Genomic DNA, 53,026 nt, shown 5'->3' with positions numbered 1-53,026 from the left:
AGCAGTTCAGCAGCTGTACAAGAGCACTGCCAAATGATAGGTACAGAGTACAACCTGCCTGCATGCACTTTACACTGTAATTTCAGTGTTTCTGTTATTAGGATGGTGTTTACTTTCAGGTGGTAAAGCTCTATCATGTTTTCCTGTATTCACAACACAATTGGCTGACATCATCATGTGACCATAGGAAATGCATTGTCATTTGTGCACTGCTAGCTTATGTAAACCCTAATGATCTCAGTCCTGATGTAACAGAATTAACCAGTAAATCCCAGTTTCAAGGGAATTGCCAGGTCTTTGCTTTCATGTTTATTTATAACACCAGCAGTTTGGCTTATAGTTGTTTTTTTCTCTGGCAAGTATAGCAGTTGTATTATAGTAAAGTGGTTGCCAGTGGGTTGAAGCTGAGAACTTGGCTACCTTTATTTGATAATTATCTTGAAGCTGTGTATGATTTTTTTTTTACATTATCAAGCCATGAACGTTTTTTCAGAAGGTTCTAGCCTTTTCTGCTTCTCCTCTGCAGACACAAATGCTTTTTTCCACAAAAAGGAAAACATGCAACCAAACACAAACACACATTGCAAAATCCAGAGCCATAACTGCTCCTGTGACCACAGTGACAGTTGAGCTATGAGAGGCACCGTACCATGTTCTGAGCCATGTGCCTCCAGAGGATGCTGCCATGCCAGAGGAGCTGCTGCAGAATATCTGGAGAGCTGCTCTGATTCAGGGGGTAATCCTGCACTGTGCTGTTTCCACATGGATGAGTGGGGTTCTGTGGTTGGGTGTTCTTTTGGCAGTTGGTCAATCAGGTGAGAGCAAGAACCTGTACTGAACACTATTTCATCTCGGGGCAGTTACTGCAATGACGCAGGGGTGGTTGAGGGGGTGGTTGTCGTCTTTGGCACTTGCTGTGTATTTGAGGGGCAATCTTTAGAGTTCTTCCCATTGGTTTTGAGGGGTTTAAGCGCCTTTTCCAATACAAGAGTCAAATGTATACCCCTGAAAACCAAAATGAGGAAAGTCCCTCCCTCCTCTCTTCCTCCCATTTATTTCCTGCATTTTCTCTGGGCTGCATAGACTTTCTGATGGTACAGCAATTGGATCCAGCCCCCATGCAGCTAGAAATCACTGCAGTAGTTTCATTTCAGATACACTATCACCCTTCATATTTGACAGATTACCACTAATTCACTGTCTGTATTTCATCTGGATGATTAATCTCATTTCTCTGTGCTGCAGCCTTTATTCCTGAAGTGTATGATTTGTCAGAGGAGAGATTAAACTGCAGGAGAGAATTCTCTCTGGTGACCGGGGCAAGAGTTCCAGCGCAGGGTGGACAGAGTGGCTGTGGCAGAGGGGATTATGCCAGCTCGCTTTTTACAGAGGGAAAATATGAAATCTGATAATGCCCGCCCCCTCCTCGTGCTGGGAGGGGTGGAGCCAGGGGTGAAGCTGAGGTAGTGGCTTTTTCCCAGGGATCCAGGCAGAGAGAGGCTCACTGGCGGTGGCAGACTCTCTCTGGACGACGCGGCACAGTGCGGCTGACATTGCTGTGTTCATGGGATGTACTTTATATGCAGCCAGCCCTGAGGCACCAGTGCAGGGTCCCACACCTGCCCCATACCTGAGGAAGGCAAACACCTGCAAATGGTGAGATCTAACGCCCCCCCTCCCCCCGGCGCACATGTTCTCCCAAACACATACATGCACTCTCACTCACTCGTTTTCTCCTAAACACACAGTCACACACCCAAACACATACACACACTTGCAGTGAATTGCTTTGTGTTTTGTTGCAGCGTCTTTAAAAGAGGCACACTGGTTCAGTGTTCTTGTGGTGAGTGTCTTGCTTGAACTTGGTCAGGGGGTTTGAGCCCCATCTAATAAGTACCAAAGACCTGGATCATGGTGTCCATTTCCTGTCTGCGTGGTGCTCTGCATCAGCTGGGCTTTGACACATCTGCCTCATTTTGAACGGCTCCTCTACCCTCAGACTGCAGGTCTGACTCCTGTCTGTTTCTCCATGTGGGTCTAGGAGCTGAGCTGGGAGCTGGATGGTGTGATATTGTGCTGCTTGCAGTGTGTGTGTCCTGTAACTGTCTCAGCCTAACAGCACAGAAGAGTTTGCTTTTTGCAGCCCTGCATCTGTGAGATGGACAAGGGGAGGATACAGAACTTTGACTATCCACTGTGTGTATGTTTATCCAGCGCAGTGGATTTTCTGACTTCTGTATCCTTTTTATCCAGCAGGAGCTCTTCCACGGAGCAGTTTAACTGTCTCCACTTCAGCTTCGTTTATTTCATCTCTTTCAATCTGAAATGCATATTTCTACGAGACGGAACGGGTGTCTTTATAATCTGACAGATTAGTACTCTGGTGCGAGCTTCGGTGAAGGGGATAAAGCTTTTGTCTAAATTATTCTGGGATTCTTGCCATCGGTCCCAACATTTTGGTTTGCTGGTAATTTTCCGAGAAGAGTTTATTTGGTCACGTGACGCTTTTGTCACGTTTACAGAAGCAGGCGGTGGTAACTGTACTTGCGGTACTGCTTCTGAAGTAACCGGGGTGAGCACCTTCGCCATCCTGAGTCTGCCAGCTCGGGGCCACATGACTGTTTAGACTTGCAGCAACGTGAAATCGAGACTGCAGGCGTCCGCAAAGCACGTTTCTGAGAGTTATCACACAGTCAGGATGCATACCTCTTTTTTTGCATTCATCGACTGTATCGAAGTTACTTTTGTTCAGTTGATTGCAGATCGATGAACATCGGTAAACAGATTAGTTTCGGGAATATTACATTTTCCAGAACGCTTTGTAGCGACAAGACAGAGACATTAGATAAAGCAGGTGAGCTATTTTGTAAAGTTACACTATCAGTGAAGCAGTGCATTAGCTCAAATGTTTGAAAGTGAGTGTAAAGGTGGCACTTCAATAATTTGGGCGCCGGCGGACAGTCACAGCACGTAACCCCCATTTTATATTATTCAAGTGAGAGGAAACGTTATTGGTATTCGGATCAGCTCATTCGACCGCGCATCTAAAGCCAGCCAGAGAGTGCACGTGGATTGCAAAATGAAAATGCTGGAGTACACCGAGTTCTCTCATGCTATTGGCTGGAAGTGTGTAATCAGACGCTCTATTTTAAGCAGAGCGGATCCGTTCGGCGCTGCCCATCCTCTCGTGTTTTCCATTTTATTAATACGGGAACTATAATACAGGACTAAAACTAAGAACCTCCGGTGACCGTCTGATGACGATGTTATCCTCCTTACATTCCACTGGGCCCTAAATATAGATGATGATGATGACGATGATGAGTATGATGATAATAACAGTGAGTTTTGTAGACTTGTGTTGTACAACCTTGCCATGGCTTTACGGACGCACATACGCATAAACTATTATTACGACCCCTACATTAATGGTAATGGATTAAGAAATAAGAGCATTCTGTTATGATAAAACGTAAATTGTGTTGTATTTTGTATTGTATAAACACCTTCATATAATCAACAACCTATGTAACTGGTTTATTCATATCGGGAAAAGGGCAGCGTTTTCCGGATGAACTTCGATGATTAGGTAGCCGTGTGACTAAACATTTACGTCCTTGAATACTGAGGATTACTTTAAAATCCATTTACGTAGAGAAGCCACGCCCCGCTTCATCCAGTAGATGCGCGACTCAACAAGTTCGAAATCAGAGGCAGCCAGCCTTCTCCATCTCCCTCAGTGCTTACCGCAGGGTACCGTCAACCGTTTTCCTCTCACCCGTTGTTTAAGTTTTGGTTTCTTTCTCCGTTTAAAGATGTGGAGTTGCGTACGATTTTTGATAACGAACCCGCGGAAGAAATGACGACCAGTGTGGGTTAATCCTGCGACACCCTTACGAGAGTTAAAGGTACGTTCGCGTTAGTTTCGAAATGTGGTTCGGAGGAAAGCAAAATGTTACTTTTATGGGTGAACAGCGTGAATTTTCTCCTTCTCGCTTGCAAGGCAGTTTTAGTCTGCAAGAATCGCTGTGCAGTCGTACATTGTACATAGAGCAGTTGTGCATTAACCTTATACACTGTGGTATTCATGCAGTGTTATATGGATTCTGAACGTTACAGCTGTCAGGCACAGAGCTGGTTAGAATGGACATGAAATTGGTTTTAGTAAACAGTTTCCAGGCCAGTGAATGCCTTGAAATAGAATCGAATTGCTAAAAAACTTTTTAAGCTCAATGAATCTAAATCAAACCGACCTGTGACCACTGAGAACAGATAAGGATAAACTTGCGCATTGACCGTTTACATCACCAGCTAGTTTTAGAACGCTGCCAAGGGTAGTGGGCAGACTATTGCCCTCTGGGTACAGGGGGTCGCTGCATTGCAGTTTCTGAGAACTGAATAACGGGGTGACGCAGGTCATACGGCTCTGTGGAGCGCAGTGTGCGTTTGTATTACTGAGCAGCAAACATACTGTAACGGCCATGCATGAAGGACGGCACATAAAACCGATCGAGGCAAGGCGGTGGAGCGCCTGAAGTGCCAGTCGCGAATTTGACAAAGAATGTTTGATTGACTTTGCTCTTCTTTTCCTCCATGTTTGTTGGTACTGTAACCCCAGCCATGTGGCCTGGTCTGTCCGTGGTTTGTGTTTTTATTTGACACAAACAGATGAGGGCCTTCAGAGCCACTGAGACGTTTAAGGGCAGCAGGTGCGAAGCGCAAAGTGACCGTGGAAGCCGAGTGTTTGCGGGCATACTCGGTTGTGCGGCAGTGGATCCTGTATTCAGCTAAAAAGCGATGACAGAACTGACGGCTCTGTAGATTCTAAATGTCTATCTAATACGTGCATCTGTTGTAGTGTAGTTTCTTCTTGGAGACTCACTCTCAAAAAGTCTGTGTGCCAAGAGGAATTTTCTGCTTTATTCTCTCAAATGCTGTATTGGTTTTTTGTCTTCAATAGAGGAAGCACAGGGGAATTTCGGGTCGCTTACTGGAGGCATATGCCAGGCTTGCCACAGCACTCTCGACTTTAGGGAAAATGACAAGCTGAGGTGGACTGAAAGGCCTGTTCCAGTCATTAAGCTTTCATATGCTCTCATGCTCTTAAGAGCGCATGGTTAATAAAGTGTCATGGTATACGTAAAGGTGTTCCTTTGGGTCATCTCTGCCTTAAACAAAGCACAGGTATGTCTCACCATTAAATTTCTGTCAGCAGCTGGTTTCCTCTCAGTGGCTACAGCTGCTTTGACTGTATTTGTTCATAACCCAATATGTGAAACAGTGTGTTAAGAGCGCTGTATAACATAAAATTCTTAAGCGCATTCCTGTCAGCCACTGTTCTGGGTGTTGTTAAAGCACACTCACCTGCACGCTCTGTGTAGAACAGCATTCTCTCTGGAAGCAGGTGGCAGATACCCTGCATGCCTGCTTTGCGTGCTGCAAGCCTGGGGCAGGGTGCCTGCAGCCATGGGAATAGAAAGGCACATTAATGCTTTCTGAGGCTGAGATTATCATTACAATAGGCACTGGCCCCATTTACTCTCAGCAGATTAATTGAGTAAATACAGACCCAACTTCTGCTGGAGCCAGAGAATGCTTTATCTCCTGTTTCTCTTCTAGGTCTACATTATTATGAGGTTCTGACACAGCTTTAGCAGATCTTAGATCAGTGAAAAGGGAGGAAATGTCTGGTCCTTCGAATGATTGACACCCTGTAATAAGAATGCAGATTTTGAAAAACAATTACTTTGAAGGACATTTTCATAGTTTTTAACATTAATTCAGTGTCAGAATATTGAAGGGTTATTTCTAGGGTTCTAAGCATAGACTCCTAAGAAAATAGCTCTTGCAGGCATGGCAGTTTGCCCAGGAACACATTATATTAATGAGCATCAAAAGAAGCTTGGGTAACTATTTATGCATGGATTTTTTTAAAATATCCACATTTTTAGGCTGATTGTATGTCTTTTTTGTTGCTTTTGTGACTGGGTTTCTTTTGAAGTATGTGGAATGATGCAGCTTCTGAGAGTTTAGTAGTGCAGTGTTGTAATTGTGGGGTTGGCCTTCAGTGTAGGTGCCTGCACAGAAAATGCCATTAAGTTCTGTCTGTGGGCTGTCTCTTCTTTTTATCTCCAAACCACATGGAGGTGGGGTAACGTCTCATCTATGGGGTGGAGTAGAGTATTGTTCTGACAATAGACAGGTATTTACTCTAGCTTACTAACTTCTCTGTCTGGAAAGGGTCCCCTATTTCAGTTTGGCCCAGTACTGTATATCATAAATGAAATATTCATGGTCCAAGGTGAGAAGAATGGGGCCACACTGAATTCTTTCACTTCAATCAGATATTAGAAGCATAAAAAACAGCATGTTCAATCATGTGGCCTTTCTTCAGGCTGCATCAAAGAGAAAATGAACATGCATCTCCTGCTCTTGTCCTGAATATAGTCTGTAGGCTGTAAGTCACCAAAGGGCTCACTTCAAAGAGCACCTGGCTTTTGAGTGAAAATGGAAGCAACCAGGTGTGTGGTAGATGAGCTGCTGAGATAGCCAGTGTAGAGAGAGTCACAGTTTTTACCAACTCTTCAGTTGTGTCTGGTAGGCAAATCAGAGGTATGCTCTAGCAAGAAAAATGAAAGGACCACGTTGTACAGCTCTTGGGAAGATAATACACTCATTCACTGAGCTGATGATCATAGGACACGCCACACGGCGCTATTCCTTCTTTGGTTACACAGAGATAATTCTGTGGGTCTCTGTCCATCCTTAGTTTCACTTTAAACAAGCTCCAGTTATGAGGAGGGTGTGGCTCTCTCACTGGTGGAGGTGTTTCCCTTTCCACAGGATGCCATGGAAACAGGGTTTCCATATGGTAGGAGCAGCCATGGTAGCACAGCTGGATGAGCTTTAAAATGGGTAGAGGTAGCATGGCTGTATGACTAACTAATTTTTTGAGAGCAAAGTCATTTGATTTGTCCAAACACATCAGTGATTGACAATACATGGTAGCCCCTCCCATTATAAGGTCTCCTATCACTTCCTGTACAGGGAGAGGGAGAGAGAGAGGCATGCAGGAAGGGGCGACGTGATGTGTTGCACCAAAAGGGAGTCCCAGAAACTGCAGATCTTTGTAATAGGATTAAGGTAACTGGATTTGTGGGGGAGGTGTGGAGTCATGTGATGACCTGGTGAATGTGCTTTGATGAGGGGAATGGTGTGGTCACTGCAGTCTGGGTCAGGGAGATTCTGCTCTGCCTTGCTGAGAATATGTTCCAGTGTGGATTTCTTCACTGGCCTCAGAATTCCAGCCTTGCGCCTTCACTGTCCTCAGATCTGTTCAGATGTCCTAGAAGGGAGTCTCACTCTGGAGTCAGACTGAGGCGGGGTGTTCAGCTGGGAAGAATTCAAACGAAACAGCTGCCATCTTCACAGCATTTCTCTTGTATCAGTTCCAGGGGCCTCAATACCACTCACTGTCCAAGCCAAAAGCAAATGAATCATAGTAATGCATTCTGCTTCTTATTTTATGAAGAGTTGCAGAAGTGACCAGTAATTCGGTGAGGGAGAAAAATGATGGAGATTAATGACTGAGATTGAGGCCTCCACCTGAACTTTGCTCTGCCTTTGGTGTGAATGAATCTCTACACAGGATCCAGCATGAAGTTGCTCTTCTCTCATGTAGACGGCAAGAATGTCTTTGTCTTTGACAGGATTTATAGCTGTTGAGTGTGAACCTTGATTTGCCTGGTAAGTTAACCTTTAACTGGAATAGGTAGTCGGTGGCCAGGCAATATCAGCTGTTATGGAATGGCTGCAATTTTCTCACAGGTGATAAAATCCCCCATGCTGAGTGTCTGCAGTATAAGAATAGAAAGCCCAAGTGGAGCTGTCAGTGATTGTTTGCAGTGCTGATCCTTCCTCCACTGAGCTAATGAGCTAATAATAGTTACTGTAATGAAGAGAATCTAGTAGATTCTCGCAGGGTAGTTGACAGATTTTTAGGGGAATTTGATATTTTCTTGTTAATTGTAAAATATTCATTGACTATAAAAGAGTGCACGGCTGCAACTATGAATAGAAATTATAATATTTCATTAAAATAAATAATAAAAACTGGTTTTACTTCACATTTAAGACGGTTCCAGCACCCAGCCATTACAGTGCAACAGGAGAGGGATTTACTGTGTGCATTTGTTGTAGATGAAAAAACATGCAACACAGACCTGATGGCCTGACCGTGTGGCTAGAGGCCAGACCAGGGGCGCTCTGCTCAACAGCCTGCAGGAATGCAGCCTTTCACCCCAGTCCGCTTCCATGGCTTTTCCTCGTCTTTAACCCTGGGGCCATTTTCCCAGAAAGGGGTTTACATGCCATGATGTGCATGCTGTCCAGTCACGCATGCTGTCCAATCATGCGTGTGCTTCTCGTGTGTTTACCTTATTGCTGTTTAATCTGTGGCCGTGGACGCACTGTGAGTTGTGCCTGAGTCCTCCACGCTATTTACGCCAGTGTGGTGGAAATAAGGAAATTTCCCCCAGTGAATGGGTTTATTATCCATCTTAACCTACAGAAAATGCAGTGAACAGTTATGCGCTGTATTTCCATGGCCTCTCGGCATATAGCAGAGTGTTTTCCCAGTGTGAGTCAGTGTGAAGACAGGGCAGGAGGTGCATTGTGGGACAGTTCAGGCAGCGCAAACAGGGTAGAAGATGTATTAAATAAGTAGAAGCTGCTTCAGAAACAGCAATGCATGTGAATCCAAGGGGGGCAACAACATCACCATCATCTCACCAATTAGGAAGTAACCATTTTCCACCTCACCATCCACAGCTCTGTTCTCATTAATCTTACCTTTTAAGAGTCTGAGGAAATGAGGGGGTGAAGTAAAATAGGTCTCATTTATCCTCACTCCTTTTATTGTAGATGGCAGTCAGAGGTGCCCAGAGGCATCTGTGTGGTTAAGTGTGTGTGTATGTTGATGGTTGCGTGTGTGTGTGTGTGTGTTACTCAGGTCTCAGGCAATGGCTGATCATCAGGAGACTGAGGATGTCGGCCTCCTGCCTCCCCAGGACCTCCCGGACCCCCCGAGAGAGGAGGATACCCATGGCCCCCTGCAGCTCAGGCAAGGCATTGCACCTAATCACAAATTCCTGCATTGGGTGAAGCAGTGCGTTGTGGGCTGTATGGATCCTCCTGGAGAGGAGGATGTTTGTTCTCTTAGGCACCCAGCAGAGCCCCCACACCCTGCCCCTGTAGAACATCAGCCCTCCTGAAGGAGTCAGGAGTAAATACTACATGTATTCACTCAAGCCCCAAAGCCTTCTGTCCTCTAATACATTAGTGATAGATAAGATTGTGGAGGATTAAGAAGCAGAAGCAGGCAAGTCAGAGAGAAAAAGGAGTATTTATCATTGTGTCCATGAACTGAGTAGAGTAACCTTGTTTCCAAATGTTTTTTATTGTGTGTATATAGAGAGAGTGTGTGACTATGTATACATTTAGAGCCTGTGGATACAGATTTGCCAGTATGTTTGTTAGTATGTTACAGCTGATAATACACTCCCTGCTGTTTGCTCTCAAGTTCTGTAACTCTTTCATCCTTGCTGAGGGGTATAGGATCACACCCAGCATGTAGGTTGGAGGTTTGTTTTGGCCCCATTGAGATGTAGGCCTAACAGACCCCACCTGACTGTGACGAGTCTGTCAGTGTGATGTTCTTACCTGACTGAACTAACAGTGTGTGCAAAATACACCATGTGCTGCATTTAGTTAACACAACTCATTTTCCCAAAGCTTCTGACAGGCATTCAAAAGAATCAGTGTAACTGTAGTTCATTGCATTTTTCATTCTGAAACTTTGATCACCGATATGTTTATTGTGTCTGGTTGGGTTGAACATTGTCAGTTGACACAGTTTAAAAAAAAAAAATGAAAGACAATGACCTGAAATAGACTCTGAGCAAACGAATCTCTTTCTCTCTGCCAGCGATATTCCCAAACTCTGCCCGGAATGGCCAAACTCTGTTGTCTCAGACAAGCAGAGCCAGCTAGATGCAGTATCAGTCAGGCTTTTTGAAAAAGCTTCTGTTTGTTTGAAAGTGCTCCCATTTGCCTATGGGCTGGAGTAGGTTTGCCTGAGAGTCAGTAAGTGAACGATAATCTGTAGAGGGCCTGTTCTGTTTGAAAGGCCAGAGATGGGGGTCTGGTTTATTTTTGGTTCATTTCAGAAGCTGCTGACCCAGATACAGACCCAAACCCCAGCACAGCTTCCCAGGCCCTTAACCAGCCCCAATTAATGTCAGCAGCATCGTCCAGTAGCATCACTGCTCTGCCCGCTCTGTGCTTTGCCTCTTTCTTTTGTCACAGAGGGAAAAAAAAAACAGATTGTACTGCACATGTTTTTGTTTCAAACTGAGTAGTTCTGTTCCAGTGTTTGAGCCCTTGTCTCTGGGTATAACCCAGTGTCAGCTTTCTTCTGTAAGTCCGGTGTGCTCTGTCTTCATCTTTCAGGGATGACACTACTTGGGATCCTTGTACTGAGATTTGTCAAACAGTCTGGGACATATAAAACATCCATGAACAGCTCAGTACAGTATAATTCAGAACAGTGCAGTTTAGTGAGTGCATTGTATGCTATGTCGTTTTATACAGTGGATTTAGTATGGTATAGTTCAGTATAGTAGTTTTGTTGAGTACAGTTCAGTGTATTTAGTATGGTATAGTTCAGTGTGGTACTCTACCTGAATTGACTCCATGTGAGAGCTGAGCACATTTTGCCATGGAGCAGTAATTATGTAACAGTGATCTGTGGCAGGACACTGGGAATGATCTGAGAGAGGTCATGGGGAGGACCTCCGCGCTGCTTTGACCTTAGACTGCAGGGTCATTAGGGCGCTGTCACTGAAAGCCCCACCTCTGTGTGAGAGTGCATTCCACACCTGGCCCACACCTGGCCCCTTCCACTCCATCACAGCCAAAGGGCAAAACTTCATGATGAGTGAATATGCATCATTACTTTATGACATCTGATTAGTATGCAGGTTGCTCTGCTCTGAGGCCTCTCTCACCAGCATTTCTTCCAGAAAAGACAGCCTTGATTCTTTATGTCTCTGCTGATGGCAGTCTTAATTAAGCCCTGTTTAATAATGGAAGCTGATGCTGATTCACAGTCCCTGTGGAGCAGCTGTGTTTTTCACTTAGCAGAGAGCACAGCACGGGGGGACCATAGGGAGACAGCAGAGTCTGTTTATATATACCACTAAGACTTACACTGCACCACTCACATGTATCCACACACCAGCAACACTATTTTATACCGCACAATTCCCATAAACACACACTCACATGCTGCATAAACATACACACACCAACATTAGCTTACACTGCACCAGTCCTATGCATACACACACACAAATACACATGCACACCACTACAACCAGCTTACACTGCACCACTGACATACACACACACAATTACATACAGTATACACATATACATAGACACCACTAACTCTGGGCTTACTCTGCACAATTCAGATAAACACACAATTACATATACATACACACCACTAATATTGGCTTATACCACACCACTCACACTTGCATACAGGATACACACGCAATACACTACTAGCACTGGCTTACACAACCTCACACACACATACATGCTACTAACTAACATACACATGCTGTACACACATACCACAATCTAACACACAGTCAGACTACACACACATGTACCCCACCAATTAACACGCATGTACATACACATGTCACTAACTAACTAACTAACTAACACACACACACACACACACACACACACACACACGTTATGCCGGATTCCATGGAATTTGCATAGGCATGTTTCATATGAATGTGTGTGTGCTTGTTCTCATCTGTGCTGCATACCCACAGACATGAAAGGCTTTTGGAGCTAAAGACTAAGGTCTCCAGATGAGAGGACTGGCTGTGCTCCTGTTCTGGCTCTAGGGGGCATACTCTCTCACCAGTGAGCTCAGGCACATTAGCAGCAGACATCCTGGTTTACACACAGCTGAATTCCACAGACACTCAGCTGCATAGTGTTATGAGGATCAGCATATGGATTGTCTCACTTCAACATATCCTGGCATTTTATGTTGCTCTCTCACGCTGGTGCTGATATAATGATCACCTGCCCACAGGCTCCAGCTCATTGACGACCTGTCATACGAGGATGTGAAGAAGTGTTATCGCGGATCGGTGAGTATTTAAGCTTTTCCTACAATTATGGTCAATGTTTTTATCCATTGCTTTCTACTGTTTATATTTGGTGCCTTTTGTCTGTATTGAACTTTGTGCACTCATGTGTGACTTTTGACTGAATGCTGTTGTATTAGCTTCGCTGTCATTCCTGCCATCCCCCTGGGACTCTGGATTATAGAACACAAAGAAGACAAAGCACATAGCTTTGCTTAATCCAAGATAATGATTGTATCCATGATACACATTAGCCTCCACTCAGAGCTCTTCAGGGCAAATGCTGTTGGAGAAAAATGAGTGAGTAGCAGCAGGGGATACTAGCATGGGCACTTTGTCAACCTCCCTTTCCCATTCCTGTGAGAGGTCAACCGGTCACTTTCTGGCCTTGACTTCTGTGATGTGAAGTATTTAGCGGGATCCTGAATATGAGAGTAGGACAAAAACATATCGTACTTCAATCGTACTTCATTCTTAAACTCAGCAAGGCAGAAGATCCTGCATTTCACCTGTGTAGCCCTGTGCTTTCTCTGCTCCTGAGTGCAGGTCCTGCTCCAGGTTTTTCAGCCCCTGTCAGGTATGAGGGCAGTTTAAACACTGCAGACTGCCTGCAGGGCTGTGGGCTGGGGAAAGGCACACACACATACACAAACACAGTAGAGCTGCAGGACTCTGGACTGTGTGTGTGTGTGTGTGTGTGTGTGTAAGTGTGTTTATGTTGCTGTGGCACTGCTCCAGGACACTGATATCTCCATCTCCCTCCTCACAGACAGTGAGCAAATACAACGGCCAGTACCACAAGCTGTTCCAGAGTGTGCCACAGGAGGAGATCCTCATGAAGGGTAAGAGCCTCTCTCACACACACACACTCCCTCTCTCTTTCTTTCTCTCTCACACACACACACACACACACTCTGTCTCTTACACTCACACTCCCTCTCTCTTTCTTTCTCACACACACACACACACACACACACACTCTGTCTCTTACACGCAGACTCCCTCTTTTTCTTTCTTTCACAGACAGGTACATACACACACACTAGGTTACTGTGTCTCTCCACTGGGTCTGTTTGCTTGTTTGCTTTTTAGGGAGCTCAGGTGAGAAGATCTATGCTTTAGTCTGATCCTTTGTGTTTGTTTTACTGTTTTAGCAATCCTTTTGCTTCAGTAGAACACGAGAGTGAGAGGGTTACAGCCACGTAATGTGGAGGTCATTATTATTGTTATTGTTATTATGCATAGCTCACTTTTTATTTCAGGTAGTGTGTTAGTAATTTAGCTTAAGCACCCTCCTCTGGCTCAGTTCAGATTTGTCTATTGGCATAAAATATAACTATTGCCAGTGCATGTTACATAATACAAAAAAGAAACAACACATAAATACCAGCTATCTAAACCCATTAGCATATGTAAAGATTAAGAAGCACTACACTTTCTCTCTCACAGTTTACTCTTGTGCTCTCCTGAGAGACATTCTTCTGCAAGGCCGTCTCTACATCTCCAGGAACTGGCTGTGTTTCTATGCTAACCTCTTTGGCAAAGACATCAAGGTACGTATCAGTCTCTGAAATGGTGGGGGAGAATAATGACGTTTCCTCAGGTGTCACACCTTTTATCCTCTGGTGTCTACTAGTCTGTGAGCACACTGTGAAGTGCTGCTGTTGCTAACCATGTGTTTACACTTCATTGCAGTCAGACTGTTATGAGACTGCTCTGTGGGATTTCTTTTGCTTTTGTTTGGAAAGTTTGAATATCACAAGGGTCTGAGGAACCCAAAGCTCTGCCATCCTCACACTCTATCTGATGCCTTTCTAAAGGATGCTCTGTCCCTCTACTGACTCCCTTCATGTCCCTCTAATGACACACTTCCTGGCCCTCCACTGATTCACTTCCTGTTTCTCTACTGACACACTTCCTGCCCCTCTCCGACTTACTTCCAGGCCCTCTCCATGTCCTTTATCCTTACCTGCTCTGTGAGAGAGGGTTGAAGGTAAATTTCTCTGAACAGGGCAACACTGTGTTGCCGTCTTGTCTTGTAATATCCAACCATGTTTCCCAATGTCCTCTTGCAGGTAGCCATACCTGTAGTCTCGGTGCGGCTGGTGAAGAAACACAAAACAGCAGGTCTGGTACCAAATGGCCTGGCCATCACCATGGACACTGGCCAGAAGGTAGACCAACCCCCTCCCAATACTGTCAGTGAGCACTGGTGTCCGTGTCAGTGCTTGTCCCAGCACTGCAGGGTTCAGAGGTTACAAAGTGGATTTTTTTTTTTGCCCTCCTTCCCTTTGGTGTGCTCACAGACCTTCATAGACCAAGCCATCAGTCACACCTTCTCAGGACGCACTACAAAATGAGGGAAAATATTACAGCTGAGCTTTCATTCAAGTTTGTGTGTGTTAATGATGCCGTGCTTATGTCATTACAGTGTCATGCAGAAGTGTCTGCTTTCCCCGTGTTAGTTCACTTCCTCCAGGTTTCTTTCCTAATAAGCTTATGTGCTGAATGCTGTGTTAAATGGTTCAGTGTTTATATATTTGTGATGATTTCAATAAAGTACTGAACTCATGACCTAACTAATCCGAAACAGTCAGAATGTAGAAAAAGTGACCTTGACATAAGTAAAAGTTTTATTGCGTTCATAGCCTTTGATTGTTCTGGAGTGGAAATTGCTGGTATTTTTTGATGTGTGATTTCTGAGCTGATATGTGTCTGTGTGCATGAGTGTGTTTCTCTGTGTTTGGATGTGTGCATGCATGCATCTGTGTTTGCGATTGTACCTGTGTGTACATATTTGTACATGAGTGCACTCTGAATGTTAGGTGTGCCTGTATTGTATTAGTGAGTGTACTGTATATGTATGTGTTTGCACATGACAATTGTTGTGTCCGTTATAATACTGAGTGTATATGTGTGCTGGAGTGCTGAGGTATTCCGTTTTCTCTCCTGTAGTATGTCTTCGTATCCCTGTTGTCCCGGGACAGCGTGTATGATGTTCTCAGGAGGATCTGTACACACCTGCAGGTGAAGGAGCTCCTCCCTCTCCCCTTCCCCCTTTCCCACCCCCTCATTGTTCTAAACACATTACAGCTAAGGATGACAGCTGAATTTAAAACTGGTATTTGAGTCACCTTTGCTGAGGCTCTTATGTTAAAGTGCTGTCAGCATTTTTATGTAGGGGCAGCAGCTGAAAGCGACAGTTGTGTTGTTATCTCCGGTGATGAGATCTACTACAGGTGCTATTAGGAGATAAAATGTGTGGATTAGCTGAATCAAGCACTTTCTTTTCCTGAACCCTGACCTCTGACTCCTCACAGGTGAATGGGAAGAAGAGTCTGAGTTTGAAGCAGTATCTGGAGGAGCCAATCACCTTATCTGTGGTAAGCCTCTGGCTCTGTGCCCATCACTCAAATTTCAGACTCCATGACACACTGTTCAGCAGCAGGTCTGCATGGCACAGAAGAGTGGGGGGTTGTCTGCTGCTGTCTGCCACATGCAGACTAGTGACAGGGAAACTTTACCTTCATGGGATCTCTCTAACCAGCAACAGTTTATTTTATTCAGTATTTCATTCCTTGTTTCAGAAACGTGTAAGTCTCCAGTGTTTTGTTTATTCATTTTAATGAAGCTATTGCATATTTAAAGGATGAAAAGGATTTAAAGGATGGAAATTTTACCAGCAACATCATGTGTACAAGAGATATGATTATTCACGCATTATTATTCATGCATATTCATGCTTCCCTGCAAGAGGAGTCTTACATATTTGCATAAACAATTCAAAGTTTCTCTTTCTCCTAACATGTTTTTTGCAGTCCTGTGAAATATGATGTGTTTTTAGGTGGTGCCAGTTAATGTGATTGGTAGTAAAAATGTAATCAGTGAAAGGATGGAGGCCTCCTCTGTGTGAGAGTCACCTCACCAGATCCAGGCCTTGCTCTTCTCTGACCTCTGGCTGACCTCTGTCCTGCAGGATGAGTTCCCCGTGCGGGACGAGTTGCCGCGCGTCCTCAAATGGAGGAGGAAGCCGCCCATGGCGTCGGTGTCCCCATCACTCCCTGACCTCCTGGGAAACTCCACCACCAGCCTGAGGACTGTGGACACACCCTTTCAAGCTGATCAGCCAATCGAGGGTGAGAATTGCCTACACAGAAAACGTCTCCCTTTAGCAGGGCTCTGTGGAAGCATGCCCCAAGGCTTTGGAAAAAAAAAGATGGAAAAAACACTGCTGACCTACAAAGGCGTAATCCACTGTTAGTCTCTGCTGTCTGTCTTTCCCGACTGTAACAACTACCTGTAAATCAGTCTGGTGTTTCTGTGGGGATTTAACATGAAGGGCTGCTGCTCGAATGGTAGTTTAAGTAAAGAGGGACTGTAGGTAACGTAGGGAATTTTGAATTTAGCTGCTCACTGTTACAGAACACAGGGGAGTTGAAGAAAGAGGCACTCAGAGGGGCAAGAGAGGAAATGGAATGCTGTTCAGATATTATGCAGTTTATAATGTATACTGTTAAACGGAAGTAAAATCTGGCAAAGGAAGAGAAGTTGGTGTATCTGCACAAGCAGGTGTGCAGCACTTTTCCACAGATGGTGTGAGAAAATGGATAGTTTTTACTCTCTTTTGGTATAGCGTCATTGATTAAACTCAGTGAGCATATATTCACTCACTCTAGTAAGTCTTTAATTCTCTGGGCTGCTTTCTGAAGTTCATTGTTATTTTATGTTCTCACCTCTCTTCCAGTTGTTGTACTCAGAGCTGCTCCAGGTATTGACTACTTTATGCAAAGAGTGGGACAGATCACACAATGTTGTGTGCAGCATGATAATCTGGGTGTAGAATTGCAGATTTTCTTGATAATTTTGCCAAATTATTTGATGCGTTTGTACACGGTGTCCCGCTAACCTTTTTTCCCATGCTATGTCATCTGAGAGTGTTTAAACCTGATCTGTAGTTGCGAGATCATGAAAATTCCTTAGCAGTGTTGACATAGCTGATAGTACTGTTGATAGAGCTGGGCCATGCATGAAGTACAGCATAATTTTTATCCACCTGCTAATGGGGGATAAGAGGCCAGGCTACATTCCCTGTCATGCTTCATAAACCCATCATGCCATTGGTGACAGGGAAGACAGCGTTGCCTTATCATTTATATTACATTAGCGCAGTGAACGCTCTCATCCAGAACAGCTTACTTAGCTTACTACTGTTTTACATGTTATCCAGTTATGCAGCTGTATGTTTACCGAAGAACTGAAACAGTGGCCTACCTTGGAATCAAACCAGCAAACTGGCATCGAACCTGTGTGTGTGGGAGAGAGAGAGAGAGAGAGAGAGAGAGAGAGAGAGAGAGAGAGAGACACACAGACACACAGACAATGCTCAGTAGTTGATTGAAGGATATACTTACACTCTGTTTTGTGCAGAGACAGCACTGGAAAAAGAGAAGAACCTTCTCACAGAGCCGGTACCAGAACTGGGTCACATGGAGTTCCAATTGCTCAAGTTCTTCATCCTGCTGTGAGTGAGACTGGTTCAGAACCCTGGAGCTTAGTGCAAGGCAACCTCTTTGTGTGTGAACCAACCAAACTGACAGCGCAAATCAGCACCTAATGGAGTGTGGGGCAGGTCATTGGAATCACACATATTTCATTACTGAGTTTTAGCACTGAGTATGGGGTGCTGAGCACTGAGAATTATGGATGTTTACATTGTTAACTGGTTGTTCAGCCATTTTTGCCCTGAAGTAGCCTGCTGTATGTGGCTGTTCCATGATCATTTGAGGCAGAACTAAAGTTGCTCAAAATACACCCAAACCTGTCTTTTGTGGTGAGTGAGGAATTTTTCTGTAGGAATATTTTTGTAATTGATGCACAAAAGAGATATTACATATGTAAAATACAAAGTAAACATTTTTTTTGTTTTTATTGCATTTTTAAAATAGTCCTCACTTTTTAGTGAATACTGCCATCTAGTGTACAGTGAACATTTGCATTCAGTCTATGCTGAAATAGTCGGTAGTGGCCCAAAATGTTTTACTACATTTATATATCTTGTGTGTAATGACACAGATAATATATACAGTAGGGCAGTTAAAGACCCTCCTCTTTTGTTTATAGGAAAGTCTTTTTTACGCTTTCTCTTTTACTCTAGGTTTTGCGTTAATGGCATTATCCAGTGGGAAGATTTGTCTCATCATGTGTTAGTAGTAGCACTCACAGGCTGTGAGGTTAATTATCCCTTACTCTAAACCTGCACACTGCTGTCTCCCACACACCTCACCTGTACCTCACTAAAGGGTGAATGAGCTGTACCCCCTATTTTGAGGAAACATCATTCTAGCTCCCACCATCCCCCACCGCATAGCCTGGAAGTATTCCCCCGATTTTCCTGTATTTATACCTGTCTCACACAGTGACCACACCTGTCTCTGGGCATTAACACACTTATCTCAAGCTACTTACTCACCTGTCTCTGGGTATTTCCACAGTTGTTTCAGGTTACTTCCGCACCTGTCTCTGGGTGCTTCTACACCTGTCTCTGGGCACTATCCTATCTGTGTCTTAGTACACATACACCTGTTAGCTTCTCACCCATCGTGCTCTCCCTCCTACAGAATCATCCTGCTCATTCTGTCTTCCTGTTACCTGGCATTCCGAGTCTGCAGCCTGGAGCAGCAGCTCTCCTTCCTCAACGCAAACCTGGCCCTGCCACTTAGGGAAAGGTGAGCCTGCACTGCCTCATCTCACCACAGAGGGTGCTGTTTCCTCCTGCCTCATCTCACTACAGAGGGCACTCTCATCCCCCATGCTGTCATCTACTCTGTGATTTCAGACAGATGGAGCATTTTCTCTGCTCCCAGGCTAACTCATTATACCCATTTTCCACTGTGGAGCTTTGAAAACTTACAGATCTTTTTTCCACTATCTGTGTTAGGGCTCATAAACGCATCCACAGACAGTGTTAATTCACAGAGAATTCAGGTGTAGTTTTGATCCTCACTTGTCACTGTAAAGAATACCACACCCTGATACAGAAGTATAGAATATACCAATGGTTATGACATTTTTGTCATTATTTCAGCATAAGGTAAGTGTTTACAATATTGGGTGTTACAGTGATCAATGTAGCCACTTATGACAGAGGTTAATAATATTGTATTTCAACACAATTTGGACATAACTTGGGTGCAGTCACTAGAGCCACATCTTTGTTTTTCCCCTCCCAGGTAACCCCTGCCTCAAACCTGCCGTGTCCCCAGTGGACATCTTGACCATGATAGACCCCGCCCCCCCATCCGTGATCGCCTCAGGGCTCGATATCTGGACTCCTCTCATGTAGCGGCAGCTGTTCCCAGTGTTGGTGTGCAGAGCTCCTCTGCAGAGGATGAAAAGAAGGGGGAAGGTGGAGAACTGGGAAAGCAGATGACTGGCTCAGTCTGCGCAGCTCTGCAGAGGAGAGAGCTGTTCTGCGCAGTTCTGCAGAGGAGAGAGAGCTGTTCTGCACAGCTCAGCAGAGGAGAGAGCTGTTCTGCGCAGCTCTGCAGAGGAGAGAGAGCTGTTCTGCACAGCTCAGCAGAGGAGAAAGCTGTTCTGCACAGCTCAGCAGAGGAGAGGGTGTCTGAAATGTAGAGCAGACCAACAGTGACAGTCGGAATGTCCTGAGGGTCAGATCTCCTGTTCCCCTAAAATCCAGAGAGGTGTGTGATCACACAAACCCCTCCCCTCCCCAGTGATGGGCAACTTCACCAGGTACTGAAGAGAAAACCTTCCCTGGAATTATGAGGAATAGTAAGGCATACTGTCTTATGTGTGAACCTGATTGTCAGACTGTCCCTGCCTCTAAGAGACATGTGGCAAGGACCCCTTCTGGTCTAAAGGACTTGTTCTCACTGCATGTGTTAGCATGTGTGTGTGAGCATGTATCTGTGTGTGTGTGTGTGTGTGTGTGTGTGTGTGTGTGTGTGTGCGCGCGCGTGTGTGTGCACATGGTGCATGCATGGTGCAGGTGCACAGGTCACCAAGGCTCCGGTCTCTGGGGTTACTCACCTGACTGGAAGCACTCTACACCTCTGTGCTCATGATGGCAATAGTATCTCTTCACTAGAATGGGTCAATTGACACACCTTATACACCTGGGGAAAAACTTTAAGAAAGCACAAAATATGAAATTGTTTATATGATGTGCTTTACTTGAAATTTTGAAATGTGATTATCTTGGTACTGTAATTTTGGTACATGCACTGATGTTTCAGATTATGGACTATGTTTGCAACTATACATTGATAACATATAATGTGCAGATACTGTTTAGCAATCTCAGACTTTAGAAGTAACTGTAATTCGCAGGAAATGCCTTCTCCACACCAGCCAATGGTTTTTCCACATTTCAAATGTGGCTTGTGCGCATTAAACTGACCTAGGTCACATGATGACATCACAATCACATGTAACAATGGACACCACACTGATGTTCTGCATGGGCACAGGGTTAGGAATGTGAATATCATCATATGGAAGTACTTCCTGTAGGTGCTACTGTTCGCTTTCCTGATCTGGAACAAAGGTAGTAGTGCAGTTATCCACTGGGAAATAGATTCCTAGACTCCTAATCCACTGTGAATTACTGGCCTTCACGTCCAGCGCTGAGTGAAGAAGCACCTCTGGAATGAGTGTGACAGAAACAAGTGTGCAGAATGTGTTTTAGAACCATGTATGTAATTTATTTGTGTGTGACTTTTATATTTGAAATTGGAGGCACATTGGTTAACTGGATGCTAATGTGATGTTCACGTGTCTCCAGTTAGTCATCTATCCAGCATGCTCTCCTGTCAATTTACTTAGTCCAGAGTGGAGTGTCAATGGTAGCACTCAGCAGCTGATTGTAGTCAGCAGTGAATAATAAAATGAGTTTTCACCCTGTGCTGCAGTTTGTGTAATTCTCTGTAACACTTTTGGAGTGACTTACACTCCATCCATCACACTTAAAGAAAACTTAAAAGAAATAAAATTCTTATGTGTTCTTATGTGAATACTTTTCTCAGTCACAGCTTCTTCCCATAAACTGTACATTAATGTTTCCAGTCCGGCTCCTGTGTTTGTGAATCATTTGCTCTGTGTCAGCAGAACACCTTCAGGCCAGGTCACGTCATCTTTCTTGAATGTTGAAAGTATATGAATGAGGCCAGCAACGTACACTAGTGTATTTGTGTTCATAACATACCGCATACCGATATCATACCACAATACTAAATAGGCTTTAAAGGAAGCACGCAGTATGTCTGAACCAATAAAGAGCAAAGAGGCATTGGGATGGCCAAAAATGGGGTCCAGAGGTCACCCCTTCCTGGAGAAATACAGCTGCCTACAGCGTCTTTCCGAAAGCGTCCCGTGGACTCGTGAAACCAGACTACTGCTGACCCTTTCTCTCTCATGACTGTACTTCACCCCAGAGCGCCATGAAACGGTGAGGTGAGTTACACTTACAGTGTAAGTTTTCATGTGTAAATGTGGGATTGTCATACCTTCTGCAAAGAGGCGTTTAATGTAAGACCCCCTTTTGTTAGAAATAATCTGCTTGGATTCCTCAAATGAACGCAAAGAACAGGAGGTCGGTTTTCTGGTTTTCCAGAAAACCAGTAGAGTTACTGTATCCAAACTATGTCGTTCCCAAATGTAACCATGCGTGTGCTTGTTACTGTGGGGCAACTGTATTTTCCACGTTTTGCCTCCTGGCTATCCATTCACTGCATGGTAGATTTTTATTCAACCCCGTTGAACCACTCCGCCCCCGCCCGCTCCCTGCTTCACGCCCCAGCTGACAAGCGTAATGGTAATACGCCGGCGTGAGAGTTCGCCCTCGGACACCGAAGCACGTTAAAATGAGCTTAAACTTAATGATCCTACAATGGGGGACTTTGTTCGGTAAAGAGCATCCATTGATGTGAAGCCCTGTATTTCTCCCCTTGTCTCCAAAAAAAGACTGATTTGGAAAAACAATTCTCTCAAGGTAGAGGAATATTACTAGGAACTTCAGCTGTGGCGAAACGAACAAGGGAGCGTACCCCCTGTCAAAACCTGTGAATGCGCCGTGATTTTAAATTGGACAAGTGTACAGGTAAGGCTGCTTTGAATTTTTTTTTTCTGTTTTTCGTTTGTTTTGTACTTCTTTGCCAGTTTCATTGGTTCTGGGGAGTTATAATTTATTCTCTCAAATCTGTAACTAGACAGTTGGCTAATTCAACAGATGATATAATATTCACAGAAATATCCTTCTAAATGACAAACACCCTTAAATCTGCAAGGCTAGGTGTGGAAACTAACTTACTAATCGAGTTGTCCGTTTTCGCTGATAAAATGGCTTATTGTTTCCTTTCTCAATACAAGAAGAAGCAGCTTAGCATCAAATGATACCAGTGAGCTAATGTAAATTGTATTCGTTGTCAGATGTTGTGGAGTGAATTAAGTGAATTCGGCGAATAAAAGTGCACTTTGAAGGATGGACTGGACGCTTCAAACGAGGAGGCTGAATGAGTGACGGTGATTGACTCATACGGCTGGTTACTTCACCCTGACTAACAGCATTCCGTGTGGCATGCGCTGGAATGGGTCAGGAAAACGAAACGGGAATTCTTCTGAAAGAATTTCAAAACACATTTGCAACATTTAGTTTCCATATGAGCACGATGCGTTCGTGAATGAGAAACTATTTAACGTGCAAGTTCTTTCTACCAGCAACGACTGGAATGGACAGCTATTTCCTCAGAATCGCTGAGATATCTTGTAAAAGGTGTGGTTACAAAGTTACAAAGAGGTTTTTGGGCTCACTGACTTTCTTTTGTTCTACGGATGGGCACTGGCAGTATAGTATCTGACTGTATGTGTCTACAGCTGGACAGAGCAGCAGCTCTCTAGGTTGCTGTGGGAAGAGGGCAGTTGTTATATCTTTCAGCGGGATGGATAGGATGTCGACTCCAAACTTCTGATAGATTTGAATAATAGGAGGGGAATGAAGCCAGGGAGACTACAGCATCAGAGACTGATCTAAAATACAGAGTCAAATTAAGGTTCTCTTATCAGTCATACATATGTACCCTTTTGCCCTCTGCAGAGATTTTTAATTGTGTATGTTATGGGAATAATAAAGTAGAAGATACAGTTATAGACTGTGTGTATGTTATGGGAATATTAAAAAAAGAAGGTACAGTTATCAGCGATGTGTTATGGGAGAATTAATTTGATGGGATTTTAAATTTAGTACCAAGGTCAGTGCCAGTCTGTCTGTGTCCCATCTTTAATCCTGCCATGTGCTTGGCTGGGCTCAGGGGTTCAGAATAATTTCTGTTAGTTGTTCTGTGCTGAAACAATTGACTGAGTACTCAGCAGCCACTGTGTTCAGCCATGACTCCTGAGTGCTTTAATATTGACAGGATAAATTAACCTGCCGCTTTGGCCTTTTGTTTCGTGCTGATGCGAGTCTCATGTTCATTCGGGTTACGTCACATTGTTCTGAGCTTAATGGGCAGTGCATCTGTCACGGCTCATGTTGTGTGTGTTGCCCTTTTATACAGAGATTTACTGAGGCAGCTCAGCCTCAGTCCTTGGCTCAGGGGTATAGCAGCGGTGTATCATTGGGGATTTGACCCTGCAGCTCTGGGATTATGTGCTCAGTGGTGTGCCCACAATCCTGCACAGCCACCCACAGATAAAATTCAGCTTTTACTCAGATTTGGCCCTGCTTGCCCCCCTGGCCATTCCTCCTATAAAGGGCTCAGCCAGTGCTGCTGTGTGTATTGATCTGCCCTTAACTTACAGTGGTGAGCAGTATCACATGAGGGGAAATTTCCACAGAGGGGAAATTACTGATCACTGGGGAACAAAGAGGGACAATACTGATCATTGGGGCACGTAGAGAGCTAGTTACTGATCACTGGGGCACACAGAGAGGTAATACTGATCACTTGGGTACTCAAAGGGGTATCCCCGATCAGTGTTAACCCCTTCCTTTTCCCTTCACAGTAGCTCATCTGAGATGCTCCACTCCCCTGGACGGTGATGCAGAGGGGGCTAATGGGAATTCTGGTGGTGATACTCATGACCACTCGTGATGGAGGGTGGTGAGTTCACCTTGCAGATCTACACAGGCAGTGTCACTGTAGGGACCATCTACTGCCCAGTCTCCGCCCACAGTGACACCACTGCATCTGAGGTCATTGAGCATATCATCAACAGGCTCTGCCTCGAATGTGGCAGGTGCTATGTCCTGGCGGAGGTGAAGGAGTTTGGGGGGGAGGAGTGGATCTTGAACCCCACAGACTGCCCTGTCCGGTGCATGCAGCTGTGGCCCCGCCCCTCTGCAGAGCGTGGCTGTGGTGGCGGTGAGTTCCGCTTCCTGCTGCGTGAGAAGGACCCTGATGGCTCAGTGCGCTACGGCAATGCACATAGCTGGCCACACACAATGGAGGAGCGACAGCGCCACCTGGTGGAGCGGGGGTTACTGCCGCAGCCGCCGCAGGTGGACCACGACGACCTGTGTAACCTGCTTGACGTCAGTGAGGACGTGCTGCTGGCTCACCTGCGTGGCCGCTTTAGGCAGCAGAAGATTTACACCTACCTGGGGAGCATCCTCCTCGCCCTCAACCCCTTCCGCTTCCTGCCCCTCTACAACCCCAAGTACGTCCACCAGTACAGCAGCCTGCGGCCCGGCAGCCTGGAGCCGCACATTTACGCCGTGTCGCACACGGCCTACCACGCCATGCTGCGCCGCCGCCGTCCCCAGGTCATCATCATCTCCGGGGAGGGGGCCTCAGGGAAGACCCAGAATGCCAACTTCCTGATCCACCACCTGGCCGCGCTCAGCCAGAGGGGCTGCACCAGCAGGGCTGAGCGGGCCATTCTGGGGGCGGGACCCGTGCTGGAGGTAAGGGGTCAACTCCTCCTACTGCAAATGTAGCAGAGCAGGCACACAAAGTGGCTCCTTTTACAGTCCTTTTACATCAGTAAAGTGCAATGGACCTTGGACAGCAGTGCTATTGGTGCACGCTCTTTTGCTGTTTACCCGTATGTGCGCCTTCTGAAGTTTATGCATTCCACTCATGCTCCCAGGCACAGCTTGCAGGCCCGTCTACAGTTTTAGCTAAAACACCTCTAGCGAGGCTGAAATGCTTTCAATTCTCTGTCACTCACAGGTCTCTCAAACTCGACACTCTGTTCCGCAGACAAGGCACAACTGACACTGTGCGAGACAATGAAGTGTCTCATGCCTCATCCTTTAAGTTAGGTGACTTCAGGAATTAGAAGTCATTAGATTGAAAAACGGCTAGGATCATGGCCTGTTTCTGTCTGTGAGGCTGCCTTGAGCAAATATTTGAGCACATATTGTGATATCCCTGCCTGCATAAGCCAAACTGTGATTTTACTGATCAGCTAAACCACACTGTGTACCCAGCTCTAATGCTGCTTAATTCTCAGAATTTTCACGCAAAAAAACTTTGTTAATGTGACATTTTGTTGGAGTTGGAGCTCCTTTTATTGTTTTCATGAAAGATATCACCACACTTTATTGGGCCAGAACCCAGAAAAAATAAAAAAATGCAACACTTAAAATACAATTTTATTACAAGTCATCTTTGGCTTGCTCTGATGTCCATGCAATAAGATTTTTGTGCATAAAGACTTGTCTCTGTTTGCTTTGCATTTAATTCCTAGTTCAAGCCACCTTTCAATACCCTCAATTAAAGCTCTTTTCACAGTATCTAGTAGCTGTGAACTGTGGAGATTTGTCTGTAGACTAGACTTACACTGAAAGGCCACATTTGTTCTAGAGCAGGAAGCCATTAATTCCTTCTGAGATAATATATGCTTGCGTGAGGCAAGTGTGTTTCATAATCCATTTTCAGTTCATACAGTACGTGCACACAGACAGAAATCAGACAGCCAGCAGTACCAGGTGAGTGAGAGGTAAACTCCTGACTCGACCTGCTCAGCTGAACAGACACTTCTCTGAGGACAGGCTGGAAGTGCAAGAGGCTCTGTATTATAGACAAATTGCTCTCTGCAAGTCAGAGAGCTACATCTGTCAGGAATGTGTGAGGTTTAAGTGTATCAGTGCCTGAATGTGGTTACATAAATTCAGGAATGCTTTTAATGCTTGAAATATCACTCCAGACTGGCTGCCTTGGGTGTATTGGTAGAAATCCAAAAAATTCATTTGAATGACTTTGGGCAGCAGCACAGCATAGTAGTCCACGTGTCATCATGAGGTCATCCTATATGAAGCACTTCTGAGCTTAAGTCATCTCTTCAATTGCCTGTTGTGTACTGCTTTTAAACACACACACACACACACAAATATATATACAGTCACGCCCTCATACACGTGCATGCCCCGTAGCCTCTGTCCCAGTATGTACCCCTCTCTTTTCCGTCCCTCCATTCTGTCCTGATGCAGTCTTTTGTTCTCCACGCAGGCATTTGGAAATGCAAAGACGGCTCAAAATAACAACTCCAGCCGCTTTGGCAAATTTATCCAGGTCAGCTACCGGGAGACTGGCACTATGAGAGGGTAAGACTCATTCCCTGACTGTGTGTAATAAAGAGGACACGCAGTGATTGGGACTTCAAGAACAACATTATAGGTAGAGCTACTATATGCTGTCAAGCACTGACTCATAGCAGCCAATCAAAATCTTCCATAGCAAAACAGTACAACTGGTTCATACCCCTGGCATTGTCCTGTGTCTTTCCCCTAGGCTGCAGTGAAATATGGCTTGGAGATTCATCCAGCCAATTGATTTTCTCCTCAGCACAGATTGTTGATTTCTGCTAATGTCTTGAACACTGATGATATGACCTGTTTTAAGTTTCGCACACAAAGATGGTCATGTAATCACATTAAAAACATTGAGTGGAGGGAGGGCATTTTCAATTTTCAATCATCTACTCATATCCTAATGGCAGCATAATAAATTCTGGCAGTGGTTTCTCTCTTATCCTTAGCATCTCCTGACTGGCTGGTGATGTGTGTGTGTGTTCCAGGGCTTATGTACAGAAGTACCTGCTGGAGAAATCACGACTGGTCTACCAGGACCCCAAGGAGCGGTGAGGAAGCAAAATTGTTAGATGAATCTTCTGTGTTAAGGGGAATGCTCTGTGTGGAGATGAATGTTCCATGTTCAGATATGTTCCCATATTTGGCTCAGTAAAGTGTTGTTGTTGACTTTGGGATTTAGCTTCTTACAGGATTAAGGGGTTCATTCTGATACAGCAGAAGCTTGTTGCTGGGGTGACCATGTGACTGTAATTGTTGTTCTCCAGGAACTACCATGTGTTTTATTACCTGCTGGCGGGAGCCAATGAGAGTGAACGGGCGGAGTTCCACCTTAAGCAGCATGAGGAGTTTCACTACCTGAATCAGGTACAGCTATAGCCCATCACAACTTGTCCGTGTCCATGGAACATAAGGAGCTATTCAGATATGGTCTGAAAGGTAGAATATAGAATGCGTAAATATAGGATCTTTTATTCATCCTGAGCAACTCCACTAGTTGTAAGACTAACCCTGTGCCCTGCAGTTCTGCATATCTCTGGCACAGTGTGTGTGTGTGTGTGTGTGTGAGTGAGAGTGTGTGTCTGTGCATGTCCATGTGCATTCACATATTCATTGTCAGCAGTTTAATGAACCTTATGTCACTGCAATATGCCCCTGTGTGTGGTTTGTGGCTGTGGTGAGGGTAACTCTGTCCTCCTGTGGTTGAGATTAGCAGGACTGTCTTCTGGTGGAAGGGGTGGAGCTGAAGCAGGACTTTGAGCGACTTCAGATGGCCATGGAGATGGTCGGGTTCCTGCCCGCCACAAGGAAACAGTGAGTCAGGCTGAGATGCCGTGACGCTGTGACCTCAGCCTCCGCCAGACTGGGACTATTAAACCACAGGACTTCAGTACAGGAGGCTGAAGTTCTCATAACATGGAGAATGGATACGCTGACTGTTTAACTCAGTTGTCTGTAACTGAATGGAGCTTTAGTTATTGTGATATTATGATTATTGCTACTCATTTATTTTCCAGATATCCTTATCCAAGACTTCATGGCTTAGCCTACATTTTTACAAACTATCCAATCATGTAGTGTTGGGGCCACATATGAGAGTAGCAGGGTCCTATGGGATGTCTTAAGACATTTAAGACACTTCTGGTAAATTCAGGGACTTTCATTTTCTGTGCTACTGGCATCTGCTTGGCATGTTTGGCACATCTGAGAATGCCATGTACCGTGGTTTGCTGTCATGTCAGTTGTTGTTTAACTGAAACTAAGTAGGTGTATGGAAAATAGAAGGATGTGCATTCAGTCTCTCCCCCTGCTCCAGGGTCTTCTCTCTGCTGTCAGCCATCCTGCACCTGGGGAATATCTGCTATAAGAGGAAGAACAGGGAGGATTCTGTGGATATCTGCAACCCAGAGCTGCTGCCCACAGTGTCAGAGCTGCTCCAGGTAAGAGCTCCACCCGCAGACTACCCGCTCTGCTTCTTTGTGCTTGTGTTACCCTGTGTTACGCTGTGTTACGCTGTGTTACACTGTGTTATGCTGTGTTACGCTGTTGTACGCTGTTGTACGCTGTGTTACGCTGTGTTACGCTGTGTTATGCTGTGTTATGCTGTGTTATGCTGTGTTGCGCTGTGTTACGCTGTGTTATGCTGTGTTTGAATTACACTGTGTGAATGAGCCTGATGATCTGCAGTCTCCTCTCACTCTCTCAGGCTCTTAAACGATGTCCCCTTGTCTCTCTGAAATGCGGCCCCTCTCTCTGAAAGGTTGTCCCTCTGTATGACAGCAGCTGTGCTCTCTCTGGTCCAGGTGAAGGAGAAGAGGCTTTTTGAAGTTTTGACCACACGGAAGACGGTGACTGTGGGAGAGAGGCTGGTCCTTCCTTACAAACTGTCTGAAGTAAGAGAGGTTTTAGAGCTGAGTGTGTGTCTGTGCTTGACTTTGGCTGTGTGTTTACAGGAGAGGAGGAATGACCGTGCTGGTGACCTTACTCTGAAATCTAAAATGCTCACACTCACTGGTCTGGGGGCGTTGTTAGCCTGGTCTGACATTGTTGCTTGTTTAAATTGAATTGAATGGATATACTTATATTCTGTTGTGCTGGAAGTCGCTCTGGATAAGAGTGTCTGCTAAATGCATGTATTGTAATGTAATGTAAATGTCATGTATTTGTGGAGGAGCTATATCTCTCACTGTTGAATCACCTCCTGGAGTTAGAGGGAAATGTTTCCTGACAGAGCATTCTGCCATGCTGTTGAAAGCAGGATCATGAGAACATCTTACAGAGAACGCCTGAGTTATTCAACCCTGAGGCTTAGTAGCAGACAGACCTCCGCTTGCATCTCTGTAACTCTGGTGGCAGTGACGCAGCCTCACTGGTGTGTAACATGATCTGTGAGAAAAAGCGCATGCAGGCCAGAGGTGTAGACAGGTGTGTGGTACCTCCAGCCACAGCAACACCATTCCGACAGGCACAGAGGGGGCGCTGAGGTGAACAATGTTGTCATTGTTTGCTGCAGCTCCACCCTGCAGGACAGAGATGATGTCACCGCAGGCCCTATGCATGTCTTATGAAGCCTAATTCCAACTAAGAGTTCAGAACTCTTTAATCAGAGAAAGTGGAATGGATGTCTTTTAATGCTACATTTGTGCGTAAGCAGGCAAATTCTTTTCCCATAAAAAAAATTTAAAAATAAAATGTAGAAGAAGAAGAAGTTGCTCTTCAGTGAGTTTGTATGGGTAAGATGTGTGATTACCGGCTCAGGGCTGCCAGTGCCTCAGCGCTCCAGGGGGTTGACCCACATTAAAGCCACAGTTAATAGATGCCAGACATTGTGGGACTGCTTGTCCAGGTTTGTATTCTTCCTGCTGGACTGATGTAATGACAGCAGTCATACTTGCTGTGTGCAACAGTTCTGTGAGAAACAATAGAAATGCCTTCTAGCAATGGAACAGAGGTTCTTTTCATACCTGCCTGTGTCTCACCTTGTAAAACAGATCATAGACTAGGGAACAACTTATCTTTGTGTTGCAAAACATCTGAACACTTGTTCAATGTCTTTCACCCCCTTGTGAAAAATTATTCATAAAGTGAACTCAGGCCCTGCTCTGTTATTTTACTCCATTGTATTTATGTATTTATTTTTCCTACTTCTAGGAAAAAGAAAATAAAGAATTAAGTTATAGACATGGGACAACAGTGTAGAATAGTGGTAAGGAGCATTGCTTGTAACTGAAAGATTGCTGGTTCGCTTCCCTGCTGGGGCACTGCTGCTGTACCCTTGGGTCTGGTACATAACCCAGAACTGTGTCAGTAAATATCCAGGTGTATAAATGGATAACATGTAAAAAATTGTAACCTATGTAAGTTTCTCTAGATAAGAGTGCCTGCTAGATGCTAATAATGTAACTGAAGTGGCAGTACAGCAGAGTAGTAAGAAGCAGGGCTCATAACCGATTCCCTGCTGGGGCTCTCCTGTCAGGATTTATATTTATATTAAATATAAATATAAATATAAATGGATAACATGAAAAAATTGTAACCCATGTACATCACTCTGCATAAAACCATCTGCTAAATGACACTAATGTTATAGAGATGCAACATGAAGTGTCTTAAACAAGAGGAATGGTGCTTGAGTAAAATGAAAACGAATGATGCAGTGGCTTTTACCCCGCTACACCAACCCTGATTATGGAGACAGAGCTTATGCAGGACATCATAGGTCCTTTTGTGCCTCTTTAACTGCACACAGACTCCTGTCAGGTATGCAGATTTACGGCCAGCACAGTAACAGGTTCTCCTGGCTCTCGCGTGATGGTTGTTGAGGCTGTAATCAGACAGCGGTCATGTGATCACAGGCTGTGCAGCTCTGTGTGTCTGGGGACAGAGAGAGTCCTCCCCTGGCTGGTGTTACAGACTCACATGCGTCTGTCATGACGCAGGAATGTGTTGAACAGGATCCGTCTTTTTACGATTCACTGTCCTCTACAGGCCTTATTGGGTACTGCAGCTTACCCATCTGGTGGTGATGTGAGCAGAGACATGGCTAAGTCTGTTAGTCCTTCCTTGCTTAACAAAGTGGAGCATTTTTATCATTCTCTTAATAGATCATAAACACACATTGTGTTATGATGTACTAAGAATGGTACATTGTTTATCTGCTCTCCCTGAATGAGGGTGGCTTCCATAGCTTATCTGTGTGTTATGATGTCATTGTTGGGGCCTACAGTTTTGCTACAGATTTTCTGTTATGGACCTGATAATACGCTCAGTGTGTTCCACAGTGAAATTCTTCTCTCTATCATTGTTGAAGCTACAATTGCTCTGATGTCTCAATATGATTCTTTTAAATAGTTAGCTTCAAAAATATTAATAGTGAGACTATGTTGTTTAAAACAGAGCATCCATATTCAGCACAGGAGCACTAAGAGCACTGGAACCTCCAGTTACCAGCTGAAACCCCCTTGACAGAGGATGGAATGCAGGAGCTGAATATCTGGTCATAATGGTTGTGTGTGATGTCATCACTGGTACCTACAGTTGAGTCATGATTTGCAATGTCGTTGCCAGTTGTTAAGCTGATACTCTGAGATGTATCCCTCAAACCTTACTTCCTGAGTGTGTGTCATGCCTTGGGCATTTGTAGCTCAGGAAGAATGCACTCGTACTGCCAGGTACTAGTGAAGAGATTAATGAGATTAATGGCTCAGTCTCTCATTGCAGAATTGCTTTGACTTTGGTGATATCTTGGAAAAGAATGATGAGCTGCTGTGTTTAAGAATCCCCTACTGACCTCTCCATATTTCAGCACCCCAAGTCTATCTGCTGCTCTGGCAAATGCACTCTGGACTGTCATTGAGAGTACAGTTCACAGTGAGTTGCCCTGTGATTCCAGCTTCCTAGCTCCCAATGAGAGAGTGAGAGAGTAAGAGAGAGACAGATAGAGACAGAGATAGATAGATAGATAGAGAGAGAGAGGGAGAGAGAGAGAGAGAGAGAGCTCTAATAGGATCAGGAATAGATGGAAGAGAGCCATTTTAACACGACCTTATGCTGCCATGTCTTCAGCTTTTCTGATTTAACTTTTTTACTCTTACATCATTTTTTGTGTCATTGACCACCAAACTTGTGATGATGTGGAGTCATTGACATCATGATGCTTGCTCTAATGGTTACCACAAAAATATGTGGGAAGGAGCCAAAGGGACTAGACTGAATGTCCCTGAGTTCACACAACTGGCATGCTGCAGGTGCTAGCAGCTACTGGAGGAGCAGTGACTGGCTACCTGCAGGAATACAGACACAAATCCTATTTCAGCTTCAAGAAAAGAGAGGCTTTGTTTTACTTCTCAGGTTGCAGGGCAGACTATCGTCTGGCAGGGCTGTTCAGATGAATTTCAGTTCAGAAAATGTTTATTTTTAATCTGTTTTATGTAAGTCGCTGCACGGCACTAGATCCTCTTGTGCATTGTCCAATCAGAGCAGAGACATGCTCTGACCGCTGATGGAGCTCTGTGAACACTTTACTGACCACTCTGAGTGGGGGGTGGGGTGGGGATCAGACAGCAAACCAGATTAGGGCACAAGGCTGTGATTCGTTGGGGGAAACACGTGCTTGTCTTGTTTTTGCAGGCTGGTACAGTACGCGACTCCATGGCCAAATCCCTCTACAGTTCCCTGTTTGACTGGATTGTGTTCAGGATCAACCATTCGCTGCTCAACACCAAGGCCCTGGAGGAGCATGCCAAGGTAAGACGCCACCCCTTTCACAATTTGGCGAGCGTAGTGCCTGTCCTATGCTTCCTGTCTGCTGTGGGAGTGGCTGCTTTCTGTAACCACCCCACGATGCTCTTGGTTTGGAGACAGGCAGGAAGCGTGTGCTGATATTAGTGTGAGAGAGAGTCCGAGCCAGATCTGGGTAACACAAGGTGGTTGTGACTGTACGTGGAGCGTCAGGGTGTGCATTCAGAGTACAGTGTTCTTGGACAGATGGAGGTGAAGACCTCCGGTCAGAGGTCCTACACAGCCTCTCTCGAGGATGTGAAGATGTGCACAGTGCTACATCTATTGTATTTATATGTGTAGCTGTAGAGGTTTTATTTGTACAGAGGCAGGAGTGATGAATCTCTCAGAAATTTAACTAGTGGTGAAGGTCTGAAGTCATTTTTATGGTAGTACAATGAGGCCTTTTTATACAGCCGTTGTGTGTTGTTATGTACAGTATATGGAATGTGTCTGATGGTGTGTGTCTTTGTAATGTAATGGTGTGATGGTGTTTGTATTTTTGTAGGTGGTTTGATGGTGATGTATGTGTGATAGTGGAGTATTGTTAGCATGATGTTGTGTGTGCATGTGTGTGTGTGTGTTACAGTGTGCGTGTGTGTGATAGGACGTGTGTGAGTGACACATGCCAATTGTGTATGTGCATGCAATGTGAAATGTGTGTGTGTGTGTGTGTGCTGTGTGTGTGGAGTGAAGCTGCTTTGAGATGTAAAATAGTTTCCTCATTGTTATGGAAATGATGAAATGGTGACAGTTCTCCAAGGTGTGTTATATAGCCACAATGTGGATCTCTGTCTGATGATATGCATATGCATGCGTGATATGTGCATGTGAGTGATGTAAGCAGTGTTTGTGTGTGTGTGTGTGTGTGTGTGTGTGTGTGTGTGTGTGCGTGCTTTATCTTGTAAGTGAGAGTGGGGGATTTTAATGTACACAGAGGTCTGGTTTCACTCAGGGTGCAAGCAGTCCAGTGTGAAAGGTCATTCACATGCTCACCTAACCACCTTCACTGAGATCATAAAGAGTGGGAGCATGTCAGAGGAGAATCTGTCTGCTTTTGGGGCCCCTCCCCGCCCCTGATGTTGAGTAATGAATAAAATGGTGAATTTTTTACTTCGTTTTTTTTTTTTTTTTTGCATCATTTCAGTGGTTTCTATGACACAGCTATGTAGAAGAGCTTATGCTTCCTTAGCTCTACAGTACCTACAGCATCAGCCTGCTAACCCCCCATGCTAAATCCGCTCCCCCCGCCAGTCTCAGACCCTGTCCATTGGAGTGCTGGACATCTTTGGCTTTGAAGACCACGACAGCAACAGCTTTGAGCAGTTTTGCATCAACTTCGCCAGTGAACAGCTCCAGCACTACCTCAACCAGCACATCTTTAAGCTGGAGCAGGTCAGACCTCCTCGCATGCTCGCCTGTTCCACTAGAGGTGTAACTCTACCCCACTATCCCCACACAGTCCATACCCAGCTCTGTTTTTAGCTGTGTTCTGGTGGTTGCCAATCATGTCGTCTCTCTGTATTGGCCAGTGGTTTTTCCATGTATGGTGACAAGTATGAGGTTTGGGGTTTCTGCAGAGTTACAGTCCTTTTCAATAACTGATGCTATTAGTCACAGAGGTACTATAGAATTACAGTCAATTTATGCTTTGTCTTTGAACATGAAAATGTATATTCAGCACCACTGAAATTATTTCTTTGTTTGATCATTCAGTTCAGAAAGGTTCAGTCACTTTTTAATGATTAATTTGTGCCAGCTTTACCCAGCTGTGACATGAATTGTTGTGAAAAAGGTCTCACTGCAGTTTTAATATTCACTACTCTGACAGTTCAATAAGAATAAAATCAAAATTTCTAATGGGTAAATGATTTCAGTAAATAATAAAATAAATGTAAAAATATAAACATCTGTACAATATACAAATATCAAATGAACTGATTCCTCAGAATAGATTAAGGAGACTCCACTTTGTTGCCTGCATAGTGTTAATGCACTCTACTGCAATGGGTAGAGACAGAATCAAAATCTTTGTAGAGTTGCTCCTGTCGCTGTTTTTTTAATGATTGGCTAATATCTTCAGATGAATTTCAGTCACAGCTGCCAGTCACAGGCACACCAATCGGCTGGCAAGAGGACAGGATCACCCCACCCTTACCTGTATCAGACACAGGTCCACTGCCAGCTGTGTCTGTCCTTAAAGCTGTGTGACAGCACAGGGAAACAGTCATACTACACAGGGAAACACAGTCTTACAGCAGAGAAAAAAACTGCTGTAACCCTAACGCTAACCCTAACCCTAACCCTACAACACAGAGAAATGCCGCACAAGGAACACCGTGAAATGAGTGAATAAAATACTGAGTACAGACCACAGTAATGTCTCATTCCACAAACAACTATCATTTAATTTTCTACTATTCTAGTATTATTTCATTACGAACAGATGCATATATTTATGACAATAGTGATCATAATGGTGATAACTTTTCCCATCATCAGCTATTGTGCCCAGCCAGGTGCCCAGGTAGTTGCATGTTGTGTGTGAACTGCATCAGTGTGAAGGTTATTTCATGTGCCTCACGGCCTCTCTTACCTCTGTTTCTTCTCTCTGTCTTTCCTCTCTCTCTCCCTCTCGCAGGAGGAGTACGAGGCAGAGGGAATCAGCTGGCAGAGCATTGACTTCATTGATAACAGCGGCTGCATCGACCTCATCAGCAGGAAGCCCACAGCACTGCTCCACCTGCTGGACGAAGAGTGCAAGTGGGTGCACACACCTGCACACCTCTGTACACCTGCTCACCCCAGTTCCCCTTGCATCAGCTAATGCCGCTGTGTGGCGTGTTTTTCCTGACACGGCACAGACTAAATAGCTGTTCAAACAGCACTTTCCAATGTCCACACTCAATCAGCTGGTCCACACTGAACCAATGTGTGCGTGTGTTCACGCTGTTGAGGAGAAGTCATGAAAAACTCTCCTGACCAACCCAGTTGTATTTGATATTGAGCTCTTGACAAAGGAAGTGTTTCAGAGTGCTTCCCTGGTAAACAGTATAAGCCTGGCGTTTGTCTCAGGGTTCTGCCAATGTTTTCATTTGGACTCGGGGAACATTCTGTGGAACATTCTGACTGGAATTTGCAGCGTTATAATTTCCGGGTCAGCGCCACAGGTTGTGCTGTAAAAAGCACTGAGAGGAGGTCACATGGGTCACACGGTACTGTTTACAGATTTGCTAGTGCATAGTTGTTCTGCGTTGCATGCGGTTATTCTCTGCCTGATTTTTCCCAGAGTGAACTCCAATAACCAGAATGCTCCTGTTCCTTCAGCTTTCCACAAGCCACCAACCAGACACTGCTGGACAAGTTCAAGCGGCAGCACGAGGGGAGTGGCTTCATCGAGTTCCCCACCGTCATGGAGCCAGCCTTCATCATCCGCCACTATGCTGGAAAAGTCAAGTATGGGGTCAAGGTCAGTGTATGTGCAGTGTATGTTTGTACATGTGTGTGTATATATGCATTTGCATTGTTGTTTTTGTATGTGTCTGTATATCTTATCTATTTGTAAAAATAAGGTATAACCTGTGTACATAACTATGGGACCTGTTTCCTTTTTAAAAATTACTATTATTAGTGACCCCTTCCATTTATGAGACTCCTCCCCCTTGTATGGCCCCACCCCCTGTGTGGCCCCTCCCCCACACGGCCCTTCCTCTGTGTGGGTGCAGGACTTCAGAGAGAAGAACACAGACCACATGAGGCCAGACATGGTGGCCCTGCTGAAGAGCAGCCGAAGCGCCTTCATCTGCAACCTCATGGGTGTGGCCCCTGTGGCCACCTTCCGCTGGGCAGTGCTGCGAGCATGTTTCAGAGCCCTGGCAGCCTTCAGAGAAGCAGGCAGAAGATACACAGAGAGTAAGAGAGGTGAGACCATCGCTGCCACACACCTGGAGATAGACACACATGTGCACACACACTACCTCATACATATGTCTGGAGGCAAGCACACACACACATAGGAGACACACATAAAAGAGCTCACCTGTATACACACTGTGACACAGTCTGGCAAACATCTATTGAACTGAAATAAAATTAATTTGACTGGTATTGTGTTCTTTCAGCCTTACAGTGTCTTGCTTGTAGGTTGTACTCTGTATAACCTCTGATATTTTGTTTTTTCTCTTAACAATGTGTGTTTGTGATGGAGATGTTTGTGTGTGTTCTTATCACTCCTCTCTCCGTTTGCAGATCTGCAATGCACTAACACACAGGAGGAGAAATCACCTCGGTAAGACCCTGCACCATAACCACTGCACCTTAATAGAGAACTGCAACACACACACCGAACTGTGCAACTGTGACATCTGTGATACACAGAACCATCCACCCTTGATACACAGCACAACACAGCTCATACACACAGAACCATGCAGGTGTCATACGCGGAACCTCACAGCTTTAACACGTAGCACTTCACTGTTGTATCACACATAACCACACAGCTGTAACACCCAGAACTGATGCTGGTGTTTAACATGACAGCTAAATAAATAAATACATAAATAAACAGTCACTTTACACATTGGCTTGCACCACACTTTAACCCACAGAGGAGTAACAGTGGGCAGTGACATCCATTATTTGAGTGTAGCAGCAGCAGATGTCTTCATTCTGAAAGACACGGTCAGCATTAGGATCTTACAGTGCAAACCCAGATTAACATCGCTAAGCGCTGCACTGGACACACTCACACTGAGCTAATCCAAATCCCCACGTGACCGTCCTGCTTTCTCTGAGGCCTGTTCACAGCTGACTGCAGACCGCAGTATGCTGTGTCCCTGGCTGTTTCACCACCCTGGGTATGATGCTCTGTGTGGTGTTGCCTGTAGAGGGCACTGTAGAGTTTATTTCTAAGCTTAGCTGTAGTAATAAACCTGAGCTGTGGCCATCTCCCAACCCACACATACACACACACACACACACACACACACACACACACACACGCACACAAACACACTATAGAGAGTTAGAATGATCTGAGATTTTGCTCAGATCTCGAGTAAGTGGTTTTATGTTAAAAGGTTTTCCCTGAGATTAGACCTGGTTGTTCCCTCCTTTCCGTGGGGACGGATTTGCGTGATTGTACAGAGTGGCAGCACACAGGGGTTATGTGAGCATTAAGCTCTCCTGCCAGGTCACGGGGGTTATGTGCTATGGAGACTTCTTGAGTGAAACCCGTTGTGATTGTGATTCACATTTACTGTGTGTGTGTAAATGCCCCTCATTGCCCCCTTCACCCCTTTTGCACACTGAAAGGTATGTAACTGCAATGTTGAAAATGTCAGTAAGACTACTCTCTTTCAGGCTGAATAAAGACCACAATGCAAAGCCCCTCCTTCCGAAGGTAAGCCTTTCCCAGGATGTGTGTGTGTTAGGGCTACTCGATTATGGCAATCACGATTATTTTGGTCAATATTGAGATCATGATTGTTTAACACGATTACCCATTGACTTTGGAAACGTCATGCATTTATCAAACTTTTTTTAAAGAAATGTTTTTTTAATAGTGGATTTTCTTAAATGTAATTCAACTGAAAAACAAATTTAAAAAAATAAATGTCAAAAAATGAGATAAATAAATAAAATAAATAATAATGATGTGTGATGTGTTTGCTACCTGTAGCGCCTGCTGGATGTGAAGTCCCTGATACACCTGAGCAGCCTGACGCTGCAGGACGGCGTCACCAAGTCCCTGCTGCACCTGCACAGGAAAAAGAGACCGCCCAGCATCAGCGCCCAGTTCCAGGTCAGAGTGCCCCCAATCCAGCCAATCACAGACACCTTGATGCCCCTTTGATGATGTCATTGTGTGTGTTGGCAAGACTCCCTTTAACTTTCTAATCATAGGTGTTAGCTGCTGGTGAACACTGTGCTGATGATCACTAGCTAATTAGCTAGTGATAGGGCATACTTGCATAGGACAACTATGTTAGATCAGAGCCAGGTTTATATTTTTGTTTGTTCCATGTAGAGGCAAGTAATGTAAGAAATGTTTGTAACTGATCCAGGTCTGGTATAATTATCTGCCCAGACCAGTTCTGTCCTGTTATTTCTAACAGGGCAGGTATATCCAGGTGTGCAGTGGTGTGTTTTTATTTTCACACTGAGATCAATTTAACCCCTTATTCCACTTTCCTCTGTTTGCAGGCTTCTCTGAACAAACTGATGGAGATGCTCAGCCAATCAGAGCCTTACTTTGTCAAATGTATCCGCTCCAACACAGAGATGGTATGCATCTACAGACAGACTTGTCCACTGTAGCAAACAGCCATATGCCTCTGCAAGAGATGCTAGTTATAGTCCACTAATAGTGCTACTCTTTAGACATTTTGATAATTCCAAAGTGAAATATAATCTTTCCTCCACAGGTCCCTCTACAGTTCAATGACAGTGTTGTCCTGCGTCAGCTGCGGTACACAGGCATGTTGGAGATGGTTCACATTCGCCAGTCAGGGTACAGCATCAGGTACACCTTCAAGGTGAGACGAAGCAGAAGAACCCTCTGACTAGGTGCTCTCCTGGGTTCTGAGAGGATTGTGTCGGTATTCTGTATTTTCTTGTTGCAGTGCTTCAGAGACAGTGTCGACAGTACCGCCTCTATTCTCTCTTTAAATAGTAGTGACACTATTTCTCTTTTTTCTGTGCTACAGCAGTTTATCCAGCACTTCCATGTGCTTTTACCTGTGAGCTCCAGCACAGCCCAGGAGAACATTAGGCAGTACCTGCGCCAGGTGGCCCTGCATCCTGACGCCTTTCAAGTGGGCAGGACAATGGTATGAGCCAGGCTGGTGACATGCTGTGTGTGTGTGTGTGTGTTGATTTGTGTGTTTTTGTGTGTGTGTGTTTGTGTGTGTGTGTGTGTGTTGATTGGTGTGTGTGTGTGTTGATTGGTGTGTTTGTGTGTGTGTGTGTGTGTGTGTGTGTGTGTGTGTGTGTGTTGATGTGTGTGTGTTGTGTGTGTGTGTGTGTGTGTGTGTGTTGATTGGTGTGTTTGTGTGTGTGTGTGTGTGTGTGTGTGTGTGTGTAACACACTCCCCCTCTGTGCAGGTGTTTCTGCGGGAGTCGGAGCGGCAGCACCTGCAGGATCTGCTCCGTCGGGAGGTGTTACGGCGAGTGGTCGCGCTGCAGCGGCGTGTCCGCGCCGTGCTGGGGAGGAGGCACTTCATCAGGGTGAGGCGGGCAGCTGTGTGCATCCAGGTGGGTCCTCAGAGGTCAGGGACGCCCATGCAGATACCATGATCTCAGTGGTCAGAAGTCAGCAGTGAAACTGAGGGTTCCTTTTTTCATTGAGCAGAGGGAGCATTTTCATGGTTTTATGTGTCTATGTTCCCTTAAACCTGGCATGTGGGGCTTTGCCTTATTGAACTGGAATAAATGTGATCCCTGTAGCATTAAAACAGCAACTGTTATTCTTCAGTTTTATGAGTTTGAAGGCTACCATTCAGAATATAAATAGAAAATAGAAATTTCCCAGACAGAAATAAAAGAGTAAGTTGAACATTTGAATTAAAATTTCAAATATTGAAAATTCCTGTGTTTCTATTAGAATTATTAAATTATGTCAAAGGTCAAAAAGGCTATTAATATTTTGTTTTGTTTTGCTTCACCAGCTGTTGGTTTTTGAAGCTTTTTGTAACTTTGCACTGCCAGTATATATAGTCTCTAATATTTGTGGTTGGATTCCAGTCATTTTTGTAAATGGCGTAAAATCAGAAAAAACACCTGTCCTATTTATGTATGACTGCATGGATGTGTGTGATGATATCTTCTTGTCAATGTGCAGCATTTTGAGTGTGGAACTGTACTTCATATGTGCAGTGATTGATTAAGCATATGGAATGGATGTGATCGCATTTCCCATGTTCCCTTGTAGCGATGGTGGCGGAGTTGCAGACTGGAACGGCTGGCTATGGAGAGCGCCCCTGGCCTCCAGCAGGGGGCAGCTATGCATGTGCCGACAGCATTACATGAGTATGGGGAGTGTAAGAGGTCCCTGTTGCAGCCGGCGTCAGTCCAGGCAATCCAGAGGAGAAGGCATCTGTGGTGCCAGCCAGGGAGGCATGCCGTGCGGTGCAGTCAGCATGCCAGACGCTGCCACAGGGTGAGGGAACGATGCCACAGGGTGGCCCGCAGGGCACACCTGAAACAAAAAAGGTATGTGTGTTATTATCTGCACTGCACTACCATGACTAGCTGAAAAATCACAACACATTCAGCAGAGGTGTTTGTCATTTCATTTCACTAATTTATCAACAGCATGTTTCAGGGCTCCAGACTAACTTTTCCACTGGTAGCACTGGTGCTACCAACTTTCTCAGTTGGTCACACCAGCACATGATTTGGTCACACCCTTTTTTTTTGGTACAGCATGATATTAATCAGTGACCTTGCATGCTGATGAATAGTTGTCTTAATTCGCATACCCTAGTTTTGCATTGATGTAAAGATTGACAGTGACTCGAGACTTGATATTTGCAAAGTATTTTAATCTGAACATTAAGTTTCCCTCGTACTGCAACCACGGGTACTGCGTTAGCCATTGTGGTTGAAAGTAGTACTTGTTCTTCTTCACTGGCTCAGTCAGTCTTCCACCACAACGGCTAACGCAGTACCCATGCCAGAGGGGCACCAAAACAGCACTCGCTGTTTTGATCATCATGCTGTTTGATCATCATGCACTCGCACGAATGCGTCCACGTGAAATTTTAACTCGCACATTCTCAAAAACGGTTGCATATGCAGGCATATTTGCAACTCGCACTGGTGCACCTAGTTATGAAATTTTGTTGCACTGTCTCCAAAAATGGACGCAAAATGCGACTAAATTGTCACAGTCTGGAGTCCTGTGTTTATGTCAGACCAAAAATCCTACCCAGGATGGACAGCTTAGCTGTCAAGGTTTATTACACCCATGTGGAGTTGGTTAGTCTGGAATTTGATCCTCACCTCACTGCTGTTGCCGTATAATTATGTGGCTGATTTATGGTGTATTTCTTGGTTTTGATTATCTCACATCTGTTCTAACTGCTGCTGCTATCATCTCACACTCAGGTTTCGGGTACTAAACAAGAAAAAGCTGAAACAGCATCAGAAGCTGATTGGACAAAACCGCTCAAAGCCAGAGGACAAAGCCCACAGGATCATGGGATTAGACCTGAACATGTTGCCAGAGCTGCAGAGGAGTCTCTGGAGGGTTGGGAGAGGACCAGGGGTTAAAGATGGAGTGAAGATGGAGGCTCTGGTGGACTCACAGGAGCAAAGGGGAAAGGGACGGAGTACAGAATCTGTGAGTGGAGCTTGGGCAGAGGTAGGAGAGAGGGAGAGCTCCAAGGTGATGGATGAGCCCAATATGGAGAGCTGCAGGATGACAGAAGTGGAGTCCACAGTGAGGGCGTGGCCATTGGAGGAGGGGCCCACAGAAAGGGCATGCCCATTATTAGAGGAAGGGCCCACAGAGGGGCCTTGGTTGTTAAAGAAGGGGCCCACAGAGAGCATTTGTCCACTAGCAAAGGGGCTGACAGAGAGGGCATGTCCTCTAGAGAAGAGACCCACAGAGAGGATGTACCCAATAGAGGAAGGTCCCATGGAGTGTGTGTCTCCATTAGAAGAGGAGCTGATGAAGGTATGTCCATTGGAGGAGTGCCAGGAATCTGCTGTGCTGTTGGCAGAGGGTGTGCCCAGCCAGATACCCCTAGACAGTGAGCATTCCAGTGGGAGCAGCACTGAGGACAGAGTGGTAACTGTGGAGACAGAGGAGTCCAGCTCTCCCTTCTCCAGGCCAGACCAGGTAGATGTGTCTCCCAGCAACCCCAGAACAGATTCTTCCAGCCTGGCTCTCATCCCCAGGCTGCCAGCCCTCTCCATACCTTCTACTAAGAGCACCTGCAGCATGGTCCCCCAGCCCAGCGGTGACCCAGGCAGTGGCATGCCCAGCAGGGAGAGGGGCAGGATCTGTCGCGGGCCGCTGGTGGTCCTCATCAGCATGTGCAGTGACACGGTGCTGAACGGTGTTGAGGTCCAGCCTTCAATCAGAGAGCCCCCTGACCCCGTGAGTCAAGACAGTGAGAAGGACGTGGAGGCTCGGAGTGCTGAAAAGGCAGAGCCTTGGAGGAAGGAGGGGGAGGCGCCTCAGAACACTGAGAGTGTGGTGCCTCAGAACATTAAGAAGGTGGAGCTTCAGAACATTGAGAAGGTGGGGCCTCAGAACATTGAGAGTGTGGAGCCTCAGAACATTGAGAGGGTGGAGCTTCAGAACATTGAGAAGGCGGAGCCTCAGAACATTGAGAAGGCGGAGCCTCAGAGCAAAGAGAAATATGAGTGTCAGCAGCAGTTGGATCAGAGGCAGAGAGAGGGGGATGAGGAGCAGATGGAGGGGGAGGAGGAGCTCCACGAGAGGCAGGGAGAAGACCACGCCCACTCAGAGAGGAATATGCTCAAGAGGACAACAGACAACCTGCAGGAGATCCAGCAGAGCAAGCAGGAGAGTGCAGTGCCAAAGGGGGGACAGTTGTCCCATGCACTGTGCTCTACTCCCGCCCATTCAAAGCAGCCTGCACCATGTGTGGATGTCCAGATTACACTCCACCTGCAGGATGTAGATGGACAGGCTGCATCTCCTGCTGCTAAAACCTGTCCTGTCCCTGAAGAGGGCAGCTGGGTACCCACACTGACCCAGGAGCCCCAGAGGGGTGTGGCTAGAGAAATGCCATACAAGAAGACCACAACTCACACCATCAGTATCAGCATGACAGACAGGCCAATAAGCCATAGCTCCATCCCTAAGGACAACCAGGGTTTGCTCACCAAGTGAGTACTGACCATGTCTTACATTTCAGTTTTAACCTTGTCCAACATTTTATAGCTGTTTTCACTCCAGTGCAGTGCAGTGCAGTACAGACCTCTCTCTGTTCTTGCTGTGCCATAGGTCTGATAAAGACTGTGTGAATCAGGAGAGGTCAAAGGCCATCGGCAGGGGTGAGGTAAGTACAAGCAGCTGTGAATCCTCATCTGTAATTGTGTATTTTCGCTTCAGTGAGAAGGTATGAGTTAGCACCTCTGTAACGGTGTGTTTAGCTGCAATAGAAGAGCCTGTGAGGTAGCAGACCTGCATAAATGTATAAATTAGTGTGTGTGTGTGTGTGTGTGTGTGTGTGTGTGTGTGTGTGTGTGTATGTTTGTGTGTGTACACATGAGTGTGTGGATGTGTGTGTGTGTGTGTTTGTGTAGAGGGTGTGGGAAACACTGGGATGTCTCTCCATTCATATCTGCTGTACTTGAGGTGAAAGCAGGATTTTGTCTCATCTTAATGATTTATATCTGGTTAATTAGGTGTCCAGACCAGTTCATAAAAAGAGACCTCGCATTTCACGAACACGCTCCACCTTGCTGGCCCAAGGTTTAACCCAAGAGAAGGAGGAGGGGTCATATCACATGCATGCCCTGCCCCTTTTGCTGTCACACCCACCCCTCATAGAGCAAGAGGCAGAGAGCAACACAGAGGCGGCCTATCACAGTGACCCTGAAATGGTAATTTAATGGCAAGAGTGCCGCCCCACACCAGCAGAGGGCACTGTTTCACTGCTAACCGTTTCAGCACTTGCTCTTCTTTACTGTATCTAACACTGTCCTGTATGTGAGGAAACAGCCTGCATTAGGATGTTCTGTCTCCTAAAAACGTTAACTCTTTCCCTGCTGCTCTCTGGAAAACAGCACATCTGGCTGTTAATGCCTGCTGTGGTTAAAATGACTAGCTTGAGGGGTCAGACAAAGATGACAACATGACTCAGAAGACTTTCCCCTATACTGAATCTGGAGCCCACATTAATACACTCCATCTGGGTGTCATGGCCACAGGGTGAGGGACACCCCAAAATAACAGCTCAGTGTTCTGTCACTCATTTCTTGGGGTGGTGGGGGTGGGGTGCTCTGTTCCTACTGTTGTCTTACAAGATTGTTTCCTATGTCTTTGATTGATCACATTCACCCCTGCTCATATGCTCATTTAACTTTTCTGTTACGTCTTTGTTTTAACCATCAAATAACCCTGGATGGCACAGAATTTTAACTTTATGCTTGAACTCTGCATTAGGTGCTTGATCTCATGGCTGATTGACAAGGACTCCACCTAGTGCTCTCGCTATGCATTGCTCACACGGTGCCTTGAGTTCCTTGATGGTGGCAGCCCTTTTTGTTAGACTTCTTCTTGCATATTTTTCTCTTGAAAGTGTTTGGTTTGGTCTTTGTCTCTGGTCTCCAGTCGTCCTCGTACTGTGAGGAACAGAAGGTCCTGCAGAAAGCAGTGCTGGCTGGAGGGGTGGGCAAGTCGAGCACACTGGGGAAGCTCACTCCCACAGAGAGCAGGTACCGCCCCTGTGCATCACGCAACATGGAGATGATGGATTTCACCTGTAAAATTTTAATGCTTTACCTTGCGTCTCTGTGTTTGTTGACAGGGTTCGAGAGAAGATGCGTTTTTGGAGGAAGAAGGCTCGCAGGCAGAAGTCAGTAGCCCTGCCAGATGGACACCCCACCCACACAGGTGTGTGTATGAGTGTGTGTGTCTCTACCCTTTTACTATGCACAAGCCCAAAAACATATGCCCCCCCCCCCCCCCCCCCCCCCCCCCACACTGATCATAGCTCCACCCCCTGCAGGTGAGCAGCCTTTGACCCCCCCACAGGAAGAGCTGGAGGGTGTGGAGCTCAGAGACCCCTCCCCCGGGTCAACGAAGCTCCGCACCATGCAGATCAGCATTGCAGGCGAGCGGCTGAGTGTCGACAAGCCCATCCTCACTTGCTCTGCGGACTACAAGAGCATGGACCACTTCCTGCTGAAGAAGGTAGAGCAAGAGCTGATCCCAGACCTGTCTGTGTTCCTTTCTCAGTGTGCGGTCAGGGCAGCATGTGAACTGAATGATGAGGAGTCTTTCTGCCTGTACAGATCAGGGAGCTGGACTCTGAGGATGATCAGAGGGACACTGTAGTGGACATTGTCTTTAAAAAGGCGCTCAGGGAATTCCGTCTGAACATTTTCAACTCTTACTCCACCACCTTGGCTGTGAGTATCCTGCAACATCTCATCTCAACCACTGCTGCATTCACACAGAGATCCCTGCTCCTGATAATGCTAACAGATAGGCTGACACAGTAATGTAATGTAGTTAAGCATTAACATTATGTTACCACTGTAATTTAAAAATGAAATCCAATGGCAACCCCTAATTGTGTAGTCAAAATGTTGGAGCTGAGTTTAATTATTGCTAATTTACTGTTACAGCTGGATGATGAGAAGAGTGTGCGCTGTAAGGACCTGTATGCCCTGTTCGAGCATATCCTGGAGAAGATCATGCGCCAGGAGCAGCAAGATTGGAGTGAATCGCCCGTCACGGTCTGGCTCAACACCTTCAAGGTCCTTTTGGACGAGTTCATGATGGAACACAAGCTCCCGGAGAGCATGCCCTGTAAGGTACGGTGCAGGTGCGGTCAGTCAGGTGTAGAGAGGGTGTGCCTGGCTTGCTGCTCCTGGGTTTAGAGTTAATTCACCCTCACATGCCTGTTAACAGCAGTGCTCTAAACTGAGATATATGTAATCCTGCTCTGTTAAAAGCACCCAATTGTGTAGCAAGTATTACTAGCCCCTCCCTGTGCTAAAAACACGTTTAATTCAGTTTGGCTCTTTTCCCAGGTGACAAAACCTGACCGCAAAACAAGGAGGAGGAAGGACCCAGATGTTGTGAGTATTCTGCCACAGGAAGTGGGCACTCTGTGTGTTCCGTCTGTCTAGCTCTGGGTGTAGTGTGAGGGAGACCAGTGGGAAAACAGGGTACCTCTTTGGACTACCTTGTTCTTAGCGGTGTTTGTTTTCATGTCTGAAAATGTTTAAGCGTTAGAGCTGAGGAACCCTGCTCCCCCTTCCCGTCCCCCTTTCAGGTGGAGGAGCACCTAGGTCACGTCTTCAGGTCCACACACTACAGCATCCCCACCCACTGTGAGTTCTGCTCTTCCCTCATCTGGGTCATGGACAGCGCCTACGTCTGCAAATGTGAGTCTCTTCATTTAGCAGTATATGCATGTATGTAAAGCAGGTGAATGCTGCTTACTGGAATGTCTTTACTTGTGCTCTCCCTTGGTTATGGGCACTACCATACTCTCTCTGTCTGCCCACAGTGTGTCAGTATGCCTGCCACAGGAAGTGTTGCCTTAAAATGACCACCAGTTGCAGCAAACAGGTGAGGAGTAGATTATACCTGGACACCCCTGTACCTTAAGTGGGACAGGATGAGCGCTGCTTTCTTTCAATGCCTGTGTAACTCAGCAACCTAACCTCAAGGACAACCCCACCATGTAGGTCGATGCAACCACCATCATGTGGGCCAACAACTGGGTTTGTCAATGGATTTTAGTTTAGCCTACTGTGACATTAAACAGATGTCATCCACAAGCATGTTTTCTAAAGCAACATCTGCTGTCTGTTCCTGTGCCCTCGGCACAGTACGACCAACAACAGTCCCCAAGACACTTTGGGGTGGAGCTGTCCCTACTGACCACTGAGGAGAAAACAGTGCCCCAGGTGGTGGAGAGGCTGATCAGCTACATCGAAATACACGGCCTGTACACAGAGGGCATCTACAGGAAGTCGGGGTCCCTCAATAAGATCAAAGAACTCAGGCAGAGGCTGGACACAGGTACGTACCTGAGCAGAGACCACACCCTCACCCCTGTGAAGATCATTGAATTATCACAGAGGCAGAGATTGCACATTATAGAACAATTAACGCACGTGCTCTCCATTCTCAGACCTGAACAATAGCAATCTGGACTCCTACAATGTGCATGTCATCACTGGTGTCTTCAAGCAGTGGTTACACAGTCTGCCAAATCCTCTCATGACGTTTGAACTGTATGAGGAATTCCTCCGAGCTATGGGTATGTCTTTGCTGAAAATAAGACATTTTTTCCTTTATAATTTCAGTGCGTAAGATTTCAGTTTAGTAACACACACACTAGTAGAACTGTTGTGCGAGTACATGTTGCAGCATGAGTACCGATGTGCATGCATGTGTGTGTGTGGTGTTGCACCTCAGCCTTGTCAGATAAGAAGGACAGGGTTGGAGCTGTGTTCTCCGTACTCAAGCAGCTCAGCAGACCCCACCTCAGCACTCTGGAACGACTCATGTTCCACCTGGTCAGGTGAGCCTGTCACTCACAGCACAATGCCCTAGGAAATAAGGTAGTAGGTCCTCTAACTGTCACGATCTGTCATCTGTCACATTGACACTGGTACTGACACTATAACACCGGTACTGCAATACTAACACTGTAACACTAGTATTGTAATAGTGACACTATAACAGTCCCACTGTTACAATGACATTTTACCAGTGACATTGCTACCGGTACTGCTACATGGAGACTGATACTACATGTCTCTCTGTGGGGTCCAGGATCTCTCTGCAGGAGGAGACAAACCGCATGTCGGTCAACGCCCTTGCCATTGTTTTTGCCCCCTGCATTATGCGCTGTCCTGACACCAGTAACCTGCTGCAAAGCATGCAGGACATCAGCAAGACCACTGCGTAAGAGTCTGCCATCTCCGTAACACAAATTACAATATGCTGCCAGCGCTGCTACTGTTACACACACCGCAACTCTGTAAAACACAATTCATCACCAGTGCTGTTACTGTAATATATACTATATCCATCCACCGCTGTTGTTACTGTAACACACAATGTACCAGACTGTCAGCACTGTTACTGTAACACAGACTGCAAGAGGCCGCCAGTGCTGTTACTGTAACACACGCTGCAACAGAGCATCAGTGCTGTTAACATGACACATCGGGCTAGTGCAGCAGGAGCAGGCAGGTGTAGACAGTGTGATGGAACCCTGTGAGATCCCCTCCTCAGGTGTGAGTGTGCCACTCTGCTCCTTGTTGCAGGTGTGTGGAGCTGATACTTGCTGAGCAGGTGAAAAAGTATCGGTCCAGGCTGAGGAACATCAGCAGTCTGGAATTCACTGAGAGCAAAGCCCATACCAGGCTGAGTCTGGTGCACAGGTCCCTGGTGAGTGCAGTCGGCAGGGCCTTAGTGCACATCAGACAGATGATCTGGCATTCATGAGGATGTGAGAGGCTGTGGTCTGATAGTTATAGAAAACATGACCTCATTCAGCCAGACAGTCAGATGTGTGTAACTGGTACACAGAGTTCACCTGGGTACCTAATAGTAGGGGTGCAGCAGTATGGTATCAGGGACCTATAAAAGAAGGGCAGCTGTAAAAATGTTCTTTATCCCTGCTCACACATGCAGGGCTGTACATCACAGTTCCTGTATTCAGGGCAGATGGTGAGGAATGGAAGCAAATGGTTAAACAAGGCCCTGTTGTGTGTTACAGGGCAAAGGGCGTTTGTGTGTGACCGACTGCCATGCCCCGTCACCCCCTGTGAGCACCCTGCAGCCTGGGCTTGTGGGCGGGGATGAGGAGGTGGGTGGGGCTGCGGCACTGTCTGACCTGCAGAAGGAAGAGAAGGTTCTGACACAGCAGATCGAGAGCCTGCAAAAGGAGAAGTGAGTCTAACGTTCCGTTTTCTGTATTGCTCTCTTCTGTGTATAGCTCCATTCTGTCTTTCGTGCCTTTGGGTGTTGTGTTGTCTGAGCATGTATGTGACAGCATGTTGCGTGCCTGCAGGGAGGAGCTTACCGTTGACATAATGACCCTGGAGCTGCAGGCCTCCGATGACGAGGCTCTAGGGGGTGAGGCCCCCATTGGGCAGGCGGAGAGCTCTGCCACAGTGAACAGCAATCCAAAGAGCGGTGAGATGATATGCATTCCTCTCTAACTCTCTGTTTGCCCGCCTGTGTATGTAAGAGTACGTGATGGCATGTGTGCGTGTGTACTTACTGTTCTCTAATCTCCCCCAGCAGTGAAAAGTCAGAGGTCAGAGGGGTGGAGCCATCAGACTCCAAGGAAACACCTGAGTTCCAGCTCCTCCTTCTCCCTGCACTCCCATCTCCACTCTTGTTCCAGGTCACCGTTGTCAGATGTGCCCCAGTCCATACAGCCCAGCAGCACCCTGAAAAAGACCTGCCCAGTGCAGGAGGACACAGGGAGGGTGCAGTTTACCTCTAGCCCAGAGGGGGTCAGACTGATACCCATCAGGAACTCACCCCAAAATCAGGAGCACAAGAGAAATCCTGACTTCAGTTTGGCACAGCAGGTGGTGCTGTATGGCAACAAAGAGTTCATGGTGTGACAACCCCCTTCCCACACTCCCCAAGGAGAAGGCGGGGCTTATCAAACCCTCAGCATCCAGTGCTGTTCTGGTCTGTCCCAGGCGTGGGGACACAGGGTCTGTGCAGAAGGAGTGAGGTCATCCTCCACTGCCATACCCACTGACAGGAGGTCAGCCCACAGGAGGGAATCTTCTGATATGAGAAGCAGATCTGCAGCTCCGGTCATGGAAGAACTGAGGAAGAGGATGGATATCACACATATATCACACATATATGGATATCACACAGGAAAAAGAGGGTGTGGATATCACCCAGGAAGAAGAGGGTGCAGATATTACCCAGGAAGAGGAGGTTGTGGATATCACACAGGAAGATGAGGGTATGGATGTCACACAGGAAGAGGAGCCTGTGGATATCACACAGGAAAAGTAGGATGTAGATATCATACAGGAGAGTAAGCAGGACTGTGCAGACTGTACGAGCTGAGAATGGAGGACCTGCTGCTTTTAGAGTTTTTCTGAACACAAGCATCCAGTGAAGCTATACATTCTGTATGAAAGATTTAGGGATGTTTCATGGCCATTCAATTAAGATGACTAAAGTGCATGAGTGTATAAGCAGGTGCATGTATGAGTATGTGTATGAGTATGTGTGTGTAATTTCTCTCATCAAAGAAGCCACCTGAGCTGTGGTCTTACAGCCGGTAAAGCAACTGTAGTAACGGCCGTTATTTTAAAGCCACAGCGTTCACTGTTTAACCACCTCACGGCGGGACAGGCAATGTATGCCATTTTCAAACAAATGCTGTTTCCCATTGAATGATTATTCTACCCAAAATCCTCTTCTTTGTCCATGACATCCGTGTTCATTTTAAAGTAACCAAATAACTTAATTTTGTCTTGTCATTATTTCTGATGTTATTGGTGGTTGTGGCAGTGTAGTGTGTGCCAGGGCAGTAGATCTGGGGAAGGATAGCAGTGTGTCCTCAGACCGGCATCACCTCCTGCTCCATCTTTCACTTTTTCCCTCTCCCTCAGCAGTTGACAGCATCCACAGTCCACTCACCTATGTGCTGCCAGCCAACCTTTACACAGAAATGTGTGACAGGATCCACAATAAACTCAAAACAGGCCTCAAACGAGATTTCTGCATAATGTTGTCACTTAATTCAGTGGCAGTCCCTGGTCTGCTTCTAAAAGGAAGCACAACAAATTGGACCCTGGGGAAACAGATGATTGCATTTCTCTCTGTGTGAAATGAAACTAAAATAGTATGGAAGCCATGTTGGCTCATGGATGGTGTATGAATGTATTACAATGTGCTGGGTTTGCACTGACCAATACTGCTCACACCTGCACCTGCTACCATCTCTCACACAAACACAAACACACACACACACACACACACACACACACACACACACACACACACACACACTGCATACAGCACTCACACGCACACATACAGTACAATACACACACATTACACATTATGATTATATAACGCACCTTGGAGAACTGTCAACATTTCATCATTTCCATAACCATAAGGAAACTCTTTTGCATCTCAAAGCAGGTTCACTCCACATGCGCTGTGACAAACACACATACACACACACACACACAAACACAAACTGCATTGCATTGAGAAAAAATAACATTTTTGACTGTTTTTATGCATGTTACCTGAACATTCCTTTTGTAATATTATTTGAAAATGTATTGTTTTATTATTTCACGAATTGCTTTAAGAGTGAATCAGCAACCTGACAAAAAATCCTCTTAACTCTGCTGGTGACAGGAAAGGTTTTCAGGGAAATAACCCCTGCGATTGGTTAAGGTTAGGATTAGGGTTAGGGCTAGGGCCAGGGAGTGTTGCATAGGTCCTGTGGTGACCTCACCACTCCCCACCGTTTTCTGCTATTGCGCCGCAAGGAAGCTACATCAAATGCAAAAATGAACAATCTCCAAAAATTAATACAAAATATTCCTCAAAGTCTGATGCAAAAGGTTTATTGTACATGGTTCAAAATCACATACAGTAAACCGGGCTGGTCCGCGCGGAGCGGTAGCATCATCAGTCATAACCCCAAGCAGTCCCCCAAAGCAGTCCCCTAAGCAGTTCCCCAAAGCAGTCCCCTAAGCAGTCAGGCAAGCAGTCTGGCAAGCAGCCCCCCCAAGCAGTCAGCCCCATCCCCAAATGCATCTCCCTTTTTATGCTTATTCCCTCAGCCCCTCCTGGAGCTTAGACTCAGACCCCCTCCTTCAGTTTCATAACACACATTCTGTACACTATTTTTCCAAGATCACACCTGTCTAATTAAAAATAATTACCCCGCCTTGGCTGTACACTATTATCTCCAAGACTGCGCATATCTAATCTATAAAAAATAACTGTCCTTTCTTGACCTGCTCTGCCTTAGCTATACTCGATAAAGAATCCCTGTTTGCGACCCCCCTTTTTTAGAGTCCAACTCTTTTATCTTACACTAAGGGTCCATCCTCCGAGCAACGCTCGGACAGTGTCCAACTCTCATTAACAGCCCCACAACAGGCCTTACTTGGCATACAGGTATCTCACAGCTGCATACCCCTCCCGCAGTCTCCTGTACTCTCTTGACCCTTCTTTCTAGTTTCTGCTCACAGGCATACAAAGTATAATAGGATACAT

The 53,026-nt window shown here is 45.7% G+C and overlaps 2 protein-coding genes across 2 annotated transcripts; both read left to right on the top strand.

Annotated features, from left to right (window-relative positions):
- The first annotated feature begins 3,697 nt into the window (after positions 1 to 3,697).
- LOC118788247 (GRAM domain-containing protein 2A-like) lies at positions 3,698 to 18,965 on the top strand. The gene is made up of 12 exons (XM_036544203.1): positions 3,698 to 3,908; positions 9,011 to 9,131; positions 9,663 to 9,664; positions 12,182 to 12,239; positions 13,006 to 13,078; positions 13,686 to 13,789; positions 14,312 to 14,410; positions 15,192 to 15,263; positions 15,557 to 15,619; positions 16,213 to 16,372; positions 17,664 to 17,757; positions 18,854 to 18,965. Exons 2-12 carry the CDS (start codon positions 9,021 to 9,023, stop codon positions 18,963 to 18,965), a joined length of 948 nt encoding a protein of 315 aa, XP_036400096.1. The 5' UTR covers positions 3,698 to 3,908; positions 9,011 to 9,020.
- Positions 18,966 to 24,342: 5,377 nt separating this feature from the next.
- Positions 24,343 to 50,376, top strand: LOC118788308 (unconventional myosin-IXAa-like). Its single transcript, XM_036544267.1, is given in 39 exon segments — positions 24,343 to 25,155; positions 26,705 to 26,799; positions 27,273 to 27,335; positions 27,552 to 27,651; positions 27,998 to 28,098; positions 28,601 to 28,724; positions 29,088 to 29,177; positions 32,914 to 33,030; positions 34,324 to 34,458; positions 35,705 to 35,826; positions 36,391 to 36,532; positions 36,789 to 36,984; positions 37,312 to 37,351; positions 38,428 to 38,467; positions 38,747 to 38,869; positions 39,271 to 39,351; positions 39,492 to 39,602; positions 39,774 to 39,896; positions 40,171 to 40,320; positions 40,997 to 41,130; positions 42,175 to 43,929; positions 44,048 to 44,102; positions 44,452 to 44,649; positions 45,380 to 45,483; positions 45,576 to 45,661; positions 45,777 to 45,961; positions 46,063 to 46,179; positions 46,399 to 46,587; positions 46,807 to 46,854; positions 47,052 to 47,163; positions 47,289 to 47,350; positions 47,614 to 47,806; positions 47,919 to 48,047; positions 48,206 to 48,311; positions 48,566 to 48,697; positions 49,063 to 49,195; positions 49,461 to 49,690; positions 49,812 to 49,936; positions 50,045 to 50,376. Coding segments are annotated over 39 exon segments (7,191 nt in total).
- Positions 50,377 to 53,026: the final 2,650 nt, after the last annotated feature.

This window comes from Megalops cyprinoides, chromosome 13 (assembly GCF_013368585.1).
Source record: "Megalops cyprinoides isolate fMegCyp1 chromosome 13, fMegCyp1.pri, whole genome shotgun sequence".
NCBI lineage: Eukaryota > Metazoa > Chordata > Actinopteri > Elopiformes > Megalopidae > Megalops > Megalops cyprinoides.
This window is presented reverse-complemented; position numbering and strand designations above follow the sequence as displayed.

What these genes read in the sequence shown, in the direction of transcription:
- LOC118788247 (XM_036544203.1), top strand. Translation starts at nt 9,021, where the DNA reads ATGGCTGATCATCAGGAGACTGAGGATGTCGGCCTCCTGCCTCCCCAG. An exon ending in CCATGGACACTGGCCAGAAG is followed by an intron (nt 14,411 to 15,191) that starts GTAGACCAACCC and finishes TCTCTCCTGTAG; the next exon opens with TATGTCTTCGTATCCCTGTT. An exon ending in GGATCTGTACACACCTGCAG is followed by an intron (nt 15,264 to 15,556) that starts GTGAAGGAGCTC and finishes GACTCCTCACAG; the next exon opens with GTGAATGGGAAGAAGAGTCT.